The sequence below is a fragment of the Heterocephalus glaber genome, unplaced genomic scaffold (genome assembly GCF_053883595.1).
Source record: "Heterocephalus glaber isolate CG9 unplaced genomic scaffold, H.glaber_assembly_v1.0 deba00001461, whole genome shotgun sequence".
NCBI classification, from domain to species: Eukaryota; Metazoa; Chordata; class Mammalia; order Rodentia; family Bathyergidae; genus Heterocephalus; species Heterocephalus glaber.
The window spans coordinates 8,970,350-9,042,438 of record NW_028258308.1 but is presented as its reverse complement, the minus strand read 5'-3'; the positions used below and the strand labels follow the sequence as shown (position 1 = coordinate 9,042,438).

General features: G+C 35.0%; 1 protein-coding gene across 1 annotated transcript; it reads left to right on the top strand.

The window, feature by feature from the left end:
- Window positions 1–14,260: 14,260 nt before the first annotated feature.
- Window positions 14,261–52,316, top strand: Hpgd (15-hydroxyprostaglandin dehydrogenase). The gene is made up of 7 exons (XM_004852947.4): window positions 14,261–14,467; window positions 14,736–14,859; window positions 17,876–17,982; window positions 32,105–32,201; window positions 46,818–46,894; window positions 49,914–50,077; window positions 51,038–52,316. The coding sequence occupies exons 1-7, from the start codon at window positions 14,375–14,377 to the stop codon at window positions 51,174–51,176; spliced, it is 801 nt and encodes a 266-aa protein (XP_004853004.1). The 5' UTR covers window positions 14,261–14,374; the 3' UTR covers window positions 51,177–52,316.
- Window positions 52,317–72,089: the final 19,773 nt, after the last annotated feature.

Genomic DNA, 72,089 nt, shown 5'->3' with positions numbered 1-72,089 from the left:
TGAATAGGTTTACATCATGAATAAAAATGCTAAAACTATCAAAATGTGTATCTTTTGTTATGGATCACATTTTTATATAATTACAATTAAAATTTATTTAATAAATACTATTATTTTATTTATTTATTTATTTATTTATTTATTTATTTATTTATTTAGAGACCTCTAAGGCTAAAATGGCTGAGCATCATGAAACAAATCACAATGAACAGATACCCTACGTAGCTCTACTTGAGCAGAGCATTCTAGCGTTCTCTTTTCAAAGCAGTGTATTTTTAAAGGAGTTTATATTCACCTTTTTATACCCTTGAGCCAGCGCTGAATCCTGAGATGCCCTCAAATCATCTTTACTACTGCTGATCCAAAGTACTTGACTTCTTTATAATGCTAATCCTTTTAGCAGCTATGATCTCCAGGGTCCAAACTTTGTAGGCTCTTCCTTCCTGATAAAACTGCATACTTTTTGTATCTGCTTTTTACTTCTGATTCTCTCTATAAACCTGGCTAAAGTTAGCAAGTAGTACCCATGTAAGAGCCTGATCATTAAGCTGTCCTGATACTTCCTCTGTCAAAGTAATTCATTGGCTACACTTGATCTCAGTCTCCAACAGTTTCAGGACATAAGAAAAATGAAGAAGAGTTCCAATAGAATCCTTGTTCTCAACTGAAACCTCCTGAGCCTGGCCTTTACCATCTGCATTTGTGTCAGCATTCTGGTCTTTGAAGCTCTGACCAGAATCTCCCATGAATCTCAGCTTACAGGGCTTCTCTAGCCAGCATATCCAAACCCTCCTTTCCAAACTCCTCCCAAAAAGCACTTCCAAAGACTTCTAAACCACATGAACAGGTATAGTCACAGAAACAACCTATTTTAGTTACTTTTCCATTGCTGTGACAAATACCCAACACCCACAACAAATAGGAGAAGAGGTTTATTTTGTTTTATGGTTTTTAGAGACTTCACTTTGTAGTTGCCTAGCCCCAAGGCAGAAACAGCATGGCTGGGGACACAGAAGAAGAAAGTTGCTCATACAATGGTGGTCAGGAACTAGAGAGTAGAAAGAGAAATCAGGGAAGGAGATATATCCTTCAAGACCAGTGACATGTGTCTTATAGCCAGGCTCTAATTCCTAATAGCATATTCAGCTTTGAACTCATCAGTGAACCAATCTACTGATGAGTATAGCATTCTATTGATCTAATCACCTTCCTAACACAAGAGACTTTTGAGGATACTCCAAATCTAAGCCAGCATACTTCACATGATTTAGAAATATCAGTTAATTACAATTACTCACTTTCATGAAATTCTTCAAATCTTGAGCCTTTCCTTTCATTCTACCAATTTTCACATAGTCTTTTCTTCACTGTCACTAACTCAGAAGCCTGCTTTCATCACTAGATTTCATAGAATTCACCATCCATGTCACTCTATGCCAATTCTGCATGCTTGTTTTTGTATCATTATCACTACCTACAGTAATTTTCGTGACTTCAACTGCAAAATTAACTTTGTGAAAGTAACAATGCTGTCAATTACTGACCCAATCACAATATCCATATCAAATAAATAGCATTTGAAGCCTTACTTAGTACAATAGAGACACTGAAAAAAATCAGAATAGAAGCCAATTGTACACAACTGGAATTCCCATACCGAACTGTACAGACTGAATATTAGTCCTGGTTAAATGAATAATAAATCTAGGTTTATCCTACCTGCCTCCTGACCAAGTATTTACTACTGCTTCCCCTATCAGATTCTTATCTACAAAAATTATCATCTTCAGTTATGAAGTAGGACTTTATAATTATAAATGTCTCAAACATTTTAATACTATTTCCTTATAGTTATCCCTAGTTGTTATAGCTATCTCATATTTCTCTGAACTTGGCATGAATTCAATTTTTAAAACCTGATACTCATCCCTGCATTTGTTTGGGTAATGGAAATATTGAGGTGTCAGGATTACTTTAAATTTCAGGCACAAATCAATTCTTCTTTTAGAATTTAAGTGAATCATACATTTCCTGTTTTGCTTGATCAAAAGTTCAAAAGACTTAAAATTGATTAATAAAGGAAGTCAAGTATTTGTCACATGCTTCGTTCTTTCAGATGAAAACAACAAAATACCTGGGCATGGTGGGTACTTATAGTCTCCACTAAACAGAAGAATGAGACAGAAGGACCTCAAGTTTGAGGTCAACCAGGGTAACTTTCAAAATAAAATTAAAATTTGAAAGAGCTGAAACTATAGCTCAGTGGTGGAGTACTTGCCTAGTATATGCAAGTTCCTGGGTTTAATTTTCAGTACAGTAAGTCCCCAGCTTATGAATATTTCAGTTGTGAACAGACATGAATTATGAACATTCTAGATGTGAGGAAATCATGGAAGTAGCTTGGGGTCTGCAGGACATTGTCACAGTCTTACTGCGTTGAGCTGACTGTACACTCAGTCACAGTACAATGCTTAGTCAGAGCCCAGAATGTCTGGAAACAAGAGAAAAACAATGGTGATGTATGGGGAACTGCTAGGAAATTCAAAGCAAGAACCATGGAAATAAAAGTGAAAATAATTGAGAGATTGAATGAGGTGGAAAGATGGTTGATGTTGCTCATTCTTATACTGTATTTGTACCAAAGGTGTGTAAGACTCACTGTCAAATTTACAAACAAATCTAACTTATGAAAGTTCTCCTGAAATGGAACTTATTCATAAATCAGGAACCTACTGTAAAAGAAACAAAGACAGGGAGGGAGGAAAGGAGTGAGTGGGAGAGAGAGAGAGAGAGAGAGAGAGAGAGAGAGAGAGAGAGAGAGAGAGTTGACAACTTACACTGCTCCCTGGACTATAAAGCTTTCTGCTCCATTCTTATTCACCAGATTAGGTGTTTAAACTTAGCACTTATATTTTTATTTTATAAATCTCTGCCACTCAACACCAATCTTTGACTATAAGGGATCATTAAATTTAAGATAAATAGAATTGAATACAACATCTAATTTATTCAAGATGGATTCCAATAGGTAGCATATGTAATAAAAATTTCTTTATTCTTTTTTATTGGCCCAGCACTTTCTCTTTAAATTCCTAAATTTCATTTGTGTATCTGGTTTTCTTTCCATCCTTTCTTATAGATCTAGTTCAATATAAGGGATAGCTTTACCCTGCCATTTTCCAATTCTGACAGCCATCTCACTAATTCACAGTAACTATTGAGGTTATGTTTGTCTATTTATGATTAAATTTAAATTTATTTTACTTACTGCTCACACTCACATTTATAATCCCTGTTCCCTTGGTTTCACTTCAAAGTTACCTGAACACCATTCCAAAATATGAGTTTTAATTTTATCTATTAAGTTCACTCTTTCTCTAACATTTTGCTAAAATCCAATTTTTTGAAATGAATTCCATCTTTTCTTGGAATTAACATTTAATGATTTTCCTAACACTATGCTAGGTACTTTCACATACATCTATCATTTAGCCGCAGAGTGGCATTTTTATGAAAACTATTGTCACAGAAATATTAAACAACTGAATTTGAAACTAAGTAACTTGCCTCTGGTTACAGAGGTAGTTAAATGGGATGCTTAGATTTATGTTCCCTGCTCTTTCTATTTAGGAAGGCTTCCCTTCCAGTTCTTTCTAAAACTCATGCGGAAAATGTTAGCTCTATCTAAAGGTACAATTACTTAATGCCAAGGATTTATTCCCAGTATAAAGTTCAAAAATTTGCTTTAATATATATTATTTTGTGTATTTATCAAAGATTTTTCTATAAATATTTATTTCAATACAAATCAGAAAAAAAGATAATAGATAATGAGCATCAGAATATTTGGCATTCTCAATCATATGGCAGAATAATGTAGTGATGAGGTATAGGATGAGAGTAGTGTCATATTGGTCATTTCCAATATTTATCAAAGGTATGCAATCAGACACTGTACCATATCTCTATTGGGTAAATATAGCGTCTCTGTTCCCATTTTCTCTTTTCAAATTTGGAGAAAATAATAGTTCTAATCTCATAGCATCATTTTGGGAACAAATCAAATAGTGTGTTAACTTCCCAGTACAATACTTATTACAGAATCAGCACTTAATAAATGTCAACTAATATTGTTATTACTGTCATCATTACCATCATCATTATCACTATTTTGGAGCCCTAGAAAATAATTAATCATATCAGATCTCTGTAATCCTGAATATAATAAACACATAACTTTTCCTAACCTAATGTGAGATTTCTGAGTAACTTTCAGCCCTTCTAAATATTATTTGCAGATAATACAAATTATTCTCACGTGGAACTGTTGCTGTGGGTTCTAGGTATGACCCAATTAATACTGACTGACTTAAGAGAAGACATTTAATGTTAATTGTTTTAATCTATTCATCTATAAAATAAATAATTAGAACAGATCATAAGTAGCAGTGTCTATCCAAGCAAAAGTCCTGAGATTCCTTCTTGGTAACTCTACCTTATGGTAAAAAATTAACATCTTAAAAAAATAATTAACATCTTTAGTGGAAAATAACAAATTATTCTGCAGCAACAGTTTGCTAAAACTGTTTCTAGATCTCTCAAAGAATTACTGCATAATTTTAACTACAAAACATAACAGGACACAAAGACGGTGGTTCTACTGTCTAGGAGAAATTAATAACTGGAAAAATCAGTGGAAACACTAGTGCATTCTTTGGAGTAAGTATAGACACCTGTCACTCACTTTTGCCTCATGAATCTTGTTTTAACTCATCAATCCTGATAAAATTCTTAAAAAGTATTTAAGTGGTATGTAGCAGAAACATCCTGTTTTAGAAGGGAAAAACGTTTTAAAAATGAATCTGTACATTTTGCCTAAAATGACCCATAATGGTGAGGAGATATTCAGAAAAAGAAACTGGATTTTTTAGCTTTCATTTCAATGTATGTAAGGAAAATGAGAAACAGTGAGATTTACAAATGAGGGCTCTAGAAGGAGATGTCTTTTCCTTCCTTTATTCATGGCTGAATTGCCTTAAAATAAAACAAGATTAGTCCAATTTCCAAAGTGTCTCCTCTTCAGAAAAAATTAATAATAGTGCTATTTTCTACACATGATGAAACTGCAATAAGTGGACTCTTTTTTTTCCTTCATAGTGGGTCCCTGGGAAAAGACCTGATTTCATTGTATTATAAAACCAGTCACTTGCCATTGTTACAGAGTTGCCTTTTCTGGACAGTTAATGCCCTCAGAGTAGAAGGAAACTGATTCTGGAGCAAGGCATAGTTTGTGGAAATTTCTGCTAATCTTTCCCCTCCACCTCTCCCTCTCTTTCTCCCTTCTTCCCTTTCTTCTTCCCTCTCCCCTTCCTTCTTTCCTCTGTGTCTCTCTCCTACCTCTCTTGGTCTTAGTCTCTGCCCCTCCTCTTGTTTCTCTCTCAACCTTTTCAAGCCAAGCTGTTGCCTCTAATCCCACAGAATACCCGTGTTACTTGCACAATTATGGTTAAAACTGTAAGATATATCAGTGGGAATTTTTCTATCATTAACTTGTACAATTACTTACACTGTACAATATAAGTTCTCACTTTTGTAATTTCAAAGAGTTGATGGGGCTGGGATGTATCTCAGTGATAGAATGCTTTCCTAGCATGTGCAAGACCCCAACAAAGTATGGCATCAATTAGGAAAATTCAATTCCAAAGCAGAATGCAAACAAGCCAACATATTCACACAAAAGTAAAAATCTTGAAAACATAATTTTGGTTACAGGATTCAACTGAAAAATTGATAATTTGAGTTATTTTATGGCCAAAAGTATTTTTAATAATATTCTGTTTTAAAAAGGAATATCCAGAAAAATACACTTGCCCAACTTCCCTTATTATTCAAGCCATACAGCAAATTAAAAGATGAACGGCTGCTCCAATCAAATATATATCCAGAAACCCCAGCATTCTCCAAGATCAGTGAGAGAATGTTTATCAAATGCACTCCAAAAAACTGTAAAGTACAACTAATGAGTGCTGCTTGTCATTTTTAGATCATTGTGAAAAAGCCATTACTTAAAATAAGACAGTTCCAAAGATAATAACCTATGTACAATTCATGTTATCTTAAAAGTTAAGCTAGTTGTCTCCCTTTGAAATAAATGTATCTGTTAGCGGTCTCTGACATAAAGATGACCAGCTCAGCTTCCAAATACTAACACATATTTTTTTGTTGTTGTTGTTGTTACCAGGGATCGAACTCTGGTCCTGCATATTATTTTTATAGCTGTGTTATCTGATACAACAAAACAGAGGCATGTTACAAATGTCATAGTATTAACAAATGTTTACAACCTTCATCCTTTTTCTCTAGTGATCTTAATTATTGTGTTATTAGGCTACACTGATTCCAAGGGTAGCAAGTTGATGAACAGGTTGAACCACAGCAATCTATGTTCTTAGCTTAGCCCTTTTCTAACTCACTATACCTGTTGGCTCCTGTCATTGTTCACTTTGGCCAGGATTTAAGTAGCTCTGACAGTAAGTCCTACACCTTCACAGAGTGTATAAGGGAAAGCAGGAGAAAGGACAGGAGGATGAGGGAGCACTTCGGGAAAGAAGGGCAACTTGTTCACTCAGAGGAGCTCTCCAATGTACCCACACCTTAATATTACAGATGAGAAAACTGAGTGTCTGATTTTATGAATGCCCACATAGCTCATTCACATCAGCCTGTGCCAAAGAAAATTCTCCTGGCTTCCAAGTCACCATTTCTGTAAGTTTCTGGATTTAGTTTTCTGTTACGTATTCTAACTCTTAGAAATAAAAATATATTTGCTGGTTAATGGGTTTTGGCTTTAATCCATAAAGACTATAAAATTTGCTACTTTAAAAGCCAAAACAATTTATAGAATATGGAAAATAATATATTGTAAAAAGTCCCTCGGAAATGGGCTTCTGAGAGTGATCTTAGCAGCTACTGAAGAGCAAAGCTTACTTTGACACCTGCTGAAAAAACTCTCAAATCAGTAAATACTGATGATGCATTAACAATATAATCATGTTCTAGATTCTAATCTTTCTTCCACAATGGTCTTTGGTTGTTCACTTGAGTGTATTGAGGTTCAGGTCAGTTTTTCTAGGACTCTTCTAAAGTCTTTCTATTTGATAAGAGATCTAATTGACTAGACACAGAATGAATGACATTATTATGTGCATTGAAGTGTCTAAAAAATGCAATCCCATAAATGCAGGAAACTTGCATTTCCTTCTTCTCTTCATATTGTGAAATTTGAAGGGACTAATCTGATTACTCTTCTCTGACCAAGATGGTTAAATTGCCAAATAGAATAAAGGATCAGTCCTAAAAGGTTTTCTAGGACTCTATCCAGAAGCTCAGAAGGAATAAATAACTTCCCAAAGATGAAAGAGTTCAGCCAAGTAAAAGAAATTTCCTTCCCAAAATTTAAAAACCAAATATGCAAGCTAACATTTAGTATTACACCCAACTTCTTTTTTCATTACTACGAAAAATATGACAAACTCAAAGACAGAAGATGCACAGGTGAATGAGTGATTTCTCCAGCTCTTTTATTGGCATTCTTCCTTTGGTTCTGTCCTGTCAAGCCCATTCTTGTGGTTGGCATCATAATGAAGTCTTTGGTTCCCTTGCTGTTCTCACTCAAGCTTCTTGAATTGCTTCGCTTCTTCTGAACACCCTAGATTCTGTAACAATTAAACAGATTAAATACATTTGTTCTGCCTCCTTTGTCCTTGACTGCATTTCATTCCCTAAGGGCTACCAGGATAAACTTTGAAACACTCAAATCTTAGATCTCTCTTTAGTTTTTAAAGCCATTCAGTGACTTCCAGTTATTTGAGAGTAAAATCTGAAGTCCATTTTCTTGGTTTAAAACATTCGTAGTGGCTTGCTTTCTTCTCTATTTTCATATTCTGTCATTCCCTTGTACCCAACTAATGTTCCAAACTCTAACCTTTCTTTTGATTTAACTTACTGAAAACAGTGTTTTTCCTTCCTTCTCAGAATGAACTTTCAGTTCTCTCTGTTTCACTACCTTTTCTCTCCTTTTCCTAGTATCTGTTCTGCTCCTAAACCTATTTCACATTTCAAGACAAATAGAATTTCCTACAGTGGAAGTGCCTCTTCCACTTTGCTATGTTAATTCCCTCAGACATGTGCTCCCATTCATGTGCTTAGTCCCAAATTTTTGCCCCCTTTCAACCAAGTCTCAAGCTCCATAAGAGTAGGACTGTTTAGTTTATTTACTTCATGCCCTCATGTCCTAATGCAGGACATGTCTTTCTTGGTGTCCAAGAAACATTTTTTGAATAAATTGTGCAAACATGAACATAGCATGTTGAATAGACATTATTTTAGGGTAGTTATTAACAACTGATGCCGGCCAATATTGGAACTGAATATAGCGATTATTCTGATACTTTGTTTTTAGTCCTCGGGTCCATTTTACTTTTTCGTCTCACACCCTCACAGATTACCAGATGACCATCTGGTAATCTTCAGTTCTTCATTTGAGCATTCAAATCTTCTCTTATTTTCCTCACCTTCCAGTTCTCACTAGTCAAGGTTATGAGGCGACTGGTCAATATCAAGACTGATTCAATCTATAAGTTTCCCCAATACACTTTAGTCAGTAAATAGGCTTCAATTTCCAACTTGTAAAGCCTATTGTGTCATGAAATAAATTACACCTGCCCCCAACTTCTCACGTGGAAACCCAACTCCCAGAGCCTCACAACGTGACTGTATTTGGATGTAGGTCCTTTAAAGATGTGGATTAAATTAAAATGAACCCAGGTAGTGGCTCCTGATCCAACCTGGCAGAGTCCTTTGGACCCACAGGGGGACATCAGGAGCACATGTGCAAAGAAGAAAGGATCGTGCGAGGATACATCAACAGGCAGCTATAGAAGAGGCCTCAGATAAAACAAACGTGCCAACATCTTGGTCTTGACTTCCTGCCTCCACAACTGTGAGAATAAACTTCCATGCCTAAGCTAGCAAATCTTTGGTAGTTCTCTATGGCAGTTTTAGCAAATTAGTACATCATGAAAAGTTGGAAATATTACATTTGTATTCTGGAGTTGATTATCTATTGTTGTCATCATTGTTCTTCTATTTTCACCTAAGCCTTTAACTCTAGTAATAATTATGATTATGCAAGGTATTACAGTGGGTGCTTCAAGAAATATCAATTTGTTCTCCATTTAACAGCTCAGGAAAATCAGACAGGTTTAGTAACAACTCTGATCATAAGCTAGCAAAGGGGAAAAGACTACATAGGAACCTACATCTGCTAATGCCCTGGAATCACAGGATTTGGGTTTGAGCCCATTGTGTATAGTTAAATTTCAGGGTGTAATCTTGAGTCAGCTCATTTTTTCTTCTATGAGACTCAGTTTCTTTATCTATAAAATGAAAAAAATACTTACGTTGATAAAAGAATTAATGAGATATAGCATAAAAGAACAGAAATACCGTAGGTATTCAAAAATAGTCATCTCCCCTATTATAGCTTGTGTTCATGTCTTAGAGGTTGGGTAAATTATAAAGCAAAGTTTACACAGCTTTTGATTCTGGAGGGTCAAGTCCGAGATAGTGCATCTGGTACAGGCCTTCTTGCTGGTAGGAACTCTGGAGTCCTGAGATTTCATAGGACATTGTATGGTGAGACAGAACAAACAAGGTCTCTCTTTCTCCTCCTATAAAGCCACTAATGAAATCATGGGGGTGCCACCCTCATGACCTCATCTAACCCTAATTATCTTCTGAAGGCCCCACCTTCAAATACCATTGAGATATGACTTCGGGATTAGGTTTCCAACCCATGAATTCCAGGATACTCCCAAACTATAGCAGGTAGTAAAGCCAATATAAGAACACAAGATCCCAACATTAGCAAAAACCACCTTCACCAGCGCTTTTTTGTTCTTTTGTTTTTAAGAAAGAAAAAGCCTGTTTTTGTATTGGTTTGTATATGATCATTTAAAAATTAAGTAAATTTACAGCTATCAAGTAAGTGGTCTGACCTGTAAGTAGAACACTTTGGGATGTGTATGTGTATGCTTACTACTGGGCATGGAATTTGAAGAAGAAACCAAGTTAAAATGAGGCCATTTAGGTCAAAACTGAGCCAACGATGCCCATTGTGTGTGAGGATATGTATTTAATTAAAGAATTCTGATATGAAGGTAAGTCTATTGACTTATAATTTTTAAAGCAATCATTATTCAGACATGATTAAAAGTACTTCTCAGTCACAATTATATCAAAATAAAATGTTTAATATTTTTTAAAATGACATACTATTCAAGAGCTAGCCACTCCTTCAATCAAAACCTCCTCCTTCAATTTTCTAGATAAATGACCTTGGCCAAACTCTCCAGACTCCCCAAACCTGTTTTCCTCATCTGCTAAATGACCACAATAATAACTACCTCACAATTTGCTTGTAAATAATAAACCCAATTACGTAAGTATAGTGCTTAATGATAATAACATTTACATAACATTTGCTACATGATAGTCATTAGTCTAAACTCTTGAATTATAATTATTTTTCTTATATGGGTTCCACAACAACCTTATGAAAAGATACTATTTTTATCTTCATTTGACTTATGAGGAAACTGAGACTCAGAGGTATTAAGTAACTTGCCCATGGTCAGATAGCTAGTAGTGGACCCAGTCATTCTGCTTCCCAAGAATATGCTTGTGACTATTATAGGATGCTGCCCCTGGATAAATGTTTGATATTAATACTTTTAATGGATTCAGGGAATAATGATCCCTTTAATTATGCATCATTTTATTTGTTTTTATTTTAAGAGAAATTTGTTCAAGAAACTAAATAAAACATAATCTGCAAATAGGAAAATTTACACAAAACAATGGAATGATGGTTTCTCTGATTTAACTTTAACTGTGAATTACACTTTTAACAAGTCACTGTGGTGATAAAAAATTGTAGCTGTTTGTCTTAGTTACTTTTCTCTTGTTGCTGAGACAAAATACCTGACATCCACAAGTTAAGGGAGTAAATGTTTATTTAGCTAAAAGTTTGTAGAGGGTTCAGTCCATCTTGGGCTAGCTCCAAGGGCATGGCACATAGGCATTGCAGAGGAGAAACAGTTCATGGCAGGCAGAAGGTAACAAAAACAAGGGAGAGGCAATCACAGCTCTTTTTGTCCCTTATATCTTATCCAAGCTACTTAGGGCAGGTAGAACTCACACCCTTAATCCTAGTGCCCTTGCGCCTAGCACTGCATCCTGAATCCATCCCAGGATCACACACCCTAGATCCAGTCACCTCTGGAAAAAGCCCCACCTAATACTGCATGAGGCTTTGGAGGACATCTAGACACAAGCCATAAAACTGTTATAAATGAAAGTAAATATTCTATTCAGTAAATATTCTATTCTATTCAAATATCACAGAGAAGAAAGGAATATGTTTATTGGGTAAAGAATGTATTTTTGGTTTTCAGGATGCGACATATATATTGTCTTACAGATATTTTTGTTTGGTTTTGGATTTTTATTTTTGTCTGTGGCAGTGCTGGGAATTTAAGAGCTCATATATCCTGGGCAAGGATTCAATCACTGAGGTACAGCCTCAGTGCTCCTAAGTCAAAGTGTACCTTGAACATAAAACATAATAAAAGTTTGAAACATTTTTGTTTAAAAATCATATCAATATATTTTTCCTCATCTTAGTGTTATATAAAAATATAATCATAGGATATGAGAAATCTCACTATCTCCTTAAATTTTCCACTGTGGATTGAACATATCTCATATTCATCTGTACCTCATCCAACATCCACTGAGTACATGGATCCACCTATGGTAGAAGACATCCAGAGAAAAATCACAACCCTCAGTTAAGGCACACAGAGATGGTAAACTAATTACAGTAGTGTGACTGGTGTTTCTACTGAGAGATTTGCTAGCTAGTAGTAACATGAGTGAGGAACATGGAAGGGCAATGATACCCAGGTGAGCAGTAATGGATGACAAAGGCTGGAAGGGTGAGGTAGGTTGAAAGTGAGTGCTTCCCAGAACGTAAATGAGAAAGGTATGGGGAACAGAACACCTCATGTGCAGTGACCTGGAACTTAGAGATTTTAGGGATTTTAACAGTAAGAGCCTAAACATGATCAGATCTATGTTTTAGAACTTTTCTTGGGATGAGTGTAGAAACTGAAATGAATTCAAGAAGTTTGGGGGGAAAGAAATAATTTCAGAGTCTAACTGCTATAGGAGAAAGTAGGAGGGTCTGCACAAAGGCTGTTGGTAGCAGAAACAGAAGGAAAAGGATTAAGGGTTATTCAGCTTGCCCTAGGTCCCAGTTCTTCCTAAGTAGTGCAAGAATCATTGTCTATTTTTCCTCTATCTAATATCCAACATGTATAATCTATTAATAATCAAGAACCAATTGGTGAAGACTAATACTTATTGTATTGATAATTTGTAAATAGGAAATAGTTCATCTGTAATAGTAAAGCACTATAACAGTGTTTTACATTCATTAGCTAATAGCTGCTCTAATAATAAAGAATCTGAGCCCCAGAGAGGTCACACAGCTGGTCAGCAGTGGAGACAGGTAGAAACCCCTGCTGTTTGAATCTTTAAACTTTATCCACCCACCCCCAAAAGGGCTTCCTATTTTCTCAGGTTTCACTCTCCTGGACTCCTGATCTTTTAATCTGAATTCTGTCCTTTCTTAAAAGATAAGCTCTTTTGCTCTCTCACTTTCTGAACAATGATCCAGTCCATTTCTTTTCATGTAATATTGGTCTTGAATCCATAGCAATGTCTGTCTTCTCACCAGTTATTTTCTCCTTAAATTTCAGCATTTTGGTTTTTGTATCTTCTAAATTTACTCATATTATTTTCCTGGAAAATTTAAAATATTTTGCTGTCCTTCTTTCCTTTGTGTTCATCAAAGTATTTTGCATTATTAACCATTCCTTTTTTTCCTCAAACTAGTTTTTCAAACTATTTCTCCCTAGAAGTGCTAGGAAACTCTTATTTGCCCAGCCCAGTCTTATGTTATTCCAGCAGTTCCTTTTTTGTCTCTTTCACCAGTTCTTTCAGACGGAGGAACTTCTTCTTTGTTGCACACATGCCATCACCAGTTTTTATGTTTCCTTTTATTTTATTTTTTGTCCTTTGCTATTCTATGTCAATATGATCCCTCTTACTCTTCACATTACAATCCCAATTATCATAATCAAATATAAGAATCTTCCCGTCTAAATGTCCAACATTTTTTCAAGACTCAGTTTCAAATTACCTTTGAAGACGTTTGCTCTCTTGGCTTGTCCACAACATGTATTTTATTTTACAGTCTTTCCAATATCTTTTCCCTGCTGAACTTGTCAGAAGCCCGAAGATCTCCTTTTGCAAGCAAAGAAACTTTACAAAGGATTCATTCCACTATTAGTCTTTTACAGAAGTTGTACTTCCCCCAAGAAAAAGATTAGATTTTTTTTGTCAAAATAAATGCCTATCAAACTGACAAAATCGAAACCTGCCAATATTAACGTGGAAAAAGAGACCAGTGGTTGAATTAATTCATCTCACAAGCTAGGAGTTCCTGGAGGGCAGGGATCCTTCGTCCCACACTAAGCTCTGAGCCTCCAAGCAAGTGTGATTCAGTGAGTAAACATTCCATTGAATCAACGACTGGCCCGGCTTCCAGGAACTCTGGAAGTCCTGTGCAAGTAGATGTTGAAAATTCTTGCAGGGCACTCTCAGGATGACACAGAAATCAACACTGATCGGAGACGCGAGTGCAGCAAGATTCGTGATGTTTCAGCTTTGAAAGGGTAGGATGCAGAGTTCTCAGGCCACAGAACAAGTTCACTTCCATTTCCAGTAACCGTACAACGGATCAAAAACACAACTAAGTAAACACAGTGTTCCTGGTTACTTTTGCCTTCCTCATCCCTACTTCAGTGATCATGAGGTGGTGGTTCATACAAAAAGTAAGGCAAAAGAGCAACATCGCTACTTTGCTCTTTTGTTTGCTTGCTTTGGGAAAGAGGGAGGTGGTAACCAAGCCCCCAAGCCTCTCTGTGCTACTCTCCTAACTCCCTCCTCATTGGCTGCCTGAGGCAAGTCTGGAAGGCAAAGGTCTAGAAGCCGGCCCCCTGGAGTCCCCGGGGGCAGGTGTCACAGTCCTGGGTTCCGGACGCTGTCTTGACAGTTTCATCCCCGCCCACTGGCAGGAGAGCGCCTGGCCAGGCTGCACGCTGGCGCTCAGGGGGCCATAAAAGCAGCTGCGGCGCAGAGACGCGGAGCTTGCACACTGCCTGCCAGTGCGAACCGTGACCACACCATGCATGTGAACGGCAAAGTGGCACTGGTGACCGGCGCTGCGCAGGGCATAGGCAGAGCCTTTGCAGAGGAGCTGCTGCATAAGGGCGCCAAGGTAAGCGCGGAACTGGCCACTGAAACTTATCTCCCCCTCCAAACGCCCGGCCGCCCAGGGGTCCCGGGCGGTAGAGGGACTCGCAGCCTCCCCTCTTTGTCACTGCAAAATGTGCTCCGCTGAGGCTCTGGGGCAGACCTCGAAAACGGCTGCGATTGAACCTAAACTTCGCCGAGCGTCAGGTCTAGGAGGGGAGCGTCTTGTTTCTTTTTTTGCGCCTCTGTTTCATGAGCTGCTCAGGACCTTGATTCCTCTCCTGCTGTTACAGGTAGCGCTGGTGGACTGGAATCTTGAAGCAGGTGTAAAGTGTAAAGCTGCCCTGGATGAGCAGTTTGAACCTCAGAAGACTCTGTTCATCCAATGTGATGTGGCCGACCAGGAACAATTGAGAGGTAAGACAGGGGAATCAACCCATCAACTTGAAACACACCCTGAACAAGCAACAGCCTGAAGGCAGCCTGGGCCAGAGAGGTGGCAGAGGCACAGCGCCAGCAGGCTACCTTTAAGCTCCAGAAGATGGCTTGGACTGTTACCCTTCCTATTGACAACCAGTGGTCATAAAAACTAAGGAGAGACAGGATTGCCTGAGAAATCCTTTTATTTTAGTCATTTGGCAGCACATAATGTAATCAAAACTCCTTTGTGTAATCAAAGACACCGCTGCTACAGTAATTATTAAATGATTGCAATTGCTGACTGACCTTGGAAGTTTAAATTGGCTAGGGCACTTCAGCAAACAACCTCTCTCTGAAAGCTAGAAGACAGAGTTCAATGACAATCAAATGTGGCTATGTTTATCTTTAGAATGTATCAGAATATAAATTCAAGGATCATGATCACAGAGATCCCAGAGGCTTTTTAGCCATGTGTTTTCTCTGGCCTTCCCCCTGTGAAATAGTATTTTAAAATAAGAATAATAGCACTTTGTTAGAATGGCAGAAGAAAAGTCTCTATCAGCTTTTCCTCAATGCTTTCCTGTTTCTGTGTGCTCACTTAAAATAGACCATCTACTTGTGAAATATAAGGAACAACATTGGTGTGGACAGAGAGCAGCTCTGCTCATATCGTATACAGGGCCTGATTGATTTGCATGAAAAAAATTATTTTCCTAAGGAAAATAGAAAAAATAAAACGTTTACATTTCACAAAATTTTATTCAGAGATTGAGTGAATTGTTAGGCACTTTTTTAGTCCGGGAGTCAGATAAATTCCACAAATTTCGCTCTTTATGGGACACTGAAGTGTGAATTTTCTTTTTAAAATTTTGGGATATTCTGTAACAATGAGAGTGAATGGTTATGTTGGAAGAGATTGTACTTCATGGAAATTGTTTTAAAGGAGGTTATGTAATTAAAATCCACAAATGTTTTAAAGACCTGTAACGCAGATGACAAACATCAGAAGAACAGTTCTGTAAACATAGTGCTAGTAGAATTGCCAGAGAACAACTTTGTTGATTGCACATGGTACTTCGGTTCCAAAAGACAGCAATGTTTAATCCCAGAACTCATGCTGCTGGAATAAGGAACAGTATATATAATCTGAAAACTGTTTTTGTCTCAATTTATGTAGTTTCACACATGATATTTAACCTCAATTTCTTTGCTTTGTAGTGTTTAAAATGAATGCCTTGACTGTAAACACATTACTCAAGGAAGAAACTCAGACATGAGTGACGTGGGGAGGGCATGTTTGTCATGAGAAACACACATGTTGTCTGGACATTTGCAGTTATCTGCATCAAAGGAATGCATGACACCAATTCTTTCAATTTCAGGACTTAATGTTGACTACAGCTTTTAAAACTGTTGGTAGACACAATGAATTTCTAAAATGCCAGAGCTTGAATAGCTTTTTGGAGATGACATGACTAATTTTATAAATTAACAAATTGCAGCACAAAGAGTTTAGATAAGTTATAGAGAATGCCACAGGAGCTAAACTAGAAGTCATTTAAGTCCAGTGAGATGTCAGAAAAAAAAAGATGTCTCATACATCAGTAAAGGCAGGACATAAGAAATGTATTGGAAATAAGAATGAAGAAAGAAAATTAAAGAAAAATTAGACATACATATTTAACAATCTAATTTCCTATAAAATGAGACAGTTTCTGAAGAGTTATGAAGAGTGGAACCGATTTAGGATAGAAGAGGTGGAAAAAAAGAAATAGTATTCCATGTCTGACCTTTTCTGGAACCAATTTGAGAAACAGTTTTAAAATTCCATGAAAAAGTAAACAATTTTTATTTTTTGTTGTTGTTTTTCATTCCAGTATAGTGAGTGTAAAAGGGTACATATTAGAAAGCCTTGACAAAGTTTTCAGCAACTAACTTTCAGAGCAGATTATCCATTTGGAAACTGGTCAATCAGTCCTTTTCCAAATATGTATGGTGGTTGTTAGTAATTCTACAAATTTCAATCAAAATAAGTTTATGTTGATCTACTTTTTTAAAGGAGTACATATGCTAGCTTGGCTATCTGAGAACAAACTTCTATCATTTGGAATAACAACTGCAATTGTTATCTACACTCTCAAGTAATAGAACCGGGCTGAATAATACATGACCCTCAGAAACAGTTTAAATCAATAGAACTACATAAAAGGCTGCTTTGAGAAATAATGAGATGCTCACTATTGAGATGGGAAGGCCTAGTTTGGACTGGATAAAGACAATTTTCAAGAATTGAGTATGTGATTGAACAATGAAATTGGTGACCCTGAGGTCTCAGAATCCAGACTTTACCTTGGTTGAACATGTTTTTAATACAAGCTTTTAATGTAAGGTAGTAATAAATAGTGATAATTAGATCAAATAAAATAGCAAATATAAAAGTTTCATTAAACCAACTGAGTGAAAAGTAGATTTTTATGAGTAGAATATAAAATCTTCCTGAAATAGTCATAATGGATTTGAATACATAAGAAAACTTGTGTTAAAATAATACTTTATAAGCATAATATGACTTATTAATAAAAGATGTCTGCCACCATCTACGCTGTAGTCCAATAACTTCCTAACTGGCTGAGCTGAAAAGATACTGGCTGCTCAAACTGACTTCAAAGAGTTCTTTGCTGCAAACAGCTCTTACCTTAGGATGGTCAGTTCTCTAAAATTTACTGCATTGTTACTGCTTATAGATCTGTAATGCAGATCATCTACGGGTATGGTAAAGTAAGATACTGACTCAGTAGGTCTGTGGTGTATTTTTCACAACTTTCTGAGTAATGCTAACAAAGGCTGCTGCTTCACAAATCACATGGTGAGAAACAAGGATTTAAGTTGCAGGTCATGTGTGTGCTTTTCACTGTAAGGGAAGATAAATAAAAATTCATTGCAGGACATAGAGTTAGATTTAAATGTTTATATGGATAATAAAATGTATCTATAATGTCTTTTTAAAAATTAGATACTTTTAGAAAAGTTGTAGACTACTTTGGAAGATTGGACATCTTGGTCAATAACGCTGGAGTGAATAATGAGAAAAACTGGGAAAAAACACTGCAGATTAATTTGGTAAGTTACCTTATTCATATTTATTGCCAAAATCATCTGATAACATGATGTTTATAAAAGAAAATAAATGAAGGTTATATTTTTTTACAAATTAAACATTGACCTACAATATAGAAAAAGCAAATTAGAGAAGGTGGGGGGGAAAGCATTTCCTCTTACAATTAGGAAGACATTTGAGACTGAAAATTATTAAAATGGGCCTGTCTTAAAATATTAGGAGGAAATACGAAAAACACATAGTTTGTTGTAACTCAGGGATTGGCATAATCCTACCCGCAGGCCACAAGGGCCATCTGTTTTTGTATGACCTGCAAGATAAATTTACCTTTTTAGATGGTTGAAAAATAATAACATGGATGAATATATAAAATTCAGATTTCAGTGTCACGAAACTTGTACTGGAACACAGCCACTGTCACTGGTCTTGTATTGCCAATGGCTACTTTTATGCTGTAATGAATGGCAGAGTTGAATAATGTAATAGAGACTCTATGGCTGGCAATAGCTAAAGTGTGAACTATCTGACCTTTTACAGAATGAACTTGCCAAACTCTAACTTTCCTTATTTATTTAAAGAATAAATCTTAGTAAATGCTAGAATATGGCAGAAATGTGGTTAAAATAAAAATGTAACTTCTATTTTTTATTTTTATTAGTAAGTGTTTGCAGTACATAATGATTGCATATATTATGGGGAGTTGGTGTGTGTACCAAACACCCCTTATTTCTTTTCTTGTCTCCTCCTCCTCCCATTTGTCCCTGCTCCTTCCATCTGTTGGTGCCCTTCCAATTTGAAAAAGCTCTTTTTCCATTTTTTTTCTTTCAATTCTTTATTTTTTTAGCCTCTTTCGCTCCTTTACCTCTGCCTCTTTTCATCTCTGGACCACATTCTCATTTGAAAAAGATCTCCCTACTTCCTATTATCTATCTTTAATTTTGCTTCTTATACTTTAGGTTTCTCATGTAAGATAAACCATGTGATATTTAAGTGTGAGTGTCTGATTTATTTCACTTAATATTACAGCATCTGTTTACCTATAAATGCCTCAAGTTTCTTCTTCTTTATGACAGAGCAGTACTCCATTGGGTATGAATACCACTTTAATTCATTCATCTGTTGATGAACATATAGGCTATTATGAATTGTGCTGCCATAAACATGGATATTTATGTATCACTGTAATACAATGATTCTTGCTAGAAGGAGAATAGCTGGGTGAAATAGAATTTCTAATTTTAGTTTTTTTGTGGAATCTCCATACTGATTTCCATAGTGGTTGCACTGGTTTACATTTCCACCTACAAGGTAGAAGAGTTCCTTTTTCTCTGAAGACTCACCAAAATTTGCTATTGCCTTATTTCTTCATGATAGTCATTCTTTCAGGAGTAAAATACAATCTCAGTGTTGTTTGAATTTGCATTTCTCTAGTGGCCAGCAATGCTGAACGTATTTTTTCATGTATTTAGTATACTAAATTTGCACTTCTGAGAAGGGTCCATTCATTTCAGTTGCCCATTTTTTTTATTAGATTTTTTATTTGGGAAGGTCTCATTTTTTGTGTTCTTTATATATTGTAGATGTGAGTCCTCTTTCCAAAAAATGATGTTTTTTTTTCCCCATTCTGTATGTTTTCCCTTGACTCTGTTGGTGGATTCCTTTGCTCTGAAGAAGGTTTTTAATTTGAAAAGATCCCTTTTGCTAATTGTCAGTACTATTTCTTGTGCAACTGGGGTTCTGTTCAGAAAGTCCTTGCCTGCCTATGTTTTCAGTGTTTTAACTATTTTGTCTCCCAGAAGATCAAGTATTTCTGTTTTAACATTTAGATCTTTGATCCATTTTGAGTTTAGCTGAATAGATAGGGAGATATATGCGTTTAGACTCAATCTTCTGAATGTGGATGTCCAATTTCCCAGAATTATTTGTTTAAAAGTGTGTGTTTTAGGCCCCTTTCTCAAAGCCAAATGGCTGAATGTACGTGAGGTCATTTTTGCTGTTCCATTGATTCACATGTCTGTTTTTGTGCCAGTACCATGCTCTTTTTATCACTATAGCTTTGTAATATGACTTCAAATCTAGGATTATTATGCCTCCTGCTTTATTTCTACTACTCAGGATTACTTTTGCTATTCTGGGTCTTTTCCGATTCCATATGAACTTTATGATTGCTTTCTTTAGATCTGTGAAAAATACTGTTGATATTTTGATTGGGGTGGCATTAAATCTATAGATCAGTTTTGGAAGTACAGCCATTTTGACAGCCAATATTGGTTCTGCCTATTGAGGAACATGGGATATCTTCAATCTCTTTTTTTCAGAATAATACAGTTTTCATTGTGGAAGTGTCATTGGGTAGGTTAATTCCTAAGTATTAAATTTCTCTTAATGCTAGTATGAATGGTATTATTTTTACAATCTTTTTCTCAGTGAGTTAATTATTAGTGTACAGGAACACTATTGATTTTTATGTGTTGATTTTGTATCCTACTACATTGCTGAATTTGGTTATTAATTTTAGGGGGCATTTGGTGGAATTTTGGGGGTCATATTCAGAGGATCATGTCATCTGCAAATAACGATACATTGACTTCTTCATACACATATTCTTTTTATTTCTTTCTCTTGCCGGATTGCTCTGACTAGTGTTTGGAGGACTATGTTGCAGTGGTGATAAGGGGAATCCTTGTTTAGTTTATGTCTTTAGGAGGAAGGATTCATTTTCTCCCCATTTAATATAATGGCAGTAAGTTGGTCAAATGAGTTTTATCAGTCTGAGATAAAATCCTTCCATATGTATAATCGTCAATGTTTTTATCATGAAAAGATGTTGGAATTTGTCACAGGCTTTTTCTGCATCTATTGAGATGATGATGTGATTGCTGTCTTTGCTTCTGTTTATGTGATATGTTACATTTATTGATTTGAATTTGTTGCACCACCCTTGAATCCCTAGAATGAAGCCTGCCTACTCATGGTGTATGACCTTTTTGATGATTTGTTGCATTCTGTTTGCTAGCATCTTGTTGAGGATTTTTGCATCAGTATTTATTAGAAAGATGGCCTGTAGTTCATTTTTTTTTATTGGATCATTGCCCGGTTGGGGAATCGGGGTAATGCTGGCGTCCAGGAAAGATTTTGGGAGTACTAATTTCCTTTTGATTTCATTAAAAAGTTTGCAGAGAGCTACTTCCTGTAGTTCTTAGACAATTCAGCAGTTAATCATTCAGGCAGGTCGTGGGCTTTTCTTGGTAGGTTTTTTATTAACTGCTTCAATGTCATGGCTTGCTATTGAATTATTCGGGGTTTTTAAGTCTTCATAGTTCAGGTTTTGTAATTCATACGTATGTAGGAATTTATCCATTCTTCTTAGTTCTCCAAATTTATTGGCATAAAGGTTTGTGAAGTAGTTGCTAATAATCTTCTGGATTTTAGCAGTGTGCATTGTGATTTCACTCTTCTCATTTCTAATTGCATTGATTTGGATCTTTTCTTTCCTTTTTTTTTTTGTTAAGGTTTGCTAAAAGTTTGTTTTCTTTATTCTTTCAAAGAACCAGCTCTTCAATTTATTGATTTTTGTATTTTATTTTAGTATTCATTTCATTGATTTCTGCTCTGATTTTTATAATTTCTTGCACAAGCTCTGGATTTGGATTGTTCTTGTTTTTCTGTCACTTGAGGTACATATTTAGGTTATTTATTTGGGCTGTTTTTCTGATGTGGGCATTAACAGGTATGAACTTCCCTCTTAGGGGACTACTTTGTGTCCCATAAGTTCTGGTATGCTGTACTGGCATTATTATTTAATTCTAAGAACTGTCTTATTTCTTCCTTAATTTCTTTTGTAACCTTTTGTTATTCAAGATTGTGTTGTTTAATTTTCATGCATTCTCATAATTTCTGTGATTTCTTTTGCCATTCATCTTTAGTTTCATTGTACTATAATCTGATAATATGCATCATAAAATTCTGATTATTTTGCATTTATTTAAGCAAGTTTTGTTGAATAGTATGTAGTCTATTTTGCAGAATGTTCCATGGGTGCCAAGAATGTGTATTCTGCTGTTGGATGGCACACTCTGTATATACCTATTAAATCAATTCGTCTAAAGCCTGGGTTCAACTCTGATATTTCCTTATTGATTTTTTTGTCTAGTTTATCTTTCTATTTATGACAGTGCTGATTAAGTTTCCTCAGTAAAATTTCATTAACGTTTCTCTGATTTTTTATGTCAATTATTTGTTTTATGAAATTGGGCATGCCTCTCTTTGGTAATATATGTTTATAATCCTTGTTCTTTCTATTGAATAGTTCCCTTAACCATATGTAGTGTTCAACTTTGCCTCTTCTGATCAGTCTTGGTTTAAAATCTGCTTTGCCTGAAAATAAGATACTATTTTTAGTGTATGAGTTTGGTTTTGGATTAAATATGTTTCTTGTATGCAGCATACCATTGAACTTCGTTGCTTGATTCATTCTGACAATCTGTGTCTTTTGATTAGCAAATTGAGATCATTCGCTTTGATAATTATAACTGAAAAGTATTGATTTATTCCTGTCATATATTATTTTCCTGCTGCTGATTTCCGTTTTTCCCTTCTACTTAACTGCTTGCCCTACCTGGTGCATTCATTGAACCTTGTGGCATTGGCAGCTTTCTAGGATCTCTTTGAGAGTATTTTGAAGTGCTGGTTTGGTGGTTATGAATTCCTTTAGTGATCTTAATCCTTAAAATATCCTATTTCTCCATCAATTTTAAATGATAATTTTGCAGGTTATATCAGTCTGTTGGAAGGGTTTTTTTTTTTTCTTTTTTTCTTTTTTTTTTTTCAGGGCATGAAACTCTTCACTGCAGGCTCTCCTTGCCTTCGAGATTTGTATTGAGTTTGTTGCAATTCTAAAGGTTTTTCCTTTTTAAGTGATTTATTCCTTTCTCTAACAGCTTTTTAAGATTCTGTTCTTGTGTTGGAATTCTGATCTTTTGACTATGTGTCACACAGAGGTGCTTTTCTGATCTTGGCTATTTGGGCTCAGTATGCCTCACTTATCTTCATGTTAAATTATTTTTCCAAGTTGGAAAGTTTTCTGCTACAACTTCTTAAACAGATTTTTAATGTCCTTTTTGCTGCCTTCTAATTTTTCTCCAATTCCAATTAATTTTAGATTAATCTTCTTTGCATCATCCAGCTGCTGTTGGTTCCATTTTTCATGTTCCTTATTGTTTTTAAAGTATCTCTTTTTAATTGGTGTCTGATAACAGCTTTATTCTCTGGTTCTGACATTGCCCTCACACTAAACACTTCTGCTGCCCATAGTTTTAACTGAATTTTTAATCTCCTGAATTTCTACATGGAGCCTTTTTATGGGCTCTAGTTCTTTTCTATGCTGGTCATTCATGTTTTGTATTTTTTTCTTTAGTTCTGCTGGCTTTTAATTAGTGTTTTCTGCAGACTCACTGATCATTTTGTTTATTTGGCCTAATATCTATTCACTTATATATCCTATGAGCTTGCCAATGCCTTATTGATCTGTTTTGTTATTACACCTGATATCATTTCAAATAGTTTGGTTGTATGGCTTTTGGTTTTCTCCCCTTCAGTGCCCCATGTATCAACTTTGTGGGAGTTGGGAGTTGTTAGAGGCATTTTGTTGGCTTGCCTACTCATGTTTCAATTTTCTATTTGTTTTTTTGTTTTCTGTCCAGAGGCTTATGGTAAATAGATTTGCGGCTAATGTGGAGACCTCTTTTCGTTAAAATTCTCTACTTTTCAGAGATATACTCTGTGTGTGGCTAGCTTTCGGCCTTTGCCTTTGTTCCAGGATCCAACCACCTCTGTTTATTTGAAAGGGGAGATTGTATCTTATTTGGCCCAGAATCCAGTTTTCCAGAAATGAGATATAGTATAAAAGAAAAAAGAGAGAGAGAGAGAGAGAAGGAGGAATGAGAAAAGACAGAAAAAAAAGGGAGGACCAAAAAATAAGCAAACAAACAAAAGTAGTAAAGAGGAGAAAGAAAATGGGAGATAGATCTCCAAACACCACACACACAAAATAAAACAATACCAAAACCAGTAAAGGAGAAACAAATGGATCAAAACTTTTCCTACATATTTCCAAATGAGTAATTTCCTTAAAAGACCTGCAATCTTTGGAATCCAGCAAGTTAGAGTCCTCTCTGCCCTGCTTTACAGCCTGTGGGTTTGTGATGTGACCCGCCTGTTCAAGAGGTTCCCTGTCTGTAAACCTCAGGTTGTGGCTGCTGTCTAAGCCAAGTCACAACCTCCTTCACACTGCGAAAGCATGGAGAAACAATCGGAGCGCTAGTCTCCACTGGATGCAGGTAGTGGTGTGAAGTCTCAAGCCAACTGCTGGACTCAATGGTATTGCCATTAGATCCAGTCACCTCTGAAATACACACTCATCAAACCTGGCCTCCCACCATGGAATGCAGGCCTGTGTCCTTTCTGGCCTGACCTTGAAATCTTCAGGGGATCTCAGTGGATCTATATCTAGCCTTCACCCTCTCTGTGTCTGTTCTTTGGCTGTCCATCACCCAGTTTCTGTGGTAGGGTAACACTTCAGTCATGGAGTGAAACTATAGTATGGGTGTCCTGTGGCTCAGTTCCATACAGCCTTCCCAAAATGGTATCTGATTAAACTCTTTATGGCAATATGGCAGGTGCTGCACTGTATTTCATTTCCAACTCTTATCTCGCCATTAAGAAATCTCTCTCAGGGTAAAATCTCACACTGTTTTTGCAGTTTACAACAGCTGTGGGCTTTTCTTGCTGCCAGTTCTGCTGGCTCATCCATGATTTCTCCTTGAACCAGCCAAGTCTTTCAGGCTTACCTCTTCTCCAGGGAGTTGGCCTCATTCTTGACCAGGCCTTTTGTTTGGTAGTTGCCTTAGTGGCACTGTGCTGAGGAGAACCAACAAGGTACAGAGACAGCTAGGAGTTGGTGGTTTTGCATGTCCCAGTGGTGGCAGGTTGTCCTCCATAACTGAACTTTTAGTTCATAAGTTTCTTTGTCCTCAAAATTTGTATTTGTGTTTATAATTTCCATAATGTTTGCTGATTATTTACCTCTGACCTAAATGATAAAAATATAAAATTCAACAATATAATTTTCTATTTTATCTGTTCTATCACAAGTTTCTCAATTATCTTATTTTATGAATACCTTTAACACAAGCTATTAAGCTTCGGTAAAACCCAAATACAAAATGTTTGATGGACTTTGGGTCACCCTGCCCTTTATAAATTTATTCTTAACTAGACTTGCAAAACAGGTGAGTGTAAAGTACAATGTGGCCAACATATGTGCATATATATGCAGGGAGTAGCTTCTTCATGAGTATCTTTCTTGCAGATTAAAATCTCCTTTAAAACAGGAACTTGGCTGTTTTTCTGTTCTTTCAAAAATCAAACTACCTTGAAGATAATGCTTAGGTGATAAATTTTGACTTAAATTTAAATATCCACAGTTAATCACTTGACTATTATAACTTGGAGGTAATGAGAATTATACTACCTCACCAAAGCAGTGAATTTGTAAGTCTCACTTTGATAAAGGTATGTAGTTGCCCCTCAAAGAACTTGTTTTCATCAAAATATTTCCAGGATTCTAACTGGAATCCTGGGAGATACCTGATGGCTCCTTTTCCTGATTTGAATAATTCTGTGATTTTCTTTTACATTAGGAGAGTAATACAATGAAATAAATGAAATATTTTCTAACTCTGAACTATAGTTACAATTTTTGACTAAATTTTTATTATGGTATATTAATATCTAATGCACCATTGTATTTTCTTAGTTAACACCAACTTTAGTATTTGTCTTTACTTATAAATGATATTATCTTATAATTTTCTTATCATATTCTTACTCGGTTTGCATGTCAAGTTTACTTTGTCTTACTTTCATCTATTGATTCAGTCAGTTTCTCAACAACAAACCTGCATATATCAAATAACAAAAGTCAGTTTACCTACCTGTTTCAATAATTCTGTCAGTTCGTACTCTATGTATCGTAAACCCATAATATTCAGAGCCTAAATTGTTCATGATGTAATTTATTGATCTTTGATTTGTTTTTTAAGTTATATCAGTATTTGCTCCCTGTAATATTTTTCATCTATTCTATATTTCCACATATAAAATTGATATTTCATAATTTTCTTTTCATTCACATTTACCTAGTTACCTTTTCATTCCTGTATTTTGAAAGTATAAGTAATATTTTATATTAAATCTGTCTTTTGCTGATGCTGTATTGTGAGAGCTCATTTTTGAAATTGCATCGGAGAAAAACAATTTTTTATATTTGTAAATTTAAGCACTTTATGTTTATTTTTACTTTTCTATTTTATTCCTTAATATTTACTGTTTTCTTCTAGCTTTGTTATTTGTCCATTCCTTTCCTAAATTCATTGAATAACTTTAAATTTTGGAGGTGGTAAGAAAATCATACTCTTCTTAAAAAGTCTTTAGTGGTAACCTCTAACTTACTAAACACCATGTTTATTTACATCATTTGTTCGTAATAAAATGAAAAATTTGAATATACAGCCAGTGAGAACTATGGAAAATTTTAAGAATGTTTTTATAAACTTATGTCACTTACCAAAATCATGTTAAATGATAAGAATTTTAAAACTCTTGCTACCCTAGTGAAAATGCAATAGCCTTCTCTCTTCAGCATTGCTACTGATAGCTTTGATAGCTTTGTCAGTAATTACCACATAGGTTATTATAGAAGTCACTAGAATAGAAGATCCTATTTGAAGTGCATCCATAATGGGCATCTACTCGTCTTTTCTCTGAGAGATCAACTGTCAAAAACAGTGTGCAATGACTAGAGTTAATATAGAAAAGCAAGAAAATAGTAAGGCATTCATCACAAAGATACAGGATTTGAATGATTTCATCTATCTAAGAGGACATATTTTCTTTAAGGTGGGCTGTGTGAATGAATAAGCACCTGTTCCAAACTCGAAAGTACCTACAGTATTTGCAAATAAAAATTCTAAAAGAACAGGGAAATTTAAATTGTGACCCCTTTCCCCATTGAAATTTAGTCAGCCTGAGTCTTTACTTTAGTCTTGCTGACATAGATCACTTCTTGGCTTAATTTCAAAGATTGACAATTTTTGCTTATTTTTACATAGAGTACAAGATATGACCTTTGTAGCTTAAAAATGTGTTACTTTTCTTGCTACTTACAACCTTCTGCAAAAGCAAATTAGAATTGGACTAATCTTTCTTTTTCCAACTTGATTATCTCTGTTAGAGTAATACTAATGTTTGTATGTGGCTTGTATAACTTTTTGTTTGTTTATTTGTTTTAGACTTTGCTCTGGATGGTTCTTTGTTCCTATGTAGTTCCATGTTTATTCTGTATTATTGCCCATGTCCAAGAGTAAACATTGAGTATAAGGACTTCACCACATCCATCTCCCTCCCTCCCTCCCTCTTTCGGTGCCTGGGATTGAACCCAGAGCCACATGTACTCTACCACTGAGCTCCTATACCCCCAGAATCACTCTCTCCCTGTTCTGAAATCTTATACAACATATTTCTAATATTCTCATAGAACTTATCAATTCACAACTTTATTGTGTGTGTGCATGTGTTGATTTATAGTGGCATATGCTTCTTCAAGGCAGGAAACTATTGTTCTATGTTCTAATAGAGAAGATTTTTGTTTATTGAACAAAATGCCACTATATGATATTTTGCACACATGCGTATCCATTTCTTTATTTTAGCATGATGTTTAAGTGATTTCCTAATAGATCAGTGCTGCCAAACAGTATCAGCTGTCCTTCCACGTTCATAGTTTACCAAACTTGCTGATTCCTCATTCTTCACATTGCTGATCTCATCACTCTTCCCACACAAGATACACTTCTTAGTTACTTTTCTCTCATTGCTGAGACAAAATACTCAACACTCAAAGTTAAAGGAGGAAAGGTTTATTTAGCTCACAGTTTATAGAGGTTTCAGTCTGTAGTTGACTGTCTCCATGGCAGGGTGGCACAAAGCAGCGGGGTGTAATAGAGAAATGTATAGTTCATTGCAGGCAGAAGACAGCACAGAGCAACAAGGGACCCTAACAGTGTCTTCCTGTCCCTTTTATCTTATCCAGGCTACTTAGGACAGGTAGCACTCACACCCTTAATCCTAGTGGCCTTGAGCCTAGCCTTGCACCATGAATCAATTCCAACATCACACACTCTAGATCCAGCCACCTCTTAAAAGCCCCACCTATGACCTACCGCATGGGGCTTTGAGGGGACATCTAAATACAAGCCATAACATACACCAAACCTTTCCCAGTTTTTTGTTTCACTACACCATTTTATACTTCCTCTTTTCTCTGAAGCCAATAACAGCACTGTTATTTATAGCTGCTCAGAGGTCATAAGGAATGTCCAGGAAAGACTGAGTCTTTATAATCTATTGAAGATCACTCTGGCAACTGAGCAGAAATAGATTTACTTTACTTTGGATATTGACTAGGCAATATATAATATACTTTTCTTACTTTTAACTTTTTGAAGTTGCAATAGCCCTATTCAGGCAAGAACTATAATCTAATTTGGGCATACAACGAACATATGTTTAATTCTTTAGTATAATTAAATAAAAATTAAACAACATAGATAGCTATTGCTGGTAAAGTTTTTCAGAAATGTATTAATTGGTTAAAATTTTGCTCAATAAGAAGAGTAGACTTAGAATTAGCCAAAACTAAAGTGTAGTCCAGAATCTACAATTTGTGGACTATTACTTTTTTTCTTTGACATTGAGTTTCCCAGTTTGGAAAAGGGGAAGGATGAACTTCCTGCCTCAGAAAACTGTTGAGTTTAATGTGAAACATCTACCGTAGTATAGTGCAATTGCATTTTCTTTCCAGGTATCAGAGCCTACATTTTCTCTCTCTCTCTCTCTCTCTCTCTCTCTCTCTCTCTCTCTCTCTCTCTCTCTCTCTCTCTCTTTTGTACCAGGGATCTAACTTAGGACCTTGTGCTTGCGAGGCAGGCTGGAGAACCACTGAGCTGAATCTCTGGCCCACTCACTGTCTCATTTTAATATCAGTTCCTCTGCCCTACTTGACCTCTAATAAGGACTTAGGGGAATAGATAGATATTATTCCTAAATGTGCTTACTTTTGACTTTCAAAGATGTTGATTGCAAATTAAATTAGTAACTGTTTGCCTCCATTGCTACTTTACAATATTGACAGATCTAGTTGAACTATACAAGAAAGTATATCCCAGATTATAAGTAATTCCACCAAGGGAAAGAAAATTATATTTAGCACTACAACAAAAAAAAAGTAAAAACTTTTCAATATAAAAAAAGAAAGGATGAAAAAGGGTTTAAGAAAAAATGATATCTTTATTAATAGTGTTTGATAACTGGACTGAAGAAAACACAAGGACCCAAAAGGTGAAGTTCCTTAATTTAACTCTCAGAATGATTTTTATTACAGGACAATGAAAAAAACAGAAAACAAAAAGAGCCACAAAGTAAAGGGAGACAAGATAGAGGAAATGGAGAAGTGTCAGATCGAAAATGTCATTAGTGAAAAAGAAATTGTGTCAATGTATGCACATATTTTGTAGGAAGACTTAATGCCTAATGAGTAGATAGTTAGACAAGTAGCCTATTACCATTTGTCCTTTTATCTTTGTTACTAGAGAATTATTCTCAGCCTACAGGAAATTTGAGTGTGGTTTTGTCAAAGAATGCTATAATTAGTTTTTAAAATAATTTAATATTTGGAATACAACACAATTACCACTTCAGAATTACACATAAATGTTATCTCTTTGTAACCAAAAATATTAAGTATGTGTTAATTTGATTATTTCATCAATAATTGAAGAATTGCTTTATTCTTTAAACACATGATTTTAGACATAGGATTTTTTTAACCAACTACAGTACAGAATTTTAACTATCTTCATGAAGTAAGCTGAAACAATAATATAGATTCAAATTATTTTGTGTTTGTATCTAGAAATGTCTATAATTTTTTCTTTTTTGATGTATGATATAATCACCCAGTCTTTAAGATATATAAACATTCCTTAAGGACACAAAAAAATCTCTTAACAGAAAATATTTATTCTCTGGTTTTCTAACAATGGAGATCTGGCAAAAGGAAAAATGTTAAAAGGAGAAAAGATGAAACATAGAATATATGTAAAACCAAAGCATCAGACCTGTCACGTGGATTTATTCCACGAACTCTTTCACTTGAAAAATCATTCAATTCTTAAATTGAGAGTGAATAAGAAAATAATATATTGTTGACCTCCACCAAAAACCTACACATAAACCTTACTCCAAAGAAAAATCAAACTTCACACTTCCCCAGTTTTCTATTTGGCTGCATGTTATAGACCCTGAAAATGAAAAGGCTGGGCGTCAGTGACACTGTAAGTGTTTGAGACTGGAAGCATGGTGTCAGCGCGGCAAACGGGAACTTTGTTCAGACACGCTGAAGGCTTGGGCAGAAATGAACAGAATATACCTGACTGCAGTCGTTTCAGCCATCTGTATTTTTTCTTCTTAGTAAACAGTGTTTACGTTTTTAAAAAGGTAATCATGTGAAGATGTTATCCATTCTCCATAAGCCTACTTAATATTAAACTGACACACAGCTTAAATGAATAGATCCTTCAATATACTTTTTTTGGTTGTTGTCGTTCCAGAGCCACTATTAGGAAGGAGAGGCGTTTCTGAACAGTTATCAAGTAACCCTCCCCCAAAAAAACCTTTTTAAATAAAAAGAAGGTAAATACCAGTGTGCGCCCTCAGTGTCAGACTCAGTGCTAGTAAATTATTTTCTTTGAATATACATCATGCAAAAAAGGAAGAATTAAGAAATCAAAAGGGAACTTTTCACTTTTAAAAAGTCTGAGTTGGAAGAGAGAGGAATTCTTGAATATAAAAGGAAAAATAAGGTTTCAAACACCAGTTTTACCCTACTCAGGTAGGTCATTTTGCACAGTAGTGAATTCTTAAATGTTAGAATAAAAGCACCAAAGAGCTCATTCATACATGAGAAGTAGCAAAACAATAAACTAGTTCTAAGGATAGCAGTAAGCAGTGATTAATAAAAATTAAGTAGCACATTACTGAAAACCGTATGTCTGAGTAGCAGAAAATCTCCACTCAAAATAATATAGTTAAGTGATTTCATACAAGAGTTCAGGATTATATGACAGTGCAAGTCAGTGATATCAGTAGGACTGAGTGTCTTTTCATGTCACCCACCTGCCATCTTTTTCTGTTGGTTTCATCTTCATGATGCTAGCAAAGCTCATTTCAGTCCATTTCAGTCGTTGCACATATAACCATCTCTTTCCACTTTTCTTAAGAATAACAAATAAATTTCTCAGCAGCACCCCATTCCTCACACCCAGCTGACTGCCCCTCATGTCTCACCAGTCAGAACTGGGTCATTCACTGGTTTCTGACCCAGCCACCGTGGAGGAGAATGGGATTTCTGGGACTGAATTAGGTCAATCAGTGTCTACACTGAAGTGGAAGATCACCTTCTACTCTGTTACATGGAAAAGATGCAGAGAGAAAAACAAAGGTGAAATTTTATTGGAAAGAAGAGAGGAGAAAATAAAAATTGTGTAGAAAATGAAGGATATCTGCTGTTCTATATTCCAAAATCTCAGAGAATTAAGTAGTGCAGACAAATGTGGAATATTTTAAAATGAGACCATGTAAATAAAATTTGCATCCTATATTTAAAAAAAGAAAAAAGAATGCATGGAATTCTTAAAGATTCCGAGAATTAAGTTAAAATGGCAAAATATATTAAAATACAGCCTTTATCATAACGTTTCATATTGGAAAACTAGGTAAAGTATTATAAAGATATGACAAGCTACACAACTCTTAGGCAAACAAAAGAAAATCCAGGAACAATGAGTAACTTTTACAATATTTTTTTTAAATATTTCAAACTTTTTCACTGATTAAACTTGCAGAAATCTCTCTAGGTATCTGACATAGCATGAATAAGTTTAATATTTAAATACATGATCAAAGCTAGTGGTTATATTGTTTTTCCCATTTCTGCCTCCGGATTAGGTTTCTGTTATCAGTGGAACCTATCTTGGTTTGGATTACATGAGTAAGCAACATGGAGGTGAAGGTGGCGTCATTATTAATATGTCATCTTTAGCAGGTAAGGACAATTAATGTGTTAACAGTAACATTTCTTATTGGTAATTTGGATGACAAAAGTAAGTCTTTTTAAGTATATTTATCATTAACTGAGGTTTGAAATTGAAGCATTGTTTCATTTTTTGTTTTTTATGAGTCTATGGAATTCACTATTGCATATTAATACAAATTTGAACTATATACTTATTTGAAGTTGCATCATTTTAAGTTATCTTACTGCAGTACAGTTTTACAAAATGCAGATATATTTTTTTGAGTTACTGGTTTTCAAAGATCATTGTGACACCCTAAACAATAATGCAGGTGAAAACATCTTTGACAAAGCAAAAAGAACTAAAGTTAAGCTATCTCTATTTCCACGTGATTTTATAAGAGAGTGTAATTTTTAAAAATACATACATAGTAGTCTGAATATGCTAAACTGCTTCAATAAAGACACCCTTCATGTCACAGTTTAAATGTGGTATGAGTTCATTCCTCCATCATATATCAGCCTAGGGTAAATTCCTTCTTGCAGGATTTCTCTTCTGCATGCAGTCTGAAAACATTGCTAACAGGTCTGCCTCTTCAACAAGGTTGCTCTGGAACTGGTAGATTCCTTTCTCTTTAGTAGAAAGAGGAAAAGAACATGGGACAGGAAGAGCTGATCTTTCAAAACTCCCAGCCCAGTAATAGAAAACTTCACTTTTGTTCACATTCCAATATAGAACTTGATCTTATGGTTCACTATATAAAAGTCTGGGAAATATATTCTATCTACGTGCGTAAAAACAAATGGATTTCATTGGATAACTGATCATTTTTGCCACACCAAAGACTTTTGGACTGGTGCCATACAAACAATTCAAAGCTATGTTTCATTCAAAATAATGTGATTTAATATCAGCCGATATCTTATTCCTCAGTAGTAACTATAAACTTCTGACAGAAATTTTTGTAAAAACCTAGACTTAGAATTTTAAGAGTTTAAGAGGAACTGATGGTTCCTAAAGAGTTTAAGTGAAATTATGAAGTTTAAGTTCTGATTGACACTGGCAGTAAATCTAAATAATCCATGCAAAAAAAAAATGGGAAAGGCTCCTTAAATTACTCAGTAGCTTTCAGTTTGTTGATTTCAGAGTAGGAATCACTACCTCTCACCCTACTCTCCCAGCTCCAGTAGTATTTGGTGAATGGCATGTAGAGGGACCTGTGACCAAATCAGTGTCTGATTCTCAACCTTCTTCTTATTCCTCTAGGGTTCAATGTCAGGTGGTCCTACAAACCACTGTAAAGCTGCCACTAGGTAGACGTGGAAATCTCTTACTTCAGGAGTTCTGAACAAATAGACTAACATCTGATTTTCTAGGTTGCTTAGTCAAAATGTCATCCTTAAAGCTATTACAAAACTAATTCTATGAGTCATTCTGGATATTCTTGTTATTTTTCCTAATATGACATTGACTTGTAAATTAAATTTCAATTCTAAAGATATATTAAAAGGTGAAAGCATGAACAATCCTTGACAATGATATATGCTTTAGAGAGGGCCAAATTTTACGTTCTTGAAGGCTTAAACCCTAAAGGCAAAGTGTCAAAGGTAAATTTATAATCTTTTAAAAGAGAAGTATAATTTGAAAATTATATAAATAATTGCAAAATTAACAAGAAATATTTAATATTTTCTTTAAAATTTAAATGTACAAAAGACTGAGATGGTGCTCAAGGGACAATTCCATAGGTTCTTTCTATAAAGGTAATAGGGCCAGCAAAGTTTGGGGAACCAAGAAGGCTATACAGACAGCCCCTTGTCTTTTTATCATTAAAGTAATGGTTACATTCTTAGGAAGTTTGGAAATCCTCAGGATTAGATTAATTTAGGATTTTCTAGGAGCATTTCCTTACAGGAAGCAAGAATAAGAAGATGTAATGCTACTTCCTTTTATACCATGCTACTTCCTTTTATACAATTAATATATTTGAATATATGCCCAGGACAGCAATTCTAGCTACCTGGGAGGCTGAAGCAGGAGTGACCTGCCTTTGAGGTCTCTTAGTGAGACATTGTCTCTAAATAAAACAAACAAAAAATTATAATAACAATTAACATATTTGGGGTCCTTAACTGTTTACCTGTTTGTTAGATGACATTCTATTGCTATAATGAAATACTTGAGACAATTAAGTTCTAAAGAGAAAAGTTTATTTTGGATTCATATTTTGAAAGTTCTGGTCCAAGATCAGGCAACTTGTGGCCTTGGACCTCTTGTAAGGGCAGAAAATCACAGCAAAAACATGTGGCACAGTGAACCACTTACATCATGAGATAGGAAGCAGAAGAGAGGACCAACAGGGCTACAGAATACCTGGCAAGAGCAGGTCCCCAGTGACTTAAGGACCCCATGAGTTCCCACCTCTTAAAGACTCCATTGTCTCCCAGTAGCCCTACCCTAGATGGAGATCAATCCATTAGCACATGAACCCTTGGGAGGCTCTCAGCATCCAAACTATAATATCCTGATATCATATTAAACACTGGGCATGCATTATCATGTTTAATCCTCATAAAACCCTAGGAAGTAGATTCTGTAATCTCCTCAATAAATAAAGCAGGAGAATTGAAGTATATTGACCCAGTTTACACAGTAAGCATCAGCAAAACTGGAATTCACACTCAAACAGCCTGATATAAGTCTCCTTAAGTCTTAGCCATTAGATTATCATTTTCTTCCATGAATTTATCTACTAATAAACCTCTCTCTCCAAGTTTATTAACCAAGCAGAAAGTAACATCCTATGCGGTAAATAAACCAGGTAAATTAGCTAGTCTCTTCAGGGATCATGGGCACTGCTTTAATCTCAAGGCTACATTACTGGCTAAGTGAAATCTTAAAATTTTCCATGATTTGACAAACAGTAAAGACCTCAAAGCATTTGGGGAGTTTACTAGAGCCACAAGTCAAAACATGCCATTGAGAAGAGCAATTTAAGCCTCCTCATTTAATGTTCATTTTGCTTTCTTGACAAAGAGCTTACTTTACCACACACCTACCCTTGAGGGTTAATTCTCCTTCCTTATCTCAGACACAATGTTTGGAACCAAGTGTGAGCCTTTCTCTATTCATGCAGATAAAAAAAAGTTAATTAATATAAATTCAGTGATAAAATTGTTTTGGCTTTAAATTAATTACCTTTCTGGCACTGTTACAATTTAATGAATATTGTAACATTCCCAACCACTACTCCCTCTGATTTTTTTTTTTGTATAACAGGTAAAGCAAGCTCATTTAAAATGGTTAAGTAATCTATCTTTATCCAACCTGCTTGGTTTTTGATCCTGTCCATTTTCAGAACCTGTCATTGGCGCCCTCCCTGGATAATGCTAACCTCCATACCTAGCATGTCTGTACTGTTTCCTTGTTGTCACTGGCCAATCTGAATAGTCCTTTCCACCTTTCTTCCCACCAGGACTTTCATTAACATGTCTTCATTTCACAGATCCTTGTATTTTGTTCACTAACCATGAACCTCTATTCGTCACATAATGGGATTAGTTTGATAGAATTTCAGAGCATTACAATAATAGATGAAGGTAAAAAAGCACCTCTCAATCTTCATCATTTTCTCAGAAATGTATCAACAGTTTATGCCCTTCAGTCACAACACAAAGGTACAGATCAGAGGAGCAGAACAATCTGATGAATTATCAATGACAAAATACTTGCAATATTTCCTTCCTCTGTGTTTTCTAAACAGATTTTTCTCTGCACACTCTAGTGAAGCCACAGCCATGGTCAATATTCAATTGTGGCCCATCCTCATTCTCTTACATTGACTCAGAGAAGTTCTTCACTATCATAGTCAAACCTTAATGACGTACTGGTTTGGTCAGAGAAGTTAATGAGTAATGACCACTGATGCAGGCAGAGATTAAAATGAAATTAATGGGTTTACTAAGCAGAACAGTAAAGTGGACAGTGACTCTTCAGCCTATTGAGGGATGAGTGTGCCCCATTCTAGAACACTAGAGATTGTTATGATCATGGTTGACCATGTAGACTCTTCTATTCAAGGTTTTGTTTGTAAACACAATACACAAACAAATACTCATTTTGTCACATTCCTCTTTTGTTATTAAAAAATAAGTTGGGAGGATCAACAGAGAATAAAGTCTGGCTTAATGTAGATAATCAAGCAATTGTGGGCCCATAATTCATTCCATACAAGTCAATGTATTTTTGTCACCAGCTAGCATAGATCCTTGCATTAGTGATAATAAAAACAAAAACAACAAATTTATAGAGAAAAGCTTTAATTTAAAAGTAAGAAAAATAAAGGGAAGCACAGCTATGATGAAAATCAAGCCAGTTTCATAACAAAGGAAACCAAGAGAAGATAGGAAAAGGCTTCAGTTTGAGAAAGACTATGGGCCACAGGCCTGAAGAGGTGGTCAGGCTACCCTATTTGGGATGTGTTAGTGTGCTGTATGGAGTTCTGTCCATCAACAATCATCTCAATCCTGGATTTGTAGCTCCTAAGAATCCTGTCACTTGAAGAGCAAGGTGATTGATTTTTCTTAGGAGGGTGGTCTCATCATGGGGTTGTCTACCAGGCTCTGTTTTTCCTGGGACACAGGTGACTACAGGTTTAGGACAATGGCTACAGGCTTCAAGGCGTTGCTCCGGAGAGGGGGTCTGGAACTGGACGCTGAAAAAGGTGGCAATTGAATGTTCCTGTAAATTCTGAAAACTACTTTAGTTACTCTTGGTGTCCTCAGCGTTAAAGGGGGGAAGAAATAGGATAGGTAAATTTAAGGCTGATGCATCTTATTTGAACTAACATACCTATATTCCAAGTTTTTAAATAATAAAGGATACAAAATGAAGGTCGAGCATTGTTTTGCTTTTAGTTACCTATTGGGTTTAGTTACCTGTAGGCCCAAGTGAAGAGTTACAGTTTTTAGCAAAAACTGCTTTTATGGCCCCATCTGCCCCAGAAGAAAACATAAGTCATGTTTTTAATGAGTAACAGGTTAAGCACCCATGTGTTTGTTTGTTCTTTTTCCCAATGGTGGACACTGACCACATCACTTTTCTGTATTTCCTGCTTCTGATGGTAGGAAGGGAAAAATAGTTATCACAGAAAAGAGACTCTACTTACCTGGTGGACTCTGTCCCACTTGCCTACATGCTTAGCTACTGAAGTTTTGCTGTGCACTAGGGACATTGTCTCTGCCTTAGAAACAAGTTATTCAGTGGTATTTTGTGAGAGATACCATGAGGTCCTACTTGGAACTTAAAAACAATGGAAATTCCAGAAAATACTTAAAAGTCAGAAATCTTTATCATGTCTTAAATAACAGCCCACTGACACATACACTTGTACTATGAGTTTAATCTAAATTAATATAATTAGCTTGTAGTTGGTATTAAGATAGAAGTGCTAAATTCTCTCTAACAAATTCAAGTTCAACATATATTAATAGCTGTAGAAAGGAAATGGGGATATAAAAGTATTTAGGCAAAGTTTCTACCCCAAGAATTATATATTAGTTATCTCTTATTGAAATTTCAGGACTAAATAATTACCATGGCATAGACTATTTAAAGAGAAGCATATTTAAATTTCAAGGACTTTGGGACTCCAACAACCTGAAGAACAATCCCAAGACCAGAAATTTTAGTTCAGACAAAACATTGATTACTTTCCTTCATCTCCAGGCCCAACATTAAAAAAATCAGATGGTACCACACTAGATAAATGCTCTTCATATAATGAAGTGGGCCTAATGCATATTTAACAACTGCCAATAACAGGCATTGTGTTAAAATATTGCCTCTATGATACCATATTTAATTTTACAAATAATTATAATAAATGTCAATTTAATTATCTCCAATTTATAGGTTAAAAACTAATTTCAAACAGGCAACATAACTTCAAAAGCACAGTGAGAATTAACAATGGTAATAAAAGCAATTTTATTTTGCTGTTTTAGCAAATGTCATTGAATGTATGAATAGTTCCTGTGGTGTGTGGATCTTAATTGTTCAGATGCCAGCATTCAATCAAAGTGTTTTATGCATGTCCAAATCTGCCAAAAGGAAACTTATTAATCTGTATAAGCAATAAAAAAGAGTAAAAGAAAATAAGTATGTGAGCAATCTTCCTGCTTAGCATTGTCAAAGTGCTCCATGCCAGTCGATAGAGATTTATGCCCATTTTTCTGCCTTTTTTTCTTCTTCAAATAATTAGGAAGACATATACTAGAAGGAATTAGAAGGAAATGTTAGATAATTATCAATGAGTCTTTGAAGAATTTATAGAACATTTAAGGTTTCTTTGCATAGGAAAAAAGAGCTATTAGGAAATAACTAGTTTTTTAGAACAAAGCATCTCCAGTTTTAATGAGCATGTATCACTACCTAGGGACTTTATCAGATGCAAATTCTCATTCAGTATCACTGAGGTTGGCCTCAAATTCATCCCCCAAGGAATACAGATCTCTGACCACACTTTAAGAAGTTACCCTCTAGGATGCCTTAAGATATTCTTTGGGTGGTTAAGGAAGCTCATCTCAGTATCCTCTGACCACAGCATGCACAGGCAATGATTGAACTTTTGGGAAGCCGGATTTTGGTGAAACATCAGAAATAACTTTCTGAGAATTAATCCCTGGAAAGTACTATTGGATATATCTTTCTAGAGAGAATTCTATTATAAAAGATGTAGTGGTTATAAAAGCTTGTCATTTTTTAATGTTACAGCATACTTTCAAGTCTAACTATGTGAAAAGCATAAAAATGGGGGAAAACAGCATCAGATAAGGTGTAGCATTGTGTGGAAAAATCACATGATGAAGAAGAACCACACGTTACTTTGGTCAACTTTATGAACAAACACAGACACACAAATTCCCACTAGTTCTTCTTTTTTCCTCATAACAGAGAAGTGGTGATTAAAAATAGACAGTTGGTAAGCAGTTTCTTTTTTGGTTGTAAATATGTGGTAAATGTAAGATTCTTGCATTTTAGCACAGCTGCTGAGCTCCAAGAATCAGCATCCTTAGAGTCACAATTTCTTTTCCTAATTTGTATTTTTTAGCATTCTCCACAAGCAATTTTACATAGTTTCCATCCAATTAAAAACAAGTATGTTTGCAGATTCAGTGCAATTGTCTTGTCTGAGGAGATTTCAATTTTCCACCAAATCTCTTTTCAAGCTTTTACATTTTATGAGATGCAGAGATTAAATTTGGTTCTTACAAACTTGGGTAGAAAGAATATTAAGAATAGACAACGGAATGTGAAAATGGAATTTAACTTTATTTTTCTAAATGACTTTATTCTATAATGTATAAGTAATTTTTTTATATTTTAAATGTTGTATATATAAATTATATTTATTTATATATAATTATCTCATCAGTAGGTGATTTAGTATTATTATCCTGAGTGAGTTTTAAAATGTTTGTTTTTTGGGTAGAATTTCTCCTTCTGTGTGTGTGTGTGTTTTTTTTCCCCTAACTTTAGTTAAGATAGATATAAACCTGCTCCTACTTAATTTGATACATTTAAGAAAGTGCTATTCTTTTTCATGTCTATAGATAAACTTGCAGGGCACTATAATAAGTAATGAAATCTATAATGGTAATGGCCTATAATAAGTATTTAAAAATACTATTCTTTTAAAATATATACTATAGACTGTTAAGAACAAATAAGATATTTTTCACAGTGTTAAATAATATAGAATTTCATTAGAGACATAATCTTCAGTATTCTTGTGGTTATTATTGTTAAATCCTTTAACATAATGGCAAAATAACTTTGCTGTGTTATGGGGATTAATTTATAAGAATCTAAAAAGCCCATATTCATTCCAGCACCTTCCCATGGCCTTTATAGAGGCAAACTCCCTGCAGAGTAGGATAGAATTATCTGAATATTCAACCAGTAAAGTCCAACCTTATCTGTATCAGAGGTTTTCCCATTGGGTTTATACATTTCAATTCAATATACTTAAAATATTATTTTATTATACTTTGAGCTTAAAAGGAGCTAAACACATAAGTCCTACTTGAATGCACTTCCATACCTTTTTGGGATTAATATTAGAAAAAATAAGCAGTTTGGTAAGGGTCAGAAATCAAACCAAATTAGGACACTGTGCAAGATTCATGGCATTTTTATTTAAAAAGATACATTTTTATTTAAAAATACAATGTAAGTGAACAGGTAAATAAATCTCAAGGGGGAAAAGACTGACTTTAATATATTTTTATATCAGAATAATAACCAATAGTACTACTTATTACATGTTTGGCATAATTTTAACTATTTTAAATGTTTTAGTGTTTTTAAAGAGCACAGTAGCTACTATAATTAGCCTGGTTCACAAAAGAAAGCATGATTATCTCTCTAAAGATGGCACAGCCCCCAGTGCTGGATCCCAGATTTGATCTCAGTCAACCCAAAACTCAATGTGCAAACCACTGTGCTGCAATAAAGCTCAATACATTCTATTAAAAGGGCCTTGTTTTAAATAGACTTTATTTTATATAATGGTTTTAGGTTTTAGGTTCAAAACTGAGTAAAAAGTACAGAATTCTCCTATGCCTCTGGCCCACCCACTAGCAATCTTCCTCACTGCCAGCACCCTTACTAGAGTGGTCTGTTTATTATCATAGATAAACATATATTGATATAACATTGCCACCTAAAGTCCATAGCTTACTCAGGTTCACTCTTGGTGCTGTACATTCAATAGGTATGGACAAAAGTATAACTTTTTATCACCACTGTAATAAAATAAATACTAGTTTCCCTGCTTTGAAAATTCTCTGTCCTTTGCCTCTTCATCCCTTCCTCCTGTCAGTGCCCACAGCCACTGATCTTTGTACTGCTTCCACAGTGGTGCTTTTTCCGGAATGTCATACAGTTCAAATTATATAGTGTGTCAGCTTTTCAGGTTGGCTTCTTGTACTTAGTAATACGTTTCTAAACTCCTCCGTGTCTTTAAATGGCTTGATAGTTCATGTCTTTTTAGTGCTGAATAATATTTCATTGTCAGAATGTACCATAGTTTATCCTCCATAAAAATCTTGTTACAAGTTTTGTAATTATGAATAAAGCTGCCATAAACATCTATATGCAGATTTCTGTGTGGTTCAAAGTATTCAGTTACTTTGAGTAAATGCCAGGGAGCACAATTACTGGATTGTATTGTAAAAATATGTTTTGTAAGAAATTGCCAGACTGTCTTCCAAAGTAGCTGTTCTATTTTTACATTTCCACCACCAGTGAATGAGAATTTCTGTTGCTCTACCTCATTACCAACATATGAGGTTGTTAGTGTCTGAATTTTATGCATTGAAATTAGTGTATAGGGGTATCTCATTTTAATTTATAATTCCCTCATGACATAAAGTGTTCAACACATTGTAATAAATTTATTTGCCATCAGTATATTTTCTTTAATGAGGTGGCTTTTATTCTTCATTGTGTTGTTCATTTCCTTTTTGTTGAAGTTTAAGGATTTTATATATTTTGGGTATTGGTTCTTTATTGTATGATTTTTGTATGTGTTTTCTCCTAGTCTCTTTTTGGACATTTAAAAATGGTCAAATACTGGAAGAAATTATATGTTCTGATAGAACAGTAGTCCACCCATGAGTTACATACATTTCAATTTACTATATTTAAATAAAACATGCTTTCATGGTAATTTGTACTTAATGGTACTAACATATTTATGGACTGAATTCACTCCTATTAAGCTTTTAAATTAGCACATATATGTTTTAATGAAAGAAAATTACATGACAACTAATACCCCACACCTCTTCTTGAGAGCTCAAGGCAAAGAGAACAGTCCTGGCTGGAGAAATGTAGTTTAAATTTGAGAATTTTTGTGTGTATTTGTGTGCGTGTGTGTGTAAGGTGTCTGCGTGTCTTTAAGGAGATAGAAATTGAGAGAATGAATTTTCATCCATTGGAGTAGATCAGATCACCCACAGAACAAGTGTATATTAAATAACAGAAAGCCAGGGACAGTTTTGGAGTTTTCCAACATGTTCATGTGTCTGTTCAAGGAGGAAGAGCCAGCAAAGGACATGGAGAAGTGCTAGTGAATGTGAAATAAAAGGGCACTGGTCTAAAGAACCAAGAGCTCAAGTGCTTCAAGATCACAGCTAACTGTGCCAGTTACCACTGAGAAAGGGGTCAAGCAAAATGAAAACGGAGCCTTAGACTTAGCAAGATGTTATCTGGCAACCTCCATGAGATCTGTTTGACTAGATGATAGAAAGAAAGCCTGATTTGAATGAATTATGCAATAAATGGGAAGCAAGGAAAGTGAAGATGAATAGAATTTTTTCAAGGACTCTTGTTATAAAGAGAAATGGGGTAGAGGCTGGGGAAAGGTGTGAGGCTAAAAGGTATTACTTTTAAATGGATAATACTGACATATAGCCATATCTAAGGAGAATGATTCTCATATCATTCTTCACTTGATTGTAGTGTCCACTTTAAACTTCTTAAAATATTTTCATCCTTAATTTCTATGATTCAACACTTAGCTTGCTTCTGCTGGCTCACTTTTCTCTGTTGCTACTGTTAGCCTCCTCTACTAGAGTTGGCTACCATATATAATTATGCAGACAGTTTATACCAAGTACCATGTGAATGTTATCCTCAGAGTGAGACCATACCCACTCACCACAGTGCTGTATGTGGACCTTGATTACCAGCCTCAGAATAAAATTTTTATATTTGAAGTCCATAGAAACTTTGCATGTTGGTGTTGTGGCTTAAAGGTAAGTTGTAGAAGTATGGTTAATCAAAACAGTGGTAGTTTTAGGGTTTATATCTAGATGTCCCCATAAAGCCTCATGCACTCATAAGTGGAGATTTTGGAAGGTGACTGGATCATGGGTGTGTGGCACTCATCACTGGATTCATCCACTGATGGGTTTACAGGTAAATGTGATGTTGGGAGCTGAACCCTGGTGGGAAAAGGTGAGTCACTGTGGGCATGGCCTGCTCTGATTCTTGCCTGCCATAACCATGAGCTCTTTGTCCTGTGCCCTTCTGCCATGCTGCCCTGCCTTGGCACCACCCAACTATGGACTGAAGCCTGTACAAACTGTGAGACAAAGTAAACCAAGGTGTAGGTTTTCGTATTGTGGCCCAGTGACAGGAAAATAATTAAGACAAGTAGTATGCTTGCAAAGGCAAAATTGATCTTGAGATTCAGTAGAAAATTTTCGATTTCTGAACAGTTTCTACCTCCAACTAAAACATTATTAAAACAAAAAAGAAAGGTGTTTCTTTCCTCATTTAGTGTCTTTTGTCAAACCAGTAAACTTAACTATAATAAATTTCACATTAAGAAAGAGTTCCAAGTTGAAGAGAAAGCACTGAAAATCACTAACCCAACCTACCTGTTCAAAACACATAAAGCAATGGTTAAAAGCTACATGTAAGCCAAGTATAGTGGCACACAACTGTAATGCCAGCACTTTGGGAGGCTGAAGCAGGAGGATCACAGATTTGAGCCTAGCCTTGCCAACTTAGTAACTTAGTGCTTTGTTACTTTTCTCATTGCTGAGACAAAATACCCAACACCCAAAATTAAAGGAGGAAAGGTTTATTTAGCTCACAGTTTGCAGAGGTTTCAGTCCATAATCAGCTGGTTCTAAGGCACGGTGGCCTGGCAGAGAGGCATCACAGAAGAGAAACAGTTCATTCTGGGCAGAAGGTAGCAAAACAAGCAAGGAGGATGGCCACAGCTCTTTCTATCTCTTATATCTCATCCCTTAATCCTAATGTCCTTGAGCCTAGCATTGCACCATGAATCAATCCTAGAGTCACACACTCTAAATCCAGCCACCTCTGAAAAAGCCCCACCTATGATTGCATGAGGCTTTGGGGGAACATGTAGACACAGCCGTAACACTTAGCAAGACCTTGCCTCGAAAGAAAAAAGTAAAAAAGGGCTGAGGATATACCTCAGTGCTCAATACTGTGTTCAATGCCCAGTATCCAGAAAATTTTAAAAAGCTTCATGTATTCATTGTTAAAGGAAGACTTTCTAATTAAATTAACTACAACCTGGCTAAATGCAATATTCAAAATAGAATTCTCTTTATTTTATTTTGAATGTTATATAATTCAATTTATTTACTTATTTATTTCAGCTGTGCTGGAGATCAAAATCAGGGCTTTGTTTATGCTGGATAATTGCACCATCTCTCTTTATTTTTAATACCCCAAGATTGGAAGCAACTCAAATGTCTATCACGTGAATGTGTAGTGTATAGTACGTCTTTCAGTGGAATGTTCCTTAGCATTAGCAGTAAGCTATTGAAAGACATTGCAAGATGGATGAATCTCAAAATAATTACAAGTGAAGAAACCAGACCCTCCAAAAAAAACTTACACTATATGATTTTATTTATTTAAAATTCTCAAAAATACAAACCATAGTGACACAAAACAGATCCATGGTTGCCTGTAGGAGGAGGGGAAGGGCAGAAGGAAGGGATTACCAAGAGGCATAAGAAAACTTTTAGAGGATAGAGATGTTCATTATCTTGATTGTGATCATGATCTCACTGGAGTAAACATACGTTAAAATTTAGCAAATTGTACGCTCTAAGTATATGCACATTTATGCCAATTATAACTTAGTGAAGCTACAGAAAAATAAAGGAAAAAGAAAGCTTGGTTTCCGTATGTCTGAAAATGTTTTATGTAACCTTTGATCTCATATTAGAAAGTGAAAGCAATGCAAGGGGAAACATTTTGCAGGACAGCCATGAAAATGTCACTAGACTCTTACAGAATTCATAAAACTAAATGCCATACATTATGGTTGCGTTTATAAATCTATCTATAAAGGAAAAACATATATTTTGTGCTTACAAAACAGACTTAATTTATTTCATCTCTGTGCATCTTGAACTAACTTGGGTTCAGAAGTTCATTACTTCCACATATGTAACAAAAATTCATCTTTGATAACATTTATGAATAATGCCCTTGAGCTGCTTGTGGCTGTGTCAACTGGTTTCTCTCTCATTAAAGTTCATCCTGCATTCCTTGAAGTCTGTAAACATGGTCCTACAACATTACCTTTGTCTCACAAACATTTATTAAGGGGTGGTAAAGCAAAGACAAATGTAAAAGAACATACAACAGCAGCATCTGTCTATACCTAGTTATTTTCCTTATCTCACACACCTAATATACCTATGTACCCTTTGGAGACATCATAAATTCTTCCTGACTGACTCTGAGGAACTTAATTACTGACACATTTTACTTAACCAAAACAACAGGAGAACCAACTTGTTATAGTACTTGGAGATCACTGGATAGAGACACTATGTGTGATCTACCATCCCAGGGATTTAAACTGCTCTTGAGCAAACAGACTTTGTAAATTAAGACCTGGAAGGCACCCAGGGAGTGGCTGAAGTCTGCATTTATTGCTGAACTTTGGCATTACACTCTCCGCTGACTGGTAGTGATCTGGGGCTAGTTAACTGGGTGGAGATGAACATGTCTCAGTAGAATAATTTAGTATTATTAGCATGACATTTGATACTGATACCATAGCAATCAGGATTACTGCTTCCTGACTCAGAAATTATAAATTTTAAAAGAAGTGTTAAAACATATTATTCTAAGAATTGAGTTAAAAACTGAAATATAAAAATGACTCCAGTTAAACTTGACAAATGTAACAAATGAACTTGATAGTAACAGTTACACAGTACAATAAGTTTTTCTTCTTGTTTTGTTTCTTATTGGAGAGTTGGGCTAGATAGATGGGGAGTTAGGGAAGAAAAGATGCTGTATATAGTACAATACTGAGTTTTTTTCTCCAGGCCTGAATTTAACCAGTTACTGTCATATATATATGGAAAATTAAAAGTTTAAAAATTCTATAATTGGTTAAATTGTGTTGTTGAATATATAACAGTGAAAGGAAATAAAATAGGTTCATAATTTTTTATTTCTGCCTTCTTTCCCTAAGACATAGAGCAAGAAGGCCTATGTATCTACTACAAAACTAAATCAAAAAAGTTAATTTTTATTTTTCTTAAACTGTAAGAGACATCATACCAGACAGACGGTGACAGGGAATGACAAACTAATTTAGAGCAAAGACTAATAATTGTCAAGTCCCTCTTCAATGATTCAAATTCCTTCAACCATTTGGAAACCTTTAAACATGTGAGATATATACTTTTTAAAATCCTGACTTAAAAATGAAAATTAGATGGTAATTTACTGACTTCAAAGGTGATTCTCCTTGTGTTTTACATAACATTTGTTTCCCTTGACCTTCCAGAATGCTAGGGAAGCTGAAAAATTTGCGTATAACTCATGAGTGTACCTCAATAGAATTTACATACCATAAATTCTGGGCCACATACGTCATGGTGCAAAAGCTAGGCTAAGCCTATTGAGTTTTACAAAGTTGTCCGATTTTATTTTTGTGTATTTTCCAGGTTAATCTTATACTGAAATGACCATAAAATATTGGTTTGCTTAGTCATTACTGAGCATAGGCTACTTATTTTTTAAAACCAAACTGTTTACATTTTTTGCTTGTTTGTTTGTTTCAGGACTGATGCCTGTGGCACAACAGCCTGTTTACTGTGCCTCAAAGCACGGCATAATCGGATTCACACGCTCAACAGCGGTGAGGACATAGTAACCACAAAATCCTTGTTCCTTGTATGCATTTATGAAACAAAAATTGTACTAGAGGAGAATGAATTCAGAATTAGATACATCTAAATTAAAGACAGTAACAATACTTTACTTCAATCTGTATAATAAAAGTAGTTTTTGATCACATAAAACCATAAAAAATACATCATTGAAAAATGAAGTAGATTATAAACATAGATGTGTTATTTTAAATATCTTAAGGACAAATAATGAGGAAGTTGACTCCAAATTTAAGTATTATTAACATGCGGCTTCCATAAGTAAAACATCCAATAAGCTGTATTTGAAAATGAGTGCAGGCATGGAGCTAGAAGGAGGAATGAAACCAAGTAGTTACTTGGTAGAGTGCTCAAGAACCACGTTCCCATGGAACTGGGGATGGAAGGTACACAGAGCTTAGAAAAATACTCAGACCGAGCTTGATGATAGTATTAGCTAAGAGTACTTGGCTCTTTATCTGACAAAAGGACATCTTGAGTGGAGCCAGCAAGGAACCACAAAGTTGAGTGAGACCTAACTAGAGATGTAAGCAGGACAGGGAATTATGAGCCAGGGCTGTGACCTTGGATTTTATTCTAAGTGCAGCTGTTGATGAGTCTTTTGTGCACCAAAGTAAAATAGCAGGTTTCCATTTTAAGAAAACCAATCCAGCCAGGCACGGTGGAGTACTTCTGTAGTCCCAGCACTCTGGGAGGCTGAAGCAAGAAGATGGAAAATTTGAGCCCACCCTGAATAACTGAGTGACTGTCTCAAAATATAAATTTTTTTAAAAACTAAGGATACAGCTCAGTGCAAAGGGCCTGGGTTCATTCCCCAGTGCCTCAGAAAAGAAAAGAGAGAAGAAAAGAAAAAAAAAGAGTACCACTCTGCCCACATTGAAAATGTATTATAAAGGACAAATGTAGAGGAAGAAAGAGCAGACATGGGGTTTCTGGGTGGTTCATCTACGTGAGACAAGAAAGGAGCCAAAGAGATGAAGAGAAAAACTTAACTATGGGGAAATTCTAGGGGACAGAATAAAACAACTGTGCGAATATTAATAGCTCAATCAAAAAGGAAGAGAAGTATTTCTCGCACTCTTATATTAAAAATTATTATTTAATTCACAAGACAATCGTTTTTTTATTACTACATGTTAGCAGTAGATATTAATTACATGTATCATGGGAAATTTGTACATGTGCATAACACATCTTAATTCTTATTTTTTTTGTCTTCCTCTTCCGTCTCTCCCTGCTCCATCCAACTCTTTTTCCCTTTTCCATTTGCAAAACCCTTGCTTCCATTTTAAAACTTTTTGTTTAAATCCCTTTTTGCTTCCTTCCCTCTCTCTTCCCTCCATCTCTTATGCTCCTTCCCATTTGAAAAAGATGTCTACTTCTTGTTATCTTTTATTTTACTCTTTAGTTATATTTTGAGTTTATCATATAAGAGAACTACTTGATAATTTAAATTTGTGTGTCTGATTTATTTCACTTAAAATTATAATCTCAAGGTACATCCATTTACTTACAAAAGTCTCAAGTTTATCGTTCTTTATGCCAGAGTACTATTCCATTGTATATAAATACCACATTTCCTTTATCCATTCATCTGTTGATGGGTATATAAGTAATTACAACATTTAACTATTATAAATTATGCTGCTATAAACATGGGAATACATTATCACTCATTGTTATTACCATAACAATCTTTAACTCAATTTGTTATAAGCATATAAAGCTATTACAAAGTAAAATAAATTTTAAAGATCAGATATTTTGCATTTAAAATTACAAGACTGGCAATGTCTACAGCCAAATCTCATTGTTGGAAATAGTTATGTTCTATGAACTTACTTGCAAACAGTGAATTAGTGACTGCTAAACCATTCCTTCTGGAAAATATAGGTAAAGTTCTCAAAAACCTGTAGTCACAAAATTTTGATCAACTACTCAGTACATAAGCTTGCTATATATATATATATATATATATATATATATATATATATATATATATATATGGTGAACATTGAATTCATGACTAATAACATGTATGCCTGAATGAAGCTTATCTAACACACAAATACACTCTCAAGCACATCACAGTTATTCAGAAACCCTACATAGCACTTCAGCCCTGTAATTGAGGGCCATTTTACACAGCAAAATCACCAAAATGCACAAAAAAGAGAAAAAAAATGGCAAAGCAGACCAGACCTCAATGGGAGCACTCATACATGTGACTCACCTGATCACAAATGACCATGAAATCACCACGAATATTGATTTCTGGGGTTACAAATAAATCTTAGGAAGTAATCCAATGTGAAATTACAGACTGTACCAATGTTTATAATAAGTAACTATATTTTGTTTTAAAAATAGTTCATATAAAATCAATAGGCTGAAAATGAATATAATTAATATTAGCCTGAAAAATACTTAAATTTTTTTCAGATAGTCCAGATTATTAAGAGTTTATAGAACTAAGGTCCTAAAAATTTCTGCTAATGTATTTTAAAGAAAATATTCTCTTAGGCTGGGGATTTAGCTCAGTGGTTCCACCCACCGCCTGCCTCACAAGTGCAAGGACCCAAGTTCGATCCCCGGTACCAAAAAAAAAAAACAGAAAGAAAATATTCTCTTATACCACTACAATCTTGAAAGAAAACTCAGGATTTTGGTTCTAAACCTCTGCTACTTAGCTTCAGGTTCCTGCAGAGTTCAGAAGGTAAATGCAGCTTAGGATGTTAAGCATTTTCAGGAGTTGTCCAGTAATACTAATTTTTAAGAAATTCATTAACTGAGACTTTCAGGAATTAACTCAGTACTTTAGGTGTATATATTTTTTTACTATCTTTCTGCTTGCCAATATTGTTATATAGTTAAAAGGATATATGACTAGTATTTCTATATTAGTCTTTTAAATAACTTTAATTTCAGTTATTCTGAGCGATACATTTACAAAACTCCTGAAACCCGCACCCTTCTTCTAATTGGTAGATGGCTGCTAAGCTGATGAACAGTGGTGTGAGAATGAATGCCATTTGCCCGGGCTTTGTCAACACACCCATCCTTCAATCTATTGAAAAAGAAGAAAACATGGGACAATATATAGAATATACAGGGTATATCAAGGACATGATGAAATGTCATGGAATTTTGGAGTAAGTAAAACTACACTGTCTTCTTTTTTATAGTGGAGTAAAGTACTATCTAGACAAACAGCAAAAGAGAAAAAATAAGATTTTAGATATGAGAAACTAATGCAAACTTCAAAGTCTGCATTGGAAAAGTCTCTGAAAGACAACAATTTTGTGGACTAATGAATAGAATGCTTATACATTATAAATTTTATCTGAAATGCTGACAATGCCTTCCTCCATAATCATATTTTTTCTAAAACAAAGATTTTTAATCACCTTTGAGAAAAATTGTAATTTTTCTGCCTGAATTCCAAGCAAGGTTCAAGTATAACCTTTGAAATTTTGTATGATCCCATAATTTCTACCATTTTCATAAAAACAATTGCTGTATACATACACACAAACGCATACACATGCACACATACACACACAGATATCTTTGGTAAGTTGGATCTGAGAGTTGTTGAGACTCAACACAATCACAGCAATCATGTCAAGTGAATCAGACCTAGGATCAAGTCCTGACTCTACTACTGACCTTGAAAAAAAATTTTAAAGTCTTATATTCAAAAGACTTTTTTAAAGAGATGATATATGAAGTATACCTTAAATAGCAACTGGTGAAAAATAAGATATTCTATAAATCCTATCTGTAATTCATATTTCTTTTCCAATAACAATTCTGATAACTCTAAGATGTACTGATTTGATAAACATGAGAAAATAATTATTTTCTCAGTAAAAATAATAACTATAAATATGTCCTTTCAAAATGATGAAAGATGAGGCATGGAAATGTACCACCATATTTATCATATAATTTAGGTTCTAATTGAATAAAAATGGAAGGTTAAAAATATCTTAATGAAAATTATTTTTTCTATTGCATGTTCAAGGTTGTAGATTCTTCAGAAAATAATTAGAAGTGATAATATGCCTCATTATTTATTTTCAAAATACCAATGTTTCCTTCATTTGTAGCCCATCAATGATTGCCAATGGATTAATAACACTCATTGAAGATGATGATTTGAATGGCGCTATTATGAAGATCACAACTTCTAAAGGAATTCATTTTCAAGACTATGATACAGCTCCATCTTATGCAAAAGATAAATGAACATCTTAGATACCAACAATAACTGAAAATAAATGCAAATGACATATTCAAATCATATTTTTATTGAAATGTAGCTTTTTAAATGAAATGTTACAGCCTGAAGCTTTCCTTCATACAGCTGATGTTAACTTTTTCTAAATAATTAGATAAATCTATGGATAAAAATTTATGATAAACTATCAAAAGTACAATGCAAAACAAAGCAATATTATTGTAATCGGTATGATCTAAGTAATGATTAAAACAAAAGACATTTAAGGAATAGTCCACTTTTCAGAAAATGTATTTAAATCTGTGGTTCATGAATATCCATGTTTTTTAGAAAATCATTTTAAAGGAGATACTTGAATTGTTATTTAAATCGAAACAGATGTAAAAAGAAACTTTGTTTCTGCCTTTGCACTTCAAAAGAGGGAAGCTACTGAATAATGGCTAATGTTTAGGAATAATAATCTTTACTTTTATATCATCTTTAAATTGAACTCTTTAAAGATGTGACATAGTTTAGGATGTGTATTTAAGGAGTAAATTACAGTGTGACTGTATCCCAAGTGAAAAATCTGATGTATAGAAAAATAACAGAAAGTAACTGAGATTGTTGATTCCAAGTTCAGCCTCAAATCATGGAAGAACATTTTTTCCTCTTTGTTTTTTATTTTAAGAACTTTATCTCCAAAAATCTCAGGAATGAAGTTTTTAACAGTTATAGGAAAAAAAAGGATTGTTAGTCCTTCTAACATTTTATATGTAATATATGCTCTTTAAGAAAAATTGCAAATGTAATAGTTTTTCTTTTGTTGACAATATTCTATTTTGTTTTATTAGGGCATATTAGTTATGCAGAATATGTGCTTCATTTTATCATATTTGTACATGCATATTACATACTTTGATTATTTCACCCTCATTTCTCTCCATCCCCTTCCCATCTCCCTCTGTCAATCTGTTTCCTCTTCTCTATTATTCTCCTTTCTACTTTTTTCTCATCTCTATTTTTTTTAGATATGAGAGAAAAATATGTGATATTTGACTTTTTGAGTCTGGCTTATTTTGCTTAACATATTTGGTTCATATTATTTCTATGTTGATTTGTACCAATTTCAAAAATGCTTATATTTTAATAAAAGTTCTTTATTCTAACCTCTGTAATTTGCTTAGTCTTTTATGTGTATCTGTTGAGGAGATGAAACTGAGTTTTCCACAGCCACAATGGAAAGTGTTTTTTATATACACAGAAGTTCATAATGACACAGAAGTACAGCAGCTGTGATGTTTTTTCCTTTTCACCATTAGATATCTTAAGATTCACTGAATGCACCTGCTGTGTGTAATACACTTCACAAGATTTCCAAAGCAATCATTTCCTCAAAGAAATATTGTGGAAGTGACTCACTCTTCCTGCTAGATCCATACTTTCTAGGTTAGAGCAGAATCCATCCATGTGAGAGTCATAAGAATTTCCAAGAGATCCTGGAGTACTACACCTCCCTCTGTTTTAATTCTCCTGTAGAGAACCACTGCCTTCATTTTTAGGAAGTAAGTTGAATATGAATAACTAGTTTAGCGTTTCGTATAATGTATTTGACATAAACATCCATGAACACCTTATGAAGATAAATTATAATTGGGCACAATATTTTGGCACATTCTAGCAGTGACCCACACATCAATAAATTCAACCAGCTGTGTGGCCAGCACAGGAGGTGGAGTTAGCACCGCACTTCAGCCTCCCCCTGAAGCTTTCTGTTGTTGCCTAGTTGTGCTGGAGCACAGCACAATTGAATTATGCAAAAGTCACTAAAAATTACATCATAATGTTAAAAGTTTACAATTTTGTGGGGCCGCATTATTAGCTGCCCAGAGCTGCCTGTGGCTCATGGGCCATGCCTGGGGTACACCCGACGGTGGACTGTATGAGGCTATTTTGTTCCATAGGCTAAGTGTACTGAATGCACTTTTGCAGTATTTTCATCTCAGTAAGAGTGTATCAGGCCATGATCTCATTGTGGCTCCAGGAGCACCTCTAGCTGTATAAGTGATTGTGCTGCCCATCAGATCACCTCACACACCTCTTTATCAGCCTTCATTGATTTCTCATTGCAAATGAGACATAATCATCCCTCCCTGACCTGGATCTCACTTTTTCTCACTGCTCTCCTTTTTTACTTCAATGTAGTCTCATAGCTTCTCTAAACCTTGAATATTCCCATCTCCTCCTTTGGGGCCTTCTTATTCACTGTTTCCTCTGTCTGGATGGCTGTCTTGCCATATATTGTCAACATTAGCCTGACTCTTAACAACTTCCTTGATTTGGCCCTCTGTTTCCACTTAGAATCAACCACTTAGCTATTGTAGGTGATTAACACCACTATTATTTTTTACCTTTATAGGGGTGCTTCTCCCAGTTTTTTCTTTCATTTTTCTTTCTACTTGATTTTGGTTTTTCTACTGTACTATAACAATAGAAGCTCTTCAAGCTTTGTTCCTGCTCTCCAGCTAGTCCTAGCATATAAAACTGTACATGAGACCTGGAATATATTAAATAAATATTTTTTGAATGAATGAATGAAATCTCTATTAAATGGCTAAATTATCCTATATTTTCTTTAAAGAAATGTAAATATCCAAAACCTCAGAAGTTAATATAGCCATTCTTCTTTGTATCTATGAGGTGACTTATGGGAAGCTGTATTTGAGTATAAGAACCACACCATAAGAGGACTTTGGCAGTCTAGAGTTGGGGTTTTATCTTAATACAAAGGGAAAAACACAAAATTCTAAACACCTGGAACTGTCATAAGAAAGAATAGGTATATAATGGGCTCCTAGGAACAGAACTATGAACAGTGGAGGTGAAAGTAGGATGTCCCAAGTTGAAATCCATCTGTCCCAGATACAGAAAATTCACTGACCGTTGAGATGACTGAGAATGTCAGCCACCTAGTAGGCTGTTGTACATAGCATTTCTGCATAATCAAACAGCAGAGCTAAATGACCTTGAAAGCTCTTTTGACATTGCCTCTTTACTGTTCGGTTGATACGAAGTACATACAACTCATGGTAATACTTTCCTTAATCATAAAGTAGCATTCTGGTATCCTTCCACTAGTTTGCTTTCTTTCTTTTTCAGATTTCTGCCATCTCCAACCCATTTAATATCTGAAGTATATTGGTAGGTGTGGCTCCAGAACTGTGTGCAGCCTACCATGTTACTTCTTCTTTTCCATGGTTTGGCCACCTAGATCTTTACCTCCAGCTGCTAGCCAAGACCTTTTAAAATGAGTCACAGTGGTCACCATAATGCTGGGTAAATCCATGTTCATTTTATTCAGATTTTGTGGCAAAAGGCTTATGAAATGTTGACAGATTAATGTTCCATTCTTTCTATCCACAGAGGTATGGGTAGGAGTAGAAATGTTTCTTGTGAGGGAGGATGTTTTGAACATCAAATAGTTTTCCTGTTATTTTTACTGTCTTTATCTGATGATCCTAAGCTGCTATGATAAAATTTATCTTTTTCGGTATTCATATACCTTATCAGTAAGGTTATGGTGTGAACAACAGACAAAAACATAAAAGTTTTATGGGCAAACATGCTGCATTTGAGGTTTATGAGACAAAATCAGAAAGTCAAATCTTGATTGTCTAGAATCTTTATTTTTCCAGCCCTTTTACTCTGACCAACTTCTCCTGTCCAAAGTTTTCATAGCGTTATACTCACATGTGTTAATGTATTTTGCATTTCCTTATACCAACTCTCAAATTGTCCCCATTTTTCCTAGTCTGTTATCTGTAAGTACTTCTGCTGATGTAATTTACCTAACACATGCCTCTAATCCCATCACCCCCAGATCAAAATTTCCGTCTCCTATTCCTAGAGACATGAAGTTCAGGCCTCCAGCCAGACATGCCAGGAGTTTCACAATCAGACCATAATTTACAATCCTGGACTTATCTGGACAACTCCTTATCAAATTACAGACTTCCCCAATTCTCCTTGAGTTTGTTTAATCTGTCTCCCTCATCTGTAAAATTTCTCCATGTTGTAGGGGATAGGAGAGCTTGCAGGGAGATGGTTAGAATGGAATTCCTTCAAGAGAAAATTAAAGTCAGAGAATGTATATGGGTGGGGGATCATGGAGTTTCTAAGGAAAAGATACTGGAATGAGAATTGGATAAGTCTTAGAAAAATATATTTTTCCTATTAAGCCTAGTATAAAAGCATAAGGAATAGATTTCTGAATTTAATTTTCTGCATACAGATGTTTATAATCACTGTTGATTCAGGTTCAATTGAACAATGAATAAGTTTTTCATATTATAATCATAGCACTTAAGACAGGGCCTTTTCATGGTTTTCTGTGCCACATGGAAACATAGCAATGCTCACTACTGAACCACACAGCAGTGAGGGTTTGTCAGGCACAATCCAAATTTGCCCCTTCTGGTCACAGTACTTTGGCCTTTGACAAATCTTTCTTCTCATGGTCTATAACATCACAAGTCAGGCCCCAGGGCTGCTGATCTGCTCGTGTACTGCAATATTATTTCACAGAAAGTTATACTGTACTACAATATTATTTCCACACAGTACAATGCAGCAGTTATTGATCTCTGCTTCCCAGTATATTTATCTTATTGTACATGGCAGGGAGTGACTAATGACTAATCTTGAACTCCAAATAATCCTAGTTTTTGTCACTGCTGTAAAATATTCAAAAAAAATTTAAAGGCAAACAGAATAACACTATTTTCATGTACATGCATGCAAGAAAACAGCTTGATAAGTAGAAGTGGCAGTTTCTGATGAAACTTATTCTTTCCTTTTAATGATTGCTCACACTTCAGGAATTTCTAAGCCAAATGATGGTTTATCCTTTTCCATCTACACATTTTTGGCTCCTTAAATATTTTATAATAGAGGGAAGAGATTGAGTCACTCCCATGGGAATTCTCAGTCATCAGCTTCACCAAATGCACCCCTATTGGTGTTTTCTCCTTCTACATGTAAACAAATTAAAAGGAGAAAAGTTAACTCTTCTTTAAACTCTCTTTTGTTTAGCTTATATTCAATCGTTTCAGATTATCTGTAACAATTCTTATTCAACATTAAAAACAAAAAAATGCAACATTGTTCTTTTTTTCTTTGCTACCTAAAGAAAGGGAAAAACTTACTTTAGTACTGTACTAATCTCTAAAAGAGTACTTTCCCATATATAAGAGAAATTTGTGAGGAAAGTTAAATAATCTTCAATTTCTTAGCTGAAATTTTTATGAATTTTTAAATTTATTTGGGAATACTGGGAATTCCAAGAATATCAATACATCTGGCTTTCACTTTATATATACATATTAAATAGGCATCCAGCTCAAAGCATAGTGCCAGGCACCAATGAACCATAGATAAATAAACCATGTGCCTGCCTTCAGGAAGTTCACAACTGTGTTTGAGAAACAAACATGCAAGAAAAAAAATACATATTCCATGTTATAAAGATTGCAGTTCATTGGTGTATGAGGTTAATGGGCAAATTATAATATTAACTTTATCTGAATGGATTAGGAAAGTAAAATGTTTCATAAAATACGGGGTACTTATAATCCCAGCACTCTAGGAGGCTGAGGCAGAAGGATTCCAAGATTGAGTCTGGCCTGGACAACACAGCAACTTATCAAGAACCTGTCACAAAATTAAAAATATAAAGAAAGAAAGAAAGCAGAAAATTTCAAAGGCTGGGAATGTAGCTCAGTGTGAAGTTCCTGAATTCAATCCGCAGTACTACAAAGGTGAGGGAGGCACTTGAGCTGAGCTTTGAAAGATTGTTAAGAGTTTGAGGGGGAGAAAGTTTCAGGGAGGCACACACAGCATACTCAGTTCATCAGCTATAGTCAGCTTTTCATGGATTTACCACAGAACTTGACAATGAAAACAAGTACAGCATGAAGCACCTGCAGTGCCCTTCTAGGAGCTTTGCACTTTATCTTGGCAAAGAGAAACCTTTCATGGATATTAATCAAGAAGCAATATGACCAGGTTGTGTTTGGAGTGGTTTCAAAAATGGAACAGATAAGAGCTAGCCTGAAAGTCTGGAGAATGAAATGGAAGAATATTGCAAAATTTCACAGGGAAGATGATAGAAGCCTTAATAAATGTAATAACAATGGACACAAAGAGGCAAACACAGGCATAGCACAATTAGGAAATCAAATTAGAACTGCCTACTGCAGTGAAAAGGAAGACAAGCTCTGGAACAACTCAAGGTGTTCTGGATGCCATGTGTAAAGTTTAAAAAAAAAAATTCAAAGCAGCATCCATCATATTTATTGAAAGCTTACTCTTCTGAACATTGTGTCAAGCAGTCATTTATTTATTTATTTATTTTTGGTACCAGGGATTGAACTTGAGTCCTTGTGCTTGCGAAGCAGGCAGTGAAACCACTGAGCTAAATCCCTGGCCCTAAGCAGTCATTTACAGTCTTGACAATCCTGTAAGACAGGTGCTGTTATAACCCCAACGTAAAAAAATTAACAATGTTTCAGTTCTTTGGGGGACATCATTGAAATGAGACTATAATGCCTTCAGTGTTGCATTAGATTCACTTTTCAACACATTTTGATACATATTATTTTCCTCCAGCATATCCTGAAGGAAGAACTCAAATATTAAATGTTTTCCATTAGTAGATTTGGAAATTGATTAATGTGGAAAAAACAAAACAAACAAAACAAGGTCAGTTCAGGCATAACCTATAGGAATCATGGCTCCCGATCTAGGGGACTCCTGGGAATCGTAGAGCTGCCATCACAGGGGAAGAAGCTCTGTTGAATTTGTCTTTGTGCATTTCACAAATTACTGTTTTTCAAAGGGCTTTCAAGGAAAATCACAGATGAGTTATGGCTCTTGGTTTCAAGTAAAAGAAATCCAATTCCAATTTAAGCAAAATGACTAATTTTTATAAGGACACCAAAATGTCAGAGAACAAAAGAACAGGAATGTAGCTAATAATGGTGACAACTGGAACTCAGAGTTCTCAACGGGCCACTACCACTCCTTGTGCTTGATCGGAATCCTCTTTCTTCTCTCCTACCACTGGTTCTTGTAAACTGAAGTTTTATTTTCTCTAAGGGTACACACACACACACACACACACACACACACATACATGTATTCTTCATGGTAAAGACAAATCATAGCTACTAGGGTTTTCTTAAATTAATATTAAATTTATTAAAGAAAACTGTTCCAATATTTAGTTTTTCTTAAGCCCTTAATTTTATTTTATACGCATTATATAATTCTAAATATGAATTAAAAGTTGATGACTGCTTTTAGTTTGGTCTTTGACTAGTGTTTCAGTAAGTACTGCTTGTGAAACTGAGCAGTCAGGCTTCTTACAACTTGGCTTGTTTAATTAACATAAACATTTTGTATGCTTTCTATATCCTTTTAAATTCTGTAAAATCTGTGGTAATGTCTTCTAGGCATTGATATTATAATTTAAAAAATGTATGATTGCTATGTGTAATAGGAAGAAAAGCTCTAAAGGAGTAGGGGAAGTGGGAGGGGTAGGGGAAAGGAAAGAAGGGAAGAGAAAAAATATGAGAAAAGGAAAAACAAATGGAAACAAAGTCTTTGCAAATAGGGAAGGGTGGAGGGGGTGAAAGGAGGGCAGGGGAAAGGGGAAAAATAAGAACCAAGATACTCATGTAAAGGTACAAGATCCCAATGATGAATGTAACTGTATTTTATACCTGAAATGTACCAATAAACTTAATGGAAAAAAATTAACTTAAACATTTAAAACAATACTTAAGAAGTCAATGCATATGATTTAATTTTAATTGTGTGACCTGACAAGCAAAATTCGTCAAGAAATTTAAACCAATTTAATAAACCAAACAAACTGAATTATAACCATAGTAAATCTGAGCCAGATAAGGTAGCATACACCTGTAATTCCACCACCCTGGGAGGCTGAGGTAAGAGGATCATAAGTTTGAGCCCAGCTTGAGTAAAATTAGTGATTTAGCAAAACCTTCTCATAAAATAAAATAAAATAAAAATAAGGGCTGGGGAAGTAGCTAAGTACAAAGGCCCTGAGGTCAATGTCCAGTGCTAGGGGGATAAAAAAGTAAATCTGAAGTATCTCAGAAGGTAAATCTCAAGCATCCCAAAACTTTCTCCAACCTTAAAAGAATTATCTTATGTCTTTCAGAATAAGTTCAAATCAATTTTTCTATTATAATTTTAAATTGGAATCAAAACTCTCAACTATCAATCTCCCAAATGTGACAGGTGTCCCCTAAAATAACCCAGAATGATCCTCATCTTCTGGTATTCACACTTTTATGTAATCCGGCTATCCATGAGTATTTGTTGTATTTAGTGATCCCCTCCCCCAGAAAATACAATGTATGAAAAGTGATGCTCCGTGATGTCAAGATTAGGTTACCAAAAAATTAGCTCTGTCTTTGGTGACCTCCTGCCCTCTCTTGATTGCTTACTGTAATGAAGTGAGTTAGCCTGTTAGGGTTATATGGCAAAGAACTGAGTTTGGCCTTCAGGAAACATCTAGTTGAGGATCTGAAGCAACTCATTCCAACAACACACGAGAAACCACACAATTAATGTATGCAGCCCACTGACTGTTGGGTTTGTAGCCTAATTGTGCTTGGACAGTGGGCTAGGTAACTGAGACACTGCAGAAAGTACTTAAAGACAGGTGGTGAGAGATAAGGTTCTGGAAAGGATAGAGTTAAGTGAAGCTTACTAGCAGAAAAAGATAGAGTCCAGTGATGGTAAAAATGGACAGGGAAATCACCAGGCAGAACCTGAAGTGTCCAGCTGGACTATAATATTCCATGGACCCCCATTCCACATTCAGTTATTTTAGGAACAGGGTTCTGTAGAGTGAACTACACAGCAGTGACACTGCTACCTGGCTTTGTTCCTTGTGTGACCAGCAATCCAAGGAACAGGTTATTTACCACATGAGCAGGAAGGCAGTTACCATAGATAACACTTGTTTGTCCAGTTCCCAGATGCCCTCAGATAATACTTATGCAGACATTCTGGTTCCTATCCACTTAAAAGATCCCTTTGTCTTGGCAAAAGTCTTGAGAATGGACACAAAACAAACATTTCAGAGACATGAAGCTAAATGCCCTAGTTTTGCTCAGGGACAATTCATAGGTAGATCTGTCTCTCGTTCCATCTTCTGACGAACCTGTAGCCCAGCCAACAACTTGCAGCCTTGAGGAGATATTAAAGGAGAAGCATTTTATTAATTTATAAAACTGTTCAAATGATTCATTTTGGGCAAGGTAGCTGCCTCTTTAACTATCACCAGTGACAGAAAGGAAAGATTACAAGGAAGGTCCCTGAGGCTCAGGAGAATGGGGGAAAGGTGCGAGCCAAATGATACCACAGATTTCCAGAACATTTTCATTATAGCTGATGGAATTAGATTTATATTGCTTTAATTTTAATCAAAGAGCAAGAAGACTTTTTTACTCTTCCCAGCTCCTAACTTTGCCAGGCCCTCTTCTCATTCTTGTTCTTATATCTAGACCTTCTCCACAACAATGACTCATCCATATCTGTCCTTGCAGATCAGCAAGTAGAGCTCCATACCTAATTCTGCCTTTTCCAGCTTTAACAGCTCATGGTTTCTCTTACAGGTGAAATCCAAAGTATAAATAAAGAGCAAAATAAAAGATCGATAATAGGAAGAAAGGAGACAGATCTTGTACAAATGAGAAGGGAGGCAAGAACTGGAGGGAGGTGGAAGGGAAGGGAAAAGAAAAGGTTGAAGAAAGGAATTAAGATGCACTGTACTAACTCTTCATGGGAATGTAAATATTATGCACTATAAGCATAGCAATAAAAAATGACCAAGAATAACTGAAAAAAAACACTTAAACTTTGTAATATGTAGGTGAAGAAAGACCCACAGCTAGGACTAGGAAAACAAGAGCCAGCCATTTAATTTCCTGTGACAGGATAATTTAATTTGCATATTATTATCTGGAAATGTTTTTATACTTAATCTGTATTAAAGGTTCTAAAAAACAACTTGTTAGGACAATGTCTAAAAACAAATTAGGAATGATTGTGCAGATAAGAATTTTAGACACTGGAGGAAGTTTAAGAGATATTTTTAGATATAGAGACTCTGGCAGCAATAGAGTTGGGGATTGGAGCATGCTTACTGAAGACTCATGTATCACTACCAAGCGAGGAAATAGCTACTAGATGCTTTCTGCTACCTGAGGTTTTTATTTGAATATAATCATCTGAAGTGAAGAAAATGAAGATTCTTCTAGTTGTTCTTAAGTTATTGTGAAGAAACCACAGTAATGACAGACATATAAAAATCAGATTAAAATTATTAACTGTTGATTGTTAGACATAGTATCAATAGAATCTAAAAAGAGATGAATTGATGTGTAGATAATAACAAAATATGTTATTTCTTCGGAATTCTGTATTTTTTTCAAATGTATGCTCATAAATGGCCTGTCTTCAGGTCAGGATGAGCTTTATAAACCCTTAGACAAAATTATGTGGAATACAAACTTTGGGTTGGTATCATCTTGCTACTTTTCCTCTTAAATTAATTGTAAGAAGCATCTGAGAACCTCTTCATCTGGCTTTGGATTTAAAAGTGAAATTTAATTATATGATACTTGGAATCTTTTACATGGCTAAGCATGTGCCAGTTCTAGGAAATAAGTAAAAAATGAGTTGGTTTATTGTAGAAAAGAACTTCCTTTGCCAAACTAGATATTAGTCACATATAATTTTTCTGTTTGGCAAAGCCTAAACTCCATATAGACTTTTCAGAGACTGAAAGAATAAACTCTGCATAATTGCACTCACAATTTTCCTTTGGAAATATCCCTTTCCCATTGTACTGTAGCCATGAACTTTGGGAGGACAGACTGTCTCCCAACTCCAAGTTATGTTATTTTACCTTCCTTTAAAAAAAAGCAGTTCAGTAAAGACTTCTACTCAAATCCAGATAAATCAGGATTTGGTTTCTTCCTGGACATAATGATTGGATCAGTCAGAGTAAATCTCAAGACTTTTGTGATTATAGCACACTATTTCCCCTTGAATATGAGTAGCATGTTGCTATGGTTGGCTGCTATTGGCAACCATTTTGTGAATATCATGAAAGCCGATCTTAAGATGAAGCCAGAATGAAGAGTAGGGCACATCCAAGAGAATCACAAAAAATGGAGGAACTGCCATAGTCAAAACATTCCTGAACCTTTCAGATATGTGAGCCAAGAAATCTGGCTTATTTGTTATGTTGCTATGAGGTGGACATCTAATATTTGCAACCTAAAGGAACCTCACTGCTATGTAAACTGTCTGCAAAGGTAGACCCATGCAGGGAATGAATTTTAAAATTTAGCAAAGGTTAAGTCAATCACAATTTATTTTTATTTATTGCAGCATTTCTAGATCCATGAATATTAAATGGAAAACCATGTCTATATAGTCAACTAATATTTGATGAGGGTACCAAGACTATGCAAGAGGGGAAACAATGGTGTCCTCAATAAATGTTGTTGAGAAAAATGGATATTTACTTATAAAAGAGTTAAATTAGGCCCTTGTCTTACATCATGTACAAAAACTAATTTGAAATGGATTAAGGCCTTAAATGTAAACTCTGAAACCATACAACTCAAAGAAGAAAACATAGGGAAAAGTTCTTTGACATTGGTCTTGGCAATAACCAGGTTTGGATAAAGTATCAAAAGCACAGGCAAAAAACCAAAAGTAAACAAATGAGACTACATCAAACCGAAAAGCTTCTGCATAGCACAGGAGACAAAATGAAAAGGCAACTTATGGAATGAGAGAAAATATTTGCAAACCACAGATCTGATATGGGGTTAAGATATGAAATATTAACTAAAGGAAACCACACAAAATATTGACATAAAGAACTCACACAACTCAAGAGCAAAACACAAATTGCTAATTTAAAACATGGACAAAGAATCCAAACAGACATTTTTCAAAACAAGACATACAATGGCAATAAGTATATTAAAAGATGGTCAACATCATTAATCAGCAGGGAAATGTAAATCAAAACCACAATGAAACATCATCTCACACCTGTTAAGATGGCTATCATCCAAAGACAAGGGATAACAAGTATTGGTGAGCAGTTGGTGGAATGTACATTGGTACAGTCATTATGAAAAACAGTATGAAAGTTCCTCAAAAAATTAAAAGCAGAACTAACATCTGCTCCGGCAATCCCACTTCTGGTTATATATCCAAATAAAATGAAATGAGTCTCTCAAAGAGCTATCTGAACTCTGCTGTAAACACTGAAGCATTGTTCACAGTAGGTAAGATGTGAAAACAACCTAAGTGTCAATTGACAGGTAAAGAAAATGACATACATATGCGTGCATGTGTGCACACACACATGCTCTACAGAGTATTATTCTGTCATAAAAGAGAAGTAAATCCTGCCATTTGCTGCAACACACACACACCAAATACTGAAAATGCTTCACACTCATATGTGAAATCTGGGGAAAAAAAGAATTCACGGAAGCAGAGAAAAAGACACTGGGGTTACCAGAAGCTGGGTTGTGGCGAAAATGGGCAGATGTTGGTACAAACTTTAAATTACAAAATATTGGTATCTAATATATAGCAGGTGACTTTAGATAATAATATTGATTGTTCACTTCATATTTCATAAGAAAAACATCCTATTGTGTCTTCATCATAGACAAACACACAAACACAAATGATACCTGTGGGTGGCAATGAGTGTGTTCATTGATTTGATTGTGGCAATCCTTACACACTGAATAGGCCATAGGAAATCATCACATTGCATGCTGGAAACATATATAATATTTTTGTCAAGTAAGGATTTTAAATTTAAAAAACATCAAGTGGAAAAAAATGAGTTAATCAAGACCCAGCATGCTTTTGATATTGTGTGTGTAATAATAATAGTAGCAGTGGTAGTAGTAGTAATCAATTCTACTGCTTTTTATAAATGTTTGATGCCAACTTTGAAAATATGATAAGACAAGCATGCTCTGAAAGGAGAATGAACTTTTTGGAGTTTGCTTGGCCTAAAATTCTGTCTGCACTAACTAGCTTCTCTATTATATAAAATACCTTAGTCATTCTTTCAAGATGAGACTGTGGAAGACATTTATGTTCAAAATTGTTGTCTTAGATAGACAGGATATAAGCTAGTGTTTGTTACTAAACAACTCAGCAGAAACAAGTTGTCAGATTAGGAAAAAAGAATATGGAATACAGACTGTATTAGATAGAGGAAGGGCATAGAATAACATGTTCTGGCCATGATAACCTACAGATGAAGCTGATTCAATTTGGGACCAGATCATAAGTGTAAGCAGAACTGAGAAAAGACTAGTAGAATAACAAAAGTTAACCCCAAACCAAGTTCACTTAATATAATTGCTACCAATGCCAGCCTTGGGCAGTCAATGTTAATAAATTGTATCCCAATGCTTGGCTACTTATTTACATGAGTATAAACCCTGACACCAACAATTAGCAGAGGAATAAGAACATGTTCTAAAACTAGGAAAGAGTTCCAGCCAGAGACTTGCTATAAATAACCTGAATAGATGCTATGTTGGCTTGTGTCTAGATGTTCCCCCAAAGCCTCATAGGTGAGGCTTTTTCAGAGGTGGCTGGATCTAGAGTGTGTGATACTGGGACTGATTCATGGTGCAATGCTAGGCTCAAGATCACTAGGATTAAGGGTGTGAATGCTACTCACCCTAAGTAGCCTGGATAAGATATAAGGGATAGAAAGAGCTGTGGTTGACCCTTGTTGCTTTGCTACTTTTTGGCCACCATGAACTTTCTCTTCTCGGATGCCTATCTGCCATACCACCCTGCCTTGGAGCCAGCTGATTATGGACTGAAGCCCCTACAAACTGTGAGCTAAATAAACCTTTCCTCCCTTAACTTGTGAGCATTGGGTATTTTGTCTGAGCAACAAGAAAAGTAACTAAGAGAGATGCCACATTTTTAACCCTCATAACTCATTCCTCTTCTCCTTTTCCATATCCCTTACCCCACCCTACTCTGCCACACATTGATTTTTCTTGGCAATTGGTCCCTAGAAGATATTTGCAGGATTTCTCTGGTGCATGTTTCATCCAAGCTAGAAATGATTCTGCTTTGTGAAAACTTTCTACTTTTATCACTGGAAAAAAAGGCAACAGTGCAGTCCTAGAAATTGCTTGGTGACACAACTGAAGCTGATTCAGTGATATTTTTAAACCTTAATTTTCCAAGAAAAATGAGGCCCTTCTTTTTCCTTCCAGTCTGTTATCTCTCTACTGTATCTTTGGCTGCATTTTCCTAACACATCAGATAAAAAATTATTTGATTTTGAAGATTCCAAGTTTTCATGGTGTACCTCTGAAGAAAAGAAAACTTTTACAAAATCACTTTAGGAAAGATATTTTTCCCCAACAGAATAAAGGTCTTAAAATATATTTTAATCTTTTTTCTAAATGGGAGAAAATTAAAATTAATTTTCCTTTCAAACTATACTATTAAGAAAATTCTTTGTTGTGTAAAATCACAATATTAAGGAAAAGTAATGTTGTGCTCACATTTCAGAAATTCAAACTACTGCTCTCTATGTCTACTTCATGGTTACATTTCAGGAAGAAATGAGTACCAGCCAAGCTTCAATTGAACCATAGCAACAATTTACCAGTAGATTTAGTTCAAATAATACTTTTGTGATTCTGACCTTTTTATTTTATTTTGTTTAATCGGGAAATATTTTAAATTACTTTGTTTAGGTTTCTAGTTTTCAGATCACCTCACTTGCCAACAGCTTGCCCTTCTCCGTGGGCATGAAATTGTGCCAGAAATGGACTAAGCCTGGTAGAATCTCAAATTTATGAAGCCACAGGAGCTACAAAGTCCTGATTTTCCACATTACTCTCGATCCTACAGCCCCACTCCTACTCCACAAATTAGTAATGCAATGCAGAAATGAGTCTTAGACTCAGAAGAGGGGATCAAATTTATGAATCTGAAGTAGAATATTCAAAAGTATAATGACAAAGAAATTACCATTCAGAAAATTTGCTCTCACATAATACAAGCCACCATTCTTACTATGCTCCCATGACCAGCTGATCATTATACTTCATTCTTATAGCTAAAGAATCTGAATCCAGTTTCTAGAATATACACAAAATAGTTGTCACAAAGAGCTTCACAAAATGGTATGAGACAAATCCTAGATCTTATATTTTTATTTCCTTCTGCAAATCTCCACCTCAAAGATAGAAGATTTGATTATCTAATTGACAGCTTTAGAATTTGGTATTGCAATCATGAAGAAACCTCATGAGTGTGACTTCTGACCTTAGGTATAGTAGTAAATTTCCATGTATGAAGGGAATACAAAAACTATGAGATTTTACATAGAAAAAATATTGAATGTATTTGTGTTTCTTAAAATCAACCTCTTTAGTATCAAAAGGCCCACAGCATTTTATTATTCTTACCTTTCTAGCTTCCTAAATATGAGTAGAAAACTTCTAAATTGAAAAAAGCATAAATAGTATCTGTTGCTCAGTTTCAAGCTTCAGATTTGAATGTAGAGTGTAGGAGTAATGAAATACGTGCATTATCTATCATGTTCCTACTCTGCAACATGAACCAGCGCTTGGATGACGCATGGCCCTGCCTCCTTCTGCTTTCCTACTGCTTCTCCTACATACTTCCAAGGAAATTGACCTAAATCTTATAATATTGGGAAAATTAGGCTCCAGAGGAAGTGTTTTAAGACTGTAAGAATGGGTTTTATTTTCTTATTCTAGTAATAGCAATATTATCTTGAATTTAAATGTTTTTATTTTAAAACATTTGAATATATTGTTTTATTGTTTATATATTGCCTAATACCCACATGGGAATCTTTTTTTTTTTTAATTCCCAGTCCTAGGTATTAAGCCCAAGGCCTTCTTGCATGACATTCTTAAAGCTACTTAATGGATTAAGAGCGCTAAGATAGAACCTAAGTTTCTTACCAACATGTTCAAAGTTCATTCATCATTGGCCTATTCATGAAGTATCTACCTCAGCATCTAAGAGCCTCTGAATTATAGCAGAAAGTGCTTCTAGTTAAGTTTAATTTCCCTCTGGCTATAAGTTATATTCCTTTGCTAGACACAATTTTGGTTTTTAAAATTAGTTTCTGCTTTTTCCTATATAATTATTACAAAAGGAAAAAACTGTATCCTTTGGGTCTAACAGTAGGTTTGGTCAATTGCCTACATGACATTTACCAAGCCTTATGTTTTTCTTTCTGTAGGTAAGACTAACCTTCTTTTGTGTATGTGAAAAGCTCTGTCAGAAAGCCAGGCCCGGTTGCCAATGTGTAGCAGGATAACTGTTTGCTATAATTCACAGCCTCATTTTCATCTCAGCTTTTAAATATAAAAATTGTGATAATAAACCTAATAGTAATTACTATAGAGAAAAATTATAGTAAACGAATCCAACATCTAGCTAACACATTTAAAACAGTGTCTAACTCGAGTTTAGTGAGTACTCAAGAAATTTTGTTTTACTCTAATTTTTGTTTGGATTATTTTATTTTTATTTTATCAGTACTCTATGAACAATGATCCAGCAGATCCAATGCTGAGTTCAGAAAAACCAGCCAGAAGGGAGCCTATCAGGTCCTGATTGAAGCTGTCCAGACCTGGCTTCTCACCCCCAGCCTGCCCCTCCCAAAAAGGACCAGGAAAAGTTACTGCAATTATTTTTGATCAGGCTTGCAAATTTACCCAAAGTTGAAATTCCTTAAAGAACCTAGCTGTTCCTTAATATAAATATATGTAAACTGTGTAATATGTGTATGTCATTTGTGAACTTTTTAATTTAATTGTCAGAATGTTCCCTTATCTTTATGGATGATATATATGCATACATCATATATAGATCTCTGACTTACTATGGTTTGACTTGCCATTTTTTCTGCTTTACAATAGCATGAAAGCATTCATATTCAGTCAAAATTGTACTTTGAGTTTTGAATTTTGACCTTTTCCCAGAATTGTAATTATGTGGTAAGATATACTTTTTTGATGACAAGCAGCAAACTACCATTCCCATGTGATCACAAAGGTAAACAACTGACAGTCCGTAGTCTACTGTGTTGCTAAACAATGATGTTCAGGTACGTCATGTATATTAAATGCATTTTTGACATAAGAATCTTTTCAATTTATTTTGAATTTTTTGGAATGTACCTCCATCATAAATCAAAGAGCATGAGAATCTCTACACAGTAAATTATCAAGTTCTAAACATGTGCAAATAATAATATAATGAATGTTTGAATTACTACATGCAAAAGATTATTAACAAAAGCAAAGAAGCACTTGTTTCATAGGTTAGGTAGACTTCTTTTCAATATTTTTGGTTTTAAATATGGTTCCACATATAGCGTATTGAACTTTAAAGTCTCCATCATAAATTCTTATCTTTAGTATTTTTCCACTCCATTTTTTTTCTGTCAAAAATTTGTTATTGTTAAATAGTTGACACAGCCAAGATGAAACTGAAAATTATCAACTAAGAACTCTTTTGGTCTTTCTTAAGATAGCTATCACAGAACAAAAGAACAAGTTTATAATCTACCTGTCTATACTTTTGTTGAAAGGTAAAATCAAGAGGCTTTTGGAGCCAGGGATTTAGCTCAGTGGTTCCGCTGCCTGCCTTGCAAGGACAAGGACTTGAGTTCGACCCACAGCACAAAATAAAAATTAAGGGGCTTTTAAAATACTGAATTTCATGTTGGAATGGAAAGTTTTCATTCTTAGTGGTTAAAGAGGTTTGTATAAATATAAATCAAGCTTGCTCCTAATTGTATATCTGCCCTTAGGTGAGCCTTCACAACTTTGACTTGTTTATTCATACTGGTTTTTCTTTCGTTTAGTTTTAATTCAAAATGTGGTTTTCTCGACATACTATGTGAAAGCATTAGGCATTAGTTGTTTGCAAACATACTAGAGTTAAGATTACCTCAGAGTCTAGAGCTATGTATAAACTCACACTGTAGAAAATTATATAAACACTTCAGTCTTTGTTTAGAAGAAGTTATTTTTATTATACGTCTTTTTTTCTGGGCAGGGTGCCTCTACCTGTCCTGCTTTTTTCTATTCTATCAGTCTTTTTTATTTGCATGCAATTTCCTTCAACATATAACTTACAAGTTGACTTGACATGAAACTCTTTCTTGCTGGATCAGAAAAAGAAAATATGTCATGTATTATTATTCTTTTTATTAAACCATCTGGACATCTGAAAGCAGAATCCAAACCTGTCAGCCTCTTATAAAGTAAAACCAATAAGCATTATTCTATGGAGGAAACTAAGAAAACAATCTTCTTTTCTTGTCTCTCCATCTCACAGAAAGTTTAATTACGGGGATTTTTGTGAAGGGGAGTCTATACAAGAGGAGAAGGACATAGCAATTATCTAAAACAAAACAACAACAAAAAATACCCAGAGTTTCAGTATAAAGAAATCAAAAACTCCCAGATCTTTGAATGTTGCTATCAACTCCATCTGATTTTGGACAAAGGCAGACATACAGGAAAAAAAGTGTAAGCTTCAAAGTTAAAATGTCTTCATGGATGGCAAATGGGGGAAACAGCAATGAGTTGTTTTCTCAGCCATTCAGTCTAATTTCCCTTGCAATACTTAATGAGCAAAAAACACCTACAGTGTACAATGGGCTGTAGGAACACAGGTAGAAAAATAAAATAAAAAATAAATTTAAAAAAGAACACAGGTAGAGTGTTAAAGCTAAGGTATTCCATGTCCTAATTTGCTCTCTTAAAATAAGAAGGCTGTACCCTGGCATTGTGCTTCTGAACAATTAAGGGCAATAGATGCATAATAGGATTTCACTTGTGTTTTCAGCCAGCTGCTTCACACAACTTAAAAAATTGCACTCCTGGGAAATCTGATACTTAAAAGAGACATAGAAGATATTAATTGTTTAGTCCATTAAATCTGCAGGTCACAGAATCAGAAATAGGAGCTAAAATAGTAAATGTCTTTCCTTCTCTGGTTTAACGTAGAATTGTTCTCTATGAAATAATCACATACAACTCTAAAAGGTCAGGATTTTTATGCAAATAGAATGCTTTCAAATCACCAAAGTTATTTTCAGAAACAATAAAACAGAATAACTTTACCTTATACAATGCAATAGTTCCATAAGTAATTCAAATCCACAATTCGAGCATATTTAGATAAAATGAGATGATTATCTACATTTCTAAAATATATATTTATATTTAATATATATATATATGCATTTGGACAATTTTATGATTCTTTAGAATTGAATCAGAATCGTTATTCTAATCTATCCCCCACTGATCACACATACCAAAATCATCCTAGAGTAGTGGTTTAATCATTTACTAATGTTTGTAGACTGATATTCTATCCTTTTCCTTACTTTCACTTTGATAAAGGGACTGGTTTCTGAATTTATTTGTTGTATAACACCTTTTACCTGTGAGAGGCCTCCAGACTTCAGCTTATGTTATAAAAGCAAGACTCAGGTTCAAGAAAGCCTATCCTATACACTTGCTAAGCTTTCTCTCACCAGTATTTGAAAATTTCCTCATTGTCCATAGATTTTCTTGATACCTGGGCCCAGAACCTTATGGCAAGTTCAATCTTGTAGAATTACGAGATTTCAGATTCCCTTAGGCTAGTTTTCTGGAATTGCAAGTTATTATGGAAACTTTTAAACCTTTGCTCCAAGAGACTACTAATAAAATGTCCCATTATAATGATCTCAATATGCATATTTTAAAAATCAAAGTCAATGTATTTTCATTAGGCTCAAGGAAATTATTGGTACTTTTTTGAAATCCATTATAGTTCCTATACAACCCAACTCTTCTCATTGGCAAAATTCTCCGTATAATTTTTTTTAATTTGGTAGATATTTTTAAGTCACAGCTAATATATTTTAATTTAAATAAAGATTTCCCACATATTCTTAGAAAACTACATTTGCCATTATTATTGGATCTCTGCATTTCAAAATAAACTTGATTTTTGAGCCGCACCTTTCTGTGAGGTTGACAAAAGAAACCAGTGAGATTTGGAAGGTTATGATTTCTTTAGTGGAACTTGATTCATGGCTTCTAATAAAGATATTTTAATGTTCCTGCCAAGTTCAGCAATGGGCTTGCCAGAACATAGAATCTCAAATAAGCCTACTCCTTAATCTTGTGTGAGAAAAGAAAACAGGCCTTGCAGCAGCAAAGGCTAGATGTGAAAGCCTGTTTCTACATTTCCTTTTCTTGGTAAAGGTCAGATGTATCCCTAAGAAACAACACTGATACTATCTGCTAATGTTCAGAGCATTCAGCAAGGAGATGGAGCTTCTGGTCAACTGGTTACTCACCTATGTAGGAAAGCTACTTATGTAAATTACCCCATATTATATATTTTCCCATTAAACAGAGACAGTTTTTGATTATTCATGTTAAGGAAGGATGGATGGGAGAGGGACGATCAATCCAAGTGATAGGCAGTAAAAAATTTCAACTGTGGTTGGCTTTCAATTTTGTTTTTGTACTTGTGTTAGAAATGGGTGTGACTCACATCCTAGGACTTTGCGTTTCAGGTATAAAAGTAGAAGTAAATCATAGAGATCTGATGGAAGAAAAGCTAGTAAAATCATCTGAGATCTTTGTCTGATCAACTTCTCCTGGCCACCCTATTCCCTGCTGAGGATGGACACCTGTATTTCCCTGACCTAATTAAACAGAACGGAAGATTTCATGTTTCTCAAAAAGAAAATGAAAGCA

Bases quoted from the DNA above. Each gene is read 5' to 3' on its own strand.
- Hpgd (XM_004852947.4), top strand. From the start codon at position 14,375: ATGCATGTGAACGGCAAAGTGGCACTGGTGACCGGCGCTGCGCAGGGC. The intron at 14,468-14,735 runs GTAAGCGCGGAA...CTGCTGTTACAG, and splicing joins TGCTGCATAAGGGCGCCAAG to GTAGCGCTGGTGGACTGGAA. The intron at 50,078-51,037 runs GTAAGTAAAACT...CTTCATTTGTAG, and splicing joins AAATGTCATGGAATTTTGGA to CCCATCAATGATTGCCAATG.